This window comes from Stegodyphus dumicola, chromosome 1 (genome assembly GCF_044657685.1).
Source record: "Stegodyphus dumicola isolate Sdum_Otavi_A_Nest chromosome 1, ASM4465768v1".
Lineage (NCBI taxonomy): Eukaryota > Metazoa > Arthropoda > Arachnida > Araneae > Eresidae > Stegodyphus > Stegodyphus dumicola.
The window spans coordinates 95,893,395-95,965,483 of record NC_140768.1 but is presented as its reverse complement, the minus strand read 5'-3'; the positions used below and the strand labels follow the sequence as shown (position 1 = coordinate 95,965,483).

The following is a 72,089-nucleotide window of genomic DNA, read 5'->3' as shown; positions in this document are numbered from 1 at the left end:
CACATTGAATCACATATGCAATATAAACACTGGAAAGAAACACATTACAATACACAATACATAAATTTAATTACAATTCACAGGAAGAACACAAATGTCTCTCACATTTCTTTTTTACATTTTACCACCTGGTAATACTATGTTAATCACTCGAACATTTTTATCCTTTCCAAAAATTATTTCTGCAATTCTACCTGTTAACCATTTTGTACTGGGCATATGCTCATCCTTGACTAACACAAGTGAACCCACCTTAACATTACCTTTAGCAAACATCCATTTACTCGTTGTTGAAGGTTATTTAAATAGTCTCTCTTCCATAACTTCCAAATTTGTTGACTATATTTCGTTATTTTTTGCCACTTTGAGAGCCTATTTTCTGGTATCTCAACAAGTTGGGGTTCAGCTATTGAAGTTAAAGGCCTCCCTATGAGAAAATGTCCGGGGAACAAGGTTTCAAAATTATCAAACTCGGATGATAAGGGAGTAAGAGGTCTGGAATTTAATACACTTTCAATTTCTAGAATTACAGTGAGAAATTCTTCAAGAAACAGATGAGCATTGCCAATAATTCGTTTCAAGTGAAACTTAAAAGATTTTACCCCGGCTTCCCAAAGGCCGCCGAAGTTTGGTGATTTAGGAGGAATAAACCTCTACTCAATGTTTTCACTTAGCAGGTATTTAGTCAGTGTTTCAACTGGCTGTTTAACCAATTTATGCAATTTTCTGAGCTCAATGCTTGCACCCACATAATTCTTTGCATTGTCACTGAATAATTTTGCACATTTACCCCTGCGACTAAAAAATCGTTTCAAACAAGCTATTATAAAGGCATCCGAAGTAAGATCAGAGAAAAATCTAAATGGATGGCTTTGGTGCTTAAGCATACAAATATGCACACATAAACTTTGTTTAGTTTACCCTTACGCTGATTTTTAAATTTAATGTGGAATGGTCCACAAAAATCAGTTCCAACATTACTAAATGGGTAAGAAGGTGTTACTCGTTCTTTGGGCAGATCACCCATTATCTGAGTCTCAAAAACAGGTTTGTTTTTAAAACAAGTTATACATTGAAAAACAACTTTATGACAAACATTTCTGCCATTTAAGACCCAAAATTTACGTCGAACATGATACAATAATGCATTTGAAACAACATGCAAATATTTTAAATGATAATATCTCACAATTATTAAAGTTAATGGATGCTTATCTGGCAGAACAATTGGATTTTTCTCATATGTACTGAGGTCAGAATGTTTCAGTCTGCCTCCAACCCTTAGAACATTGTCTTTATCTAAAAAAACAGTTTAAAGATTTTACCTTGTTGTTGCTGGGCACTGAGGCACCTCTCTCAAGATGTTTTATTTCATCTACAAACTCACTTTGTTGGATTGACCTAAATAAATAGATTTCCGCTCTTCTCAACTCGCTAAATGTAAGGTGAACTGTAAGCTTTTCATTTCTAACATTATTGATAAATCTAAATACATAGCACATAACATGAACAATAGTTAAATAATTATTACTCAAGGAAAGAATATCATCAACTATAGAACTATGATTTAAAACAGTAAAGGCAATAGGAGAATGATCATTAGAGTCATCAGTTTTCTTTAGTTCATCAGAAAAGTCATCTAATGAAATTAGAATGTCATTATTGTCTACCGGAACATCAGTCTTTTCTCTCAAAAATTGGGGTCCATGCCACCAAATGTCACTGTTCAATAAAATGTCAGCACTGACCTCCCTGCTGAGGAGATCAGCTGGATTTTGCTTCCCAGGGCAGTGTGCCCAGGCACTGGTATCACTTAAACTCTGTATTTCGTTACCTCTATTGGCAACAAATGATTTCCATCGTTTAGTAGATCCTTTAATCCAATAGAGAGTTATTTTTGAATCCGTCCAAAAGAACACTAAGGAGGGCTTTTTTAAATCCACTGTTTTCTTGACTTTACTCGCTAGTCGGGTGGCAAGCAAAGCACCGAGTAATTCTAGTCTAGGTAGAGTGATTTTCCTTAGTGGTGTCACTCGACTCTTGCTAACCAATAAATTCCCTTCGATGTTATTATCCTTCATAACTCTTGCATAAATAGCAGCACCGTAAGCCCTTTGGCTAGCATCGCAGAAGCAGTGTAGTTCTAAGATATCGGTTGGCACTTGTATATTTAAATTGAGCACGTTTCTAGGAACTCGTAACTCTGAAAGATCAGGAACCTCAGAGCACCACTGAAGCCATATTTTTTGTAGATCTACAGGTATTTCTTCATCCCAAGAAATTTTCTTCATCCATAAGACTTGTAGAATGAACTTTGCACGAATAGTAAACGGCGAAAGCAACCCAAGCGGATCAAAAATCAAGAAAGCAAGCGGATCAAAAATCATTCCAATTGTACGTAGTAGGAATCGTTTGGTACTTTCGTTTTTAGACAGACTGTCCACTAGGCTCTGCTTTCCTAATATTAGACAATCTTCGGCAGGATTCCATGACAGTCCCAAAACTTTAATAGTGTTGACTTGTGGCTGTGTATTGAAACCTTCACGTGTCCAAAACTGCATCAATGTATTGTCATCCGTAGTCCATTTTCGTAGCACCATGCTAGCTTGGTTCATAATTGATGTAGCTTGAGTAGAGATCTCAAAAGCATCCGACACATTATCAGCTCCAGAAATAAAATCATCCACATACAAACAGCGCTCTAAGCATTCTGTTGTAGTCGGGAATTCTTCAGAGTGCTTTCTCATGTGAGTTTTCAAAGTAGCAGTCAAAAGGAATGGACTGCTCGTAACACCAAAAAGAACACGATTAAATCTGTAAACTTGAATTTTACCATTTTCTTCCCACAGAAAATGAACTGCATCTCTGTCCTTTTCGGCTAATAAAATTTGTAGGAAAGCTTTCTCTATGTCTGAAGTAAAGGCGACTTTGTTTAATCTGAAATTAACAAGAATGTCGAATATGTTCGAATTCAGGTTTGGCCCTGACCACAGGCAATCATTTAGACTTCAATGCTTAAAGTTATGACTGGAACTTGCATCTATTTTTCCTCTTTTATAAAAGTTTGGATCATCAAACTTAATGTTTTGAGGAAAATGTTCAGTCGGAACTTCTATATTATTTATTGGTAGAGAGTATGAGATTTTAGGCACGCACAAAAATTCTAAACTCATTTCAAAGTCAATACCGTTTGAAATAGAAGCACATACTTTAGAATTAATATTTATTCTCGTGTTATTTAATCCAGAAACCGCAACAGATATTTTTTCTCTTTTAATCCCTAACGAATTAGCACATTCAATCGTTAAGAATGACGTCATCGAACCTACATCACACAAAGCGCGAACTGATTTTAATTCACCGTAGCAATCTCTTATTAAAATATTCGCAGTAGAGAATAAAACATTTTTGGTCTGACGCATTCCGTTTACAGCTGTGCCGACGAAAATACTTTCTTTATTGGTAGAAGAAGAGTCATAAAAAAATTTTTCAGCGTTCGGATTGAGACTGACTGTCGTCTTCTCCCCCCCCCACTTCCGGCTTTGAAATATGAGCACTTTCGGATTTATTTTGTTTTTCATTTTCGAAATGTAATAGCGTTAAATGCTTTCGTGAGCATTTTTGACATCGATAATTAGACGAACACGTTCGAACGGAATGGTTTTTCAAACAATTAAAACAAAGCTTATTTCTTTTCACGAATTCACACCTGTCATTGACAGAAAGATTTATAAATTCCGGACACTTATATAATGAATGGAATTCTTCACCATGGCACTTTATGCATTTCAAATTTATGTTTTTCATATTAGAAGTGGATATCATGCTCGTAAGTTTACGTGGAGCATTATTACTCTTTTTTACCTCCTTTATTTTACTATATTGAAGCGTTCTCGCTTGGCTTTGTAAAAACGAAAGTAATTGTTCAATCATACCAAATTCTTCCGAGTTTTTTAATTCCTTTTCCCACCAGTATCGTATCGATTTATCAAACTTATCCACTATCAAATATACAATCATTATTTCCGATAAGTTTTCTACTTTGTAGTTTAAAATATTTAAATTTCGAATACATTCGTTCGTTACATCAATTAAATTTAGAATAGAACTAGATGTCTCGCTAATACTCGGCTGATTCGAAAGCTTTTTTATTATAGCATTTAAAAGGTCACGTTTATTCGAATACCTATCTTCTAAAAGTTTCCAAGCTATATCGAAATTTGTATCCGAAATAGAAATAGACTCTATTACTCTCAGAGCTTCGTCCTTACAACTAGCTTTTAAATATTGCAATCTCATTGCATTACTCGAAATAGATTTGTTTTCTATTACACTAGCTTTAAACATATCTTTAAACATTATCCAATTCTCTATTTTACCATTGAATGTTGGTACCGATAGCGTCGGTAACTTAACATCCGAAAACACATTTGAATTATTATTACTCGGCACAGGAGAAACAGAATGTGTTACATCTAAACTCCGGACTATCAGCGCCGCCACATCTAAACTCCGAACTATCAGCACCATTAAATCTAAACTCGAGAATAATCCTACGTAAGAACGTAGTTAGAACTCTGAACCCGAACTCGATTGACTGTTAGCTGGAGAGCGCGTAATTTTATGTAATCTAATAATTGTATATAACTGTATCTAAATATAATATCTTTATTTAAACAGAAGTGTCAGTCTTTATGCAAAAGCTTGGAATTATTTAGATATTTCATCGAATAAGAATTAGAATGGAACAAGCTCGGCTCCCGGGTGAAAGAAAAGGTAAGAGATTTCTTTTTACCTTTTTAGAATTCTATTGAGAGATACAACAATATTTTTTGGCATCCCGGGCTAAGAATAAGAATTTAAATTAGACAATAAAGATTAAGAATACAATTATTGATTACTTTTTGAATTTTTGAACTGTTAAGAACATGTCTGAAGAGATTTTAAATAAATTAAAAAAGAAGCGCGCAGCTCTCCGAACATCAGTAACGAAATCGCTTAAAGATTTGGAATCGCAGCTTTCGGAAATTGATCCGAAAATTCATGATTTGGAAGAAAATTTAGAAATATTAAAGAATAATTTCGAATCGCTTAAAAGTGTCGATACAGAATTAGAACCTCTTTTTAAAGTCGAAGAATTTGATGCTGAATTCCAAAAATCTGAAGAATATCGCCAAAAGGTCGTTAAATGCAGTTTACGTACCTCCAAAAGAATCGACGAATTAAAACGCAAATCTACTGAAACGGTAGTAAATAACCAGTTCAGTACTGACGGTCAAAGCGAACCAAAACATAACGAGTCTGTTCGAATTAAATTACCTAAGTTAACTTTAACGAAATTCTACGGAGATATAAACAACTGGCTAACCTTTTGGAACAGTTTCGAGTCTGCCATTCATAAAAATGATTCATTAGATAAAACAGACAAATTTAATTATTTGAAAGCTCATTTAGGTGGTTCTGCTTTAAATACAGTCGAAGGATTACCGATTACTGCTGCTAATTACGATTTCGCAATTGATCTTCTAAAAGAAAGATTTGCGAAAACAGATGTGCTCATTTACACTCACGTAAATAACATTTTGAACACTAAACCGTTGAAAGTCTCGAATGACGTTAGCGCCTTTAGAAAATTTTATGATAATATTTCTATCGAATTAAGATGTTTAGAAAACTTGGGTCAGTCTCTCGAGAATTTATCAAGTGTGTTATGTCCAATAATTCTGAAAGCACTTCCCCAAGATATTTTGCTTGAGATTAACAGAATGAGTAATGGAAGTGCGTATTGTAATATTAAAAGCCTGTGCTTGATTATAGCTCAATGTTTAGATTCACGCGAAAGAGCGGAAGTCATAAATAAGAATTCAGAGCATTCGACAGCGAATAGTGGGCGCCGTCAGTCTGCATACGTAGTCCAGAAAATAAACACTCGTCATTTCAGCGATGGAAAGAGAAATAAATTAGAAACGAAAGCTTCTTCTGCTTCTGATTTAGTGTCCACGGGTATTAAAGAAAAACTGATTAAGGCATGCGTTTTTTTTGCGGAGATTTTTCCCATTCAAGCCATAAATGTCCTATTGCCCAGAAACTAACGAATGACGAAAAGGTTGAAATACTACGCAAAAATGGCACTTGTTTTAGGTGTTTACAAAATAAGGGTCACATCAGCAAATTCTGTGATTCTAACATTTTTTGCTCCCATTGTCACTCTAAGCATTCTACGATTATGTGCAACAGAATTAATTCCGAGAGTAAAAAGGAAACGATCAAAACTGTCCAGGAAGTTGAAAATAAAGTACTTTCGAATCAAAGCAACCGTTCTGAAGTTTGTTTACAAACTTTGGTCATAGGGGTAGTTGGGAAAACCTTAAAGGGTTATTTAAGATTGCTAATAGACACCGGAAGTCAGAACACGTACATAAGTCAATATGCTGCTAAAATGTTGAAATTAGAAAAGATAGGAACTGAAAGAATTAAACATGGGTTATTTGGGGGTGAAGAAGTTTCGGAAGATCATAATCGTTATCAAATAGATTTAACTAGTTTAGATGGAAAGTACAGGTGTAAAATCGAAGCACTAGACCAGAGGAAAATTTGTTCGTCACTACCTAAGATCAAAGACGAAAAGTTAATTAAAGTAATGGAAAAAAGGGGAATCCTTATCAACGACAATCATGCGAATGGAAATCTCTGTCTGTTTCAAGAAAATCCGGAAGAGATTCATATGCTGTTAGGAGCGGACACCGCAGCACAATTGTTAACTGAAAGAATTGAACATTTTGCGGGGGATTACGTAGCCTTTGAGACTAAGTTAGGCTGGACTTTAATGGGCAAGATTAAAGAGAATGCGAATACGTCGAGTTCCCTGTCCGTTCTTTCTTTATCCTTACATGTTTCCGATGCAAATTTGCTCAATCTTTGGCGTTTAGACACCTTCGGGATTTCAAGTGAGGAAAACAAAACGAAAAGTGTCTTGGAAGAAGAAACCCGAAAACATTTCTTAAAAAGTGTAAAACGAGATAGCTCAGGGAGATATGAAGTAACCTTACCCTTTATTTTAGATAAATCCGTCTTATCCAGTAACCGTACTGTGGCAGAAAGACTCCTCGTCAAAACCGAAAGTAAACTAATTAACACACGCAGAAGAAAAGATTACGAAGAAATATTTGATGAGTGGGAAGCGAAGGACATTATTGAGGTAGTAACTGAGGAAAAGGAGGAAGGAGTGCACTACTTGTCACACAGACCTGTAGCAAAAGATTCTAGTGAAACTACAAAGATACGGCCTGTTTTCAATGCATCTTCACGTTCTAAGAATTCACCCTCTCTCAATGATTGTTTGAGTAAAGGACCAAATTTAATAGAAATTATTCCACGTATATTGAATCGTTTTCGAATATATCGCATAGGAGTGTCATCTGATATCGAAAAGGCCTTTTGTCAAATCAAAATAGCAGAAAGGGATAGAGATTTTTTAAGGTTTCTATGGTTCGATAATCAACATAAGTTTAAAATTTACAGACATAACCGAGTTGTTTTTGGTTTCACATCAAGTCCGTTTCTGCTAGCCGCTACACTTAGTCACCTTTTGGTTACAGTCCCAGAAAAGTTTCTAGAAACTTCTAATATTTTGAAGGATTTATTTTACCTCGATAATTCGTTAATTAGCTTAAATCACGTAGATGAAGCCGAAAATTTTGTTCAAGAAGCAAGATTGATTTTGGCTTCAGGGCATTTCAATTTGAGATGTTGGCGATCAAATTTTCGCATTGACATGATCGATGAGATAGAGAAGAAGACGAAAGTTGTCCCAATATTAGGATTAGTATGCGATTTAGAAAAAGATAGTTTGAGTTGCAAGATCGAAGAAACATTTAACTTGAGGGAACCTATTACTAAAAGAAAAGTTTTGTCAATTACCCAGAAAAATTTTGATCCCATTGGCTTTACTGCACCGATAACTATAATTCCTAAACTAATTTTGCAAGAAACCTGGAACCAGAAGATTAAGTGGGATGAAGATCTTCCTCTTCCCCTAAGTGAGCAGTTTGGGACTTGGTTGAACCAATTGCCTCTGCTATCTCAGATTGAAATTCCTCGTTGGTTAAATATTGATTACGAAAACGAAGATACCGTAGTGCTCCACGTTTTTTCGGATGCTAGTAAAAATGCCTATGCCACATGTGCATTTTTAAGAGCTGAAACCATCGAAGGTGTAAAGGTTCAGTTAGTAAGCGCGAGAAGTCGAATAGCCCCTATTAAAGAACTTACGATTATACGGCTTGAACTTCTTTCCTGTCTGATAGGTGCCAGGCTTGCCAAAACAATTCTATCAGATTTGAAACTTAAGAATTGTAGAACAGTGTTCTGGAGTGATTGTTCTACAGCTTTGAGGTGGATAAGAAGGGATCAAGCATGGGGTACGTTTGTTCATAATCGAGTACAAGAAATAAAATCGCTTACCAGAATATCTGACTGGAGGCATGTACCTGGAAGTTTAAACCCAGCGGATCTCCCATCGAGAGGATGTACTATTGAGCAATTACAGAAATCGGCATGGTAGGAGGGCCCATCGTGGCTTTACTTACCAGAAGACGAGTGGCCCCATGTAGAAGAAAAGCCTGATGAGGAACTTATAAACAAGGAGTAAAGGAAAACGATTCTGACTCTTCTAGATCATGGAGACCATTTCGACCGGTACTACAAATACTTCTCTTCATATAGAAAAACCGTGAGAATGATCGCTTGGATTTTCAGGTTTTATCACAATTTAAAGAACAAAGATAAAAACCTCACTCCTGATGTCTCAGTTGATGAATTGGAGAATGCTGAAAAGGCACTTTGTAGATTGGTACAGAAAGAATCATGTACAGGCATAAACGATCCCGCTATTCGTGCGCTGAGACCAATCGTAGACCAAAATGGAATTTTAAGAGCCAAAACGAACGTCCTACAGCGTCAAGATAATGAAAATTTCCGATATCCTATCATTTTACCTTCAAAACATATTCTTGTTGAGAGACTAATTTACGAGAAACATCTAGAACTCCAGCATGCTGGTGTCAGCACTTTAATGACAAATCTTAGAGAAAACTTTTGGATATTAAAATCCAGAAAAAGTATTCGAAATATTATCAGAAAATGTGTAAGATGTAAAAGATTTGTTTCACAAAGAGTGGAAGTCGAGCCAGAATTTCCACCCGAAGACCGAGTCAGAGAAGGGGAGACTTTTGAAGTCGTCGGTGTAGATCTAGCGGGTCCTCTCTATCTCCGTAAGGGGTCTAAAGCGTGGATAGTCTTGTATACATGTGCCATTTATAGAGCCATTCACCTCGAACTAGTTACTTCTCTATCTACAGAAACTTTTATCCAATCTTTACGTAGATTCATTGCCAGAAGAGGTAGACCTTATGTGATATATTCCGACAACGGAACTAATTTTGTAGGGACTAACAGTGTTCTTAAGAAAGTTAACTGGAACGCCATATGTTCAGCTGCTTCTATCCAAAGGATACGATGGAAGTTCAACCTTCCGACCGCCGCCTGGTGGGAGAGGCTTGTGCGAATGGTGAAAGAAAATTTAAGAACAGTGTTAGGTCGAACGTCTTTAAATTATGAAGAATTATATACTATATTATGTGACTGTGAACAAGTGATTAATTCGCGACCTATCACATACGTATCAGAGGATAATCAAGATCCATCACCACTGACCCCTATGATGTTCCTGCAAGAATTGCCGTCATCAGGAGTTCCTGATATGGATTACGTAGATTCCAAAGAACTAAACCGTCGAGCCAAATACCGACAGAGAATAAGACATGATCTACGAAACAGATTTCGTAATGAATATCTTGGTCAGTTGAGGCAACAGGCAATAAAGAAGGGAAATTTTCAACAGTTGCAAGTAGGCGATGTCGTTCTATTGGAAGACAGCCAGAGACGACGCATACATTGGCCTTTAGCCAAGATAGTCGAGCTTTTCCCCAGTAAAGACGGAATAGTTAGACTAGCGAGGGTCAAGACAAGAAATGGAATTCTGCTTCGTCCAGTGCCCCGGCTTTTCCCGTTAGAGATCTCTACTTCCGAATCCGTTGGCCCTCCATTCTCCGACAGAGCACTTCGAGATAGAAACGACCATGCAACTGGTCAGGCTGATCAGGCAGCTAGTATTCCACAACCTGCTTCAAGTCCTCGAGTGATGACCAGAGCTGGACGAGTTGTTCGGCCTCCTCATCGAATGGACCTGTGTGTATTGAGTTCCTCCGCATCGTCGGATCTCAATGGTGGGAGGTGATGTTACATCTAAACTCCGGACTATCAGCGCCGCCACATCTAAACTCCGAACTATCAGCACCATTAAATCTAAACTCGAGAATAATCCTACGTAAGAACGTAGTTAGAACTCTGAACCCGAACTCGATTGACTGTTAGCTGGAGAGCGCGTAATTTTATGTAATCTAATAATTGTATATAACTGTATCTAAATATAATATCTTTATTTAAACAGAAGTGTCAGTCTTTATGCAAAAGCTTGGAATTATTTAGATATTTCATCGAATAAGAATTAGAATGGAACAAGCTCGGCTCCCCGGTGAAAGAAAAGGTAAGAGATTTCTTTTTACCTTTTTAGAATTCTATTGAGAGACACAACAGAATGTTCAGAATTCATCTTATTTTTTACTACTGCTAATTTACGTTTAATCATCAATAGCAACTCATAAACAATATCATCTGTATCTTCTTTATCCTTAATAAAGTTATCCAATTTTTCGGGTTTACATGTTTCGAAAATTGAATAAAATACAGATTTAAGTTCGTTAGAAATTTCATTAGTTTTGGTTTCAAATAGCTGCAACGCAACTGAATCTGAAACATCTAATGACGAAACAACTTTATCTTTATGCCGCGTCAATGAACTTTTTAACACTCTTTTTCTAGTTTTTAGAGCTTCCATATTTATAACAGTTATACTCTTCAAATTTAATAGAGCTTAAAATAGGAGAGCTCACCTTCGATTCTCGACGGACCACTTGAACTGTACTCAGGAGCTGGTTGACTTTGTATTTAATAACAAAGATTATCATCAGAAAGATATTTACTTTATTATATATTTATTAATAATTTTTTTGCTGTAGAGGAACGATTTGGCTCCAAAACATTTCAAATTCTCAATCACAAAGCTGTAAGATCTGTTACAGCAAGTACACAAAAGAAAAGAATACTCAATTCAAATTACGTAGGTCGAGAGTATAACGCGCTAACAGCGCCTCCTGTCTGCAACTCTTAATCACTACTGAACACACGGTATCCATGTACACGTCGACCTATTTTCACTTAAAAAAATCCCAGAATTGCACAAAAATGGCATTGCGCACACTCTTGACTTTATCCATGTACACTGCTAAAGTCCTAGCTAGTAACCTTTATCGCTTTACCAAAATGTCGCCAAACTACCTGTTACCATATTCCAAAGATTAGCCTTAACATTTTTAAAATGACTCATATTACAACAAAACAGCAATAATTAAATCGGCCTCTATTTCCACCATTCATGGCTTCACAGTGACAGCATCGCCATATTGAAAGTTACCCGTGATCCTTCAGAAGCACAACTTTCGTCTGATTGGTTGAACGTACGAGGAACACGTCTCGAGATGGAACATTTTCGGGAAAGTTTTAAAATGTTGCTCGTAGCCAGGACATGTTCCTCCTAGCTAGAAGAAATATTTTCTCGGAAGCCTCTCGTTTAAAGCAGTGCTACTAAAATCTCGTTTCTCGGAATTGTCCCGCGTAGCCGCGCGCGTCCCTAGAAGTGATAGCCTCTTTAAAAAGCATGTTCAATGTGGCGTCCACCATTTTCCGAAAGAAAGTTAAATCGTATTATTGCATTCTCAACAGCAGCTCTTAGCATATCAGAAGGAATGCTACGGACATGTCGGTGTATCGCATCCTTCAGTTCCACCAAATTGTTTAGATTATCACCATAAACAGTGTTTCTGAGATAATCCCAAAACCCATAGTCACTGGAATTGAGATCTGGTGACAGGGTGGCCAAGAAGCGAGTCCTTCCCCTCCTAGGTGCAACAGATAACAACCCCGTTTCTTCAAACTTTGCTATCATTTTCCTCAAACCCTGTGGTGTATTCCTCTTAAAAGGTTATCACATATGGCTACAGTCCCTACAAGACGGGACTTTTCTGAGAAACAATATTCTGGTAGCACTGGTTTAAACGAGAGGATTCCTATGAAAAAAAAAAAAAAAAGAGAGAGAGCCCCGCTGGAAACGATGTTGCGGCGGTTGCTTGTCAGACGAAAGTTCTGCTTCTGAAGGATCACGTGATCCCAATCTGAGCGATAATTGATTACTGTTTGGCATTCAAGTCTTTGTATTAAGCCAAAATGGTAACCTAGCTACGTGGGTTTCTTGGAATTGTGCAGGTTCAGAGAATTGTCCCTTACGACGTCAAGTCCAGCGTAGCCAAAATATAATGTGATTGGGAGCTTACTGAACGATACCTCTGCAAAGCACGCCTTTCATTGTTATCACATTCACAATAACATTTCACGAGAAAAGCACGGTCTTGCATGGTTAGAGACATTGTCGAATCATAACAATGAGAACTCAACAGATAGCTCACATTTGTCTGAAAAATCAAATGACGTGTAAAGCGCATTTGCATAAATAATTTGCTTCTTCCTGCCATAAGCCATTGCGGTTTAGCATAACCCCACAAACAGTTTCGTTTTAGAAACGGATAAAGAAAGTTTTAAACCGATAGCTTCATACCTTAGGGCCGAATTCAAGCTTCAAAAATTACAAATTAACGATCTGTAAGAAAACGATTTCGGCAATGCGCACACTTTTGGGAGTAATTTGCGATCTCACATTTTCTAATCACTAATTTGTAGTTTTCACGGACGGATTCCTGCGTTACACGGATGGCGCACTCGACTTTCATCGCCTTTAAATGGTAATTTTGTTTAGGTCAATGCAGTGGTGTAGCTAGGGGGGGGCAAGGGGGGACATCTGTTCCCGGGCGCAGCATTTAGAGGGCGCCAAATGGATGTTATGAAATTTTAGAATAAATCATTTTCATTTTTAAATGCAATAAAAATAAATTAAAAAAATTCGCATACAGTCTATCGCCCCATTATAATAAGGATATCTTTTTCCTACATTTTTTGTCATGTGATTAGCAAAGATTGAATAGAAAAGATAGATTTTCGACTTAAAAGTAAGGTCAATGAAAGTCAGCCTTCCCACAAGTCCCTTTCCCCTTCATCCCTAAGTAAATGGCGAGAAACGTTATGTAATACTTTAAGTTGTAAAGCTTTTGTCCTTTTACAGCTTTGAATAACCCTCCGTATTCGGTCCCATTTTCCCTGTAGCAATCAAGTTTAGCGTCGCGATTCTTTGAAAGTGGAGACACTAAAATAGCAAAAGCCCTTTCATTTTGAACCAAATATTTAAAATCACGATGATTAAGAGAATTAAGTATTCCAAAAAAGAAAAAAAAAAAGAAAAAAAAAAGTAAGTTAGGGTATTTAATTTTACATTTATTAATTATTACACAAGACTGGGGAAGAAGCTAAGTCAGTTAAATTTATCAAAAATATTAATTTATTTTATTTTATTATTATTTTTTATAATATAGAGAGAGAGCCAACTTCGCTGCGTTAAGTACAATGAATTTTACGCTTAGTCATCTAGTAATTTAAATCCTCTGTTTAAAATTATTTAAGGGAGCAGGTGTTAAATATGCAGATGGTTTATATAGTTCATTAGTGGGTAGAATGTATAAGTCTGGTCAACGGTGCTAGTTCCATATTGTTTATAATATCAGCGAACGGGCTGACTGCATAAATACTTTTATAATTTTCCCTTATATGAAATTCAAATACAAGCCAGTTTCCCTTAGAAAGTCTTCCATAAAGCCATCCCTTCCATAGATGGATAACCTCCACTTGCTTTGCCGTACTCAGTTTAATAATAGCAAGCATATATAAAATGCTAATTATAGCGACATAAAGTTTGTATTTGTAAGATTACATACATCATCAACAGCAAGCCAAAACTACATATTAACGAAATCAGTTTTATGCAGAAAATAAGAATTTCTCTCGTAAATGCAGGAGAGAATAATGACTTCCCCTCATAAATTTTTGGTATGGGCTTGATTTTGCAAAAATCGATGTTCTACACCAGGCATTCCCAAATCTGTTCTTAGATCGATCCCTGTTAAAGGTTTCTTCATCTACCCACTTACATTTTTCTTTATACAGTCTGCAACATAACAATAATAATAATTGCATATTTGGGACTTAAAGATAATATTTAGAACTAAGAAAATAAATAAAAATTTAGATTTATGTTTTATTATGTTTTGTATAATTATTAAGTTTACAAATATAAAAAGTTTTCAGGAAAAATATTACAGAATTTAATTTCCTAAAAGTTCGATTTTAATCACTGCGCTTCATATATTGATGCACATTTTTAAATATGTAGCATAAAATTGCTTATGCCGTATTATTCCTTGTTTCCCGTAATAAGTTGACTAAAGCTTTCTTCAGTTAAGTAAGAAGATGGAAAAATCAATGGTGCTGGGCTAGATAAAAGCTTTTATTTTGTGATACTTCTTTCGAATGACTTTTATTCCAAGACTTAGTTATTATAATTATACTCCAAAATTCAACTTATACGCATGTATTTTGAATAAGTTTTGTCTTCCTGTGATATAGCATTATATGAGTAGCTAATTAAATATCACTTTTATCAAATAAAGTTTCGTAATTAATGGGATCTTTATTGTGCCGATTAACTGCCCATGCAAATTCGGCTATCGACTCTCATTGTATTCCTTGATCATTATTTACCTCCTTTAAAATTTTATCGACAACCAGGGGGTCAATACCGACCCCGCCGATCTATTTAAGAACAAAGGCGTGTGAACGAATAGAAGGAATGCAATTGCGAGAATGACCATAGGAGGCGCAATCAGCCGTAGGGATAAAGGGAGCAGGAGGGGTGCAGCCAACTTGACCCGAGAATGAGAAAGTGAACAGTAAGGATCTAACATCTTCGAAAGATACTTCGAAAGTTTTCATAAAAATTTAGTTGTGTGTTACAAAAATAATGTTTTAATTTGTAATGAGTTACTATAAAAAATTTAATATGGGACGTCCTGAATAAAAGTAATTAGGAAAAAAACAAAAACAAAAAAACCTGCCTTTTATGAGTGTCCTCTAAGATATTCTACATTTTCTAAATGAATTCTACTCAGTACACTTCTGTTTTGGAATAGGTAAGCAATTCCCCCTTTTTTGAAAGTTATGGATATTATATAATTTATAATGAGAAAACTTTTTATGTCATTAAAAATTCATTGCAGTTGTGTATTTAAATGTATTTACCTAAGCTGAAAATTTCTATTAATGGTAATTTGTTCAATTATTAATTACCTGATTAAGAATTGTACTTGAAACTTTTTTTTTCCTTTGCAATAATCTCAATTTTATTAAATATGCTATTGAGTGATGCTATTACACAGAGAGTTATTGATTCCTCGTTGTGCAGTTAGACAAAATCATTGTCTTAACAAAATTATTCCTTTAATGTATGAGAGGATAGTTATTTTAATTCTTATGTAAAAATTTTTCTGCGAAGAATAGCTGATCACAAAATGATTGATTGAATTAAGATTTGCTAATAATGCCTAAACTTTACTGATTTTATAGAGCTGTAGAGGGATATCTTATACTTATCTATATGCCGATACATTTTCATTGTTCCCATATACAGGAATTGAAGTGCTTAAAACTCTTATGCTGTATTAAAAATTCTAAGAAATGTGAGAACCACTGAGTTAGTGATGTGGGAAAAAGAATAAAGCCTCCTTTCTACTTCTTTAACAGTGAAGAATTAACTGTAAACAAGTTATAATCTTTGCTACTTCCATCAATTAAAAGAATTAATGTAATTTGATTTTTCACTTAAGAAAGAGTTAAAGTGTAATTGAGCATATTTAAAGTATTATAGAATCTATCGCAAAATTCAAATTCATAAATTAGTAAACTCAGAATTAAAATAAAAGTTTAGAAATAATTTTAACTTAAATTATAATCTCAGTGATTTAAAAGTAAGTTAATTAAAACTATATTATTTTTGAATTTTTTTCATGTTTAATAAAAACAATAAAAGGCAAACATTTTTACTTCTTTGAACGAAAAAAAAAAAAAAAAAAAGGATATATTGTAATCACGAAGAATTTCGGGTATCGTGTTTCAATACAAATATTCATTTTGACCTTTCGCAAATCAATTCGGACAATTTTTTTTTTGTATGACATCTGTACGTACGGAAAAAATAAAGAATAATTTTTTTTCCAAAACGGATTTAAAATATACTCAAAAGGGATTTTTTTTTCGTGACGTCTGTATGCCGTACATTGGTGCACTCACCCCTTTACCCAGCCTTTATTTTCTCAATTGTTGGTCTTTTCATATATTTTCTAATCATAGTTGTGTTTTAAATGAAGAAAATATTCACCGCTTGTCCAAAAAAGTATTAAATAAATAAAATGAAATAAAAAATAATTTTCGCCGAGTATCGAAATCAAACTTTTATTGCGATCTCCCGGTTTCTATACTCGTATTTGATAAAGTTTTATATTTGTTAATATATATAAGAAGTTATATTATATATATATAAGAAGTTTGGCTTCCGTACGATAAAAATTGAAAAAATATTTTATTTCAAAACTTGAAATTTTTTATATCATTTTCAACTTGATTGAGGTTAATTAAGTTAAAACTGATTGGTTAATTAAGTTAAAATAATTCAAGGAAATAAGTTTAAATAAACTATAGCAAAGAATGTGTACAATTTAATAGGTTGTATAATGTTTGCCGCTATATATCCACGTATTAAAAACTATTTATCAAGACAAAATGTACGTTTTTAAATAATATAAATAAAACACTTAAATTGTACATTCAAATTAATAAATTCTTATAAATCGTTTAAATGAAAATTGCTAAGTGAAAAATTATAAATCCTTCAGGGTATTACCTGATAGATGGCCGCCATTACTTCCTATGAAGGAACGGACATATACACCAATGCCTTCTCCGATATTCGAACCTGGGACCTTCGGTCTGCTCTCTTAATCACTATACCGTCTGGGGAACGTAAAAAAAAGCAAAATCGCGTTTGATAGCTTAACATTTATTCGGCTTGCAGATAAAGTCTTTCCTAAAATCCAGTTTTATTAGATATGCAGATATTGACTTTGAGGAGAAAACTGTCGTTATAAAAGAGTGTTTCCTAGGATTCATTCAAACTCATAAAAAAGATGCAGCAAGTATAGCAGGTATAATATTACAACAACTAGAAAAAGACAAATTAGCTTTCAAAGACTGTCAATCACAGTGTTATGACAATGCGCCTGTAATATCCGGCTACAAACCAGGAATGCAAAAAAGACTCTTAGCACTTAACCCAAAAGCTATATTTGTTAACTGTGATAATCATACACTTAATTTGGTTGGGGTTCATGCTGCTAATCATGAGGTAGCTTCTTTGACTTTTTTAGTACCATGCAAGCTATCTATGTTTATTTTTCAAGATCAACTCTCCGATGGAAAAGACTGAAAACTGCTCTAGGTGTATCGTTGAAGTCGAAGTCAGAAACTCGTTGGAGTGCCAGAGTAGAAGCTGTTAAACTGGTACATGATCAACTCCAAACCTTAGTAGAGTTATTTGAAAATATTGCAGAGGATCATGATGAAAATGCAGATACAAGAAGTGATGCAATTCAATTGTTGCATCGGATCTTAACTTTTGAGTTTTATGTTCTTCGTTTCTGGAATACAGTACTTGCCAAGATTGACAGGGTTCAGAAAAGGCTTCAAGACCCCATTATGAATTTCCACAATGCTGCTCGAGATATTCAGGCTTTACAGAACTATCTTCTACAAAACCGAGATGAGATATGCATGAAATCTCTTGGAGACGCCAGGAACTGTGTAATGCTTGTGATGTCCAAACTGAAAGACGACAGAGAAAGAAGAAGAAAATGCATGGAGAAATTGCAGAAGATGTAGGACTCACAGCAGAAAATGAAATGCCGCGTTTGATGAAAAGTATGCTGGACAAAATACACATAGAAATGGCAGAGAGATTCATCAGCTTAAAGAAAGTAGACTCTAATTTTGGCTTTCTTTTAGATATAAACGGACTAATGGCTACAGGCAACGAAAATAGCTTGAAACAGTGCTGCATTTCTATGGAAAATGTTTACGATACAGACTTAGATGGCTTGGAGATGTATACTGAAATAATGGACTGCCGAATGCTACTCAAGACACGAGCTGATGTTAAGCTTTCGATGCCAGAGGACCTGCTTCACTTTATTGTACAGTACGGAGATGTACTTCCCAATATGAGAGTTGGTCTTTAGATTTTACTGACTATTGGAACCTCCATCGTCAGCTGTGAAAGATCTTTCAGGAAAGTTTCACTTTGAAATTAGTGATTACGTTTGAAGCATTATACATGAAACTGTCATTATACATTTTCAAGTTATTATACTATTATATCCAATATGATGTTTTAAGTTTTCGGAATTTATATTTGAATAATATTTTAGAATAATCATATTTTCGAACTATCATTATTGTCTTAATTATTTTACTACGTTCTAAGTTAGTGACTTTAGAGAAACTTTTAAAATATACTCTTAAAAGTGCTTTAAAAATTAAAATATTTAATAATTTAAACTAATTAAAATTAAAAATATTTCATATTTTAGCAATTATTATTATTTTAAACAATTAAAATGTTATTATTTTTAAAGTTTTCTTTTCGTTCCCCACTGCATTCTGGCAGATGGGGGGGGGGCGAAATCTTCACTTGTCTCCGGGCGCTGATAACCCTAGCTACGCCTCTGGGTCAATGTTAAGTGTATACAACATGTTAAACCCGTGTAACAAACTCCGACCTTTATTTCTTTTAACAATGTTGCATAAAGCTCCATTCTTCACCCTGGTGGTAGTTTTTTTAACTTTTTTCACGGAAAATAAATTCCCATGACCTTTTACACAATTACCAGGTTTGATAACATTTGTTCGAGTAGTTATCCTTTTATAACCATTTAAAAGTTGCACTTAATTCTAACCACCCTGTATACTGGTCAAACTAAGATAATTTTGAAATTTTGCTGCAAGGGGCATGGAACATATGTTAAAAACACTTACATCATCTATTGCCCAACAATGTTGAAGAAAAAAATCATATCTTCCATTTTTCTGCAGCCAAAATTATTCAAAAAACATCTTCAATTCATGAATTAAATTTTAAAGAGACATTTCATATTCATTAGTAAATGATACAGTGCAAAGTCGGAAATCCGAATGTCCAATAGCTGGGATGATCTAATATCCCGATCTCCGGACCACCAGCCGAAAAATAAAAACAAGCAAAAAAACTTTCCTCGCAAAAAGTTCAAGAATAGGAGAGTACAATATTCGGCAAAAGGGAAAGGAAGAGCGTGGTTAAGTGTGATTAACTTAGATTCCAGCATGTCGCTCTCAAAGAACCTGCTAGTTAGGTAACAGAGCGTGATCAGTGGCAATACATTCATTGATGTTGGCAGAATCCCACTTTCAGCCCTTGAGCGTTTGTGTGTGTGTGTGGGGGGGGGTGAGGGTAGCATTTTTCTATCTAACCTAAACAATAAGTCTCAATGTTGCTATGCCTACACATCATCTTATTAAATTTTAAGTGATGACCTTAAATAGAGAAATTTCCGCAATCCCCAATTGCCGGAGTCTAGATGATTCTGGATCTCGGACTTTGTACTGTACCAATTCTAATCCTCCTTTACCTTCAGCTTTTAAGAAAATTATTTCATAGTTGTTTTCACTTTTTGTCAATAGATGGCGCCACAACTTTTGTTTCTCTCTTTAATTGGAACCATCTCAGCTTTTTTAGTTTATTATTATCGTGGTTCTGGTTATTATTATAGCTCATTCTTTTCCTTTGTGATTTTCACTTCGGTAGCTAAAATTGAAGGCTCTATTCAAACCTTCTAACTAGTCCTGCAAATCTATGCAGATTCTTGTTGCTTCAGTATTTTTGATATTTGCTGTTGGATGCATTATTTTGGTTAATAAACAGAATGCTGAAATCTGCTTTGCCTTTCTGAAAGATAATCGGACAATCGAACTGGTGCTGCAAAAACTGGCTCTATACCAGCTGTTCAGATGATGTTCATGCAATGCATAATTCGCTTCCAATGTTGGCACAAAAATAACGTTTTGGTGATCGCCGAATGAAATTCCCCGACTTTTATAGATTTTGATTAAAACATTTAAATTTCTGGACCTTTTTGGTCAATTTTCGAATTTCCTCACTTTTTCCTATTTTCCAAGTATACTGGCAACCCTGCATGAAGAAGTGCAGGTTGTCCATAACATACAGTACCCACACTGTAAAGCTGCTCAAAGTGGCAAAAGCCCAAGATCCAAACAAAAAATTCCTGTTATGGGTATTAACAGTTTTGAAACGCACATTTTGGCATAATATCTGAACAAGACTAATATAACTTTATCTTCTGTTTGGGCAGAATTTTTAAGGATTTACTTTTGTAGCAAAGTGGTGCTGGGCATAAATTCAGTATTTTTGGGAAGCACAAACCTCACAGTTTGGAACAGCAAAAGCAACTAAACAAACAGTACTGAAATTTATAACTTAATTTCAATTATAAATAAATTAGCAAATATATCAATTTTCACCAAGTATTTTCTATTTTGATATTAAAGCACAACTTTGCTACATGTTCTTTATGATTTTATTGATGATGATTTCCTTACAGTCAACCAAAATGGAACACAGAATTTCCAAGTTTTGGAAACCAAAATAGAAAAATCGTGCTGACATCTGTTCAATCCCTTTGAAGCCAGATGGTGCTGCTATTGTTACCTGTTTACAAAAGAATATTATTACTTTTTAGAGATTGTTTCTATGGCGAAGTAGCATGAGTGTGGAAGCCTGTCTTTCACAAATGAGGAAAATAAAGATATTATAGTATAGTTTGTTAATTAGTAGTTTAATTAAGAGCTACAGTCCATTCTGATTTAGCCATACCATTTTGAGTGGTCCTGTAGAGCCGCAGTGATATCGGCTAAGTAAATAAGCTAGTTATAGGAACAGTGATTTTGCCATTTTTGTTTGTAGATTATAGCTGAAAGAAAGGGGTAAGTAACCCTTGAAACTCTATTCATTATTAACTGTAATTCTGAATGTAAATTCTGAATTAAGTTTGTGTGATAATTTGTTATTATTGATAAGTGTAGCGAAAATGGCTGCAAAATTAAAAGATGTTCTCACTAAAAAGAGAACTCAGAAAACTATCTTATCGAAGTTGCAAAAGAAACTTTGTGAGCCAGATTTAAGTGTTAATGATTTAGAATTGTTAAAAACCAAATTTAACAATCTGCAAAATGAATTTGATAATATTTTTGATTCTATTATCAATTTAAGCGATGAAGAAAATATTGAAAAAAATCTTCAGGGAGCAAGACGAAATCAATACAGTCAAAAGTCGTTAATTCGGACACCCATAATCCGGACCTCAAAGCTACAAACTTTCTGCGCGTGCGCCGCATTGACGCATGCGCGTAAGACCTTTACGGCTGTGAATATGCTTGTGCGTGTGTGCAAAATACGTTTACGAATGCGCGTTTAATGTATAACGGATGGTATAAGCTAAGCTAAAATTATCTATTTCAGTTAATGTTGCAGATTGCGTTGTTCCTTAATCTTCGAATTGGATCTGGCTTATTATTTTTTGCAGACTGTTAGAGCAATTTTATAAAAGTAAGCTTGAACTTTCGATTATGTCAAATAGAATTTCTGATATATATTTATTAATATGTAAAGGATCTACAAAGCGAAAGAATGTTTCGAAGTTCATTAAACAAAAAGTGGAATTGCTGCAAAAAATGGATAAAGGCATATCCTTTGTTTATCTAAACTTTGTTTATCTTTAACACCGCCGCGCACAATGAATTGGAAGTTGATCTGTCAGCACTATCCTTATCTTCAGGGCAGATGTTTTTATTTTATTTTATTTGGCTTATAATTCCTTACTAAATGTAGTATTTCATCTCGATGTACACCGTCTTTGATATGATTTAAATCAAATTCCTCGTCATTATAATTTGCTTCCGATAGCGAAGAAAGTGACAGAGGTTACTGAAAAAGAAAAAATTTCAATTGACAAATTAGTCGGTAGACACAGCAATTATAGGACTTGAACAGCAGAACTTTGTAACTGAACAAGAAATTAAAGAGAATGTATTATCACATAAAAAACGAAGCAACTTAAAACAACTTACATTGAAAGAAATGTTTAATAAAGTAAACAAATAAATATTAAGCTTTTTTTTTTTTTTTTTTGTAAATTTTGATACCCTTTAGATCATAGTTGTTCTTTATTTCATAAATTACGGTTTCATAATTTTAATTTTATAATTTCTACATGCCATCTTACCAGATTTAAACTGATGATCTATAATCCGGAATCGCTGAAGTCCCGACGAGTCCGGATTAATGACTTTTGACTGGAGTAGTATTATTGATACAGAATTTGAAATAAATAATAGACTGTCGAACGCTGTTAAAGAGAATAAAGTAGAAAATACAGTAATTTTGGAAAATTCTGTTGCGCGTTTACCTAAGATTTCGTTACCGACATTTTCAGGAGAAATGCATTCTTGGCTTTCCTTTAAGAATATTTTTAAAGCGAGTATTGATCAAAACCCAAATTTATCAGATGCTGTAAAATTGCAGTATTTGAAATCAGCATTTAAAGGAGATGCTTTTAGAATTTATCCAAACGATAGCTATAACAGATAATAATTATAAGTTAGCGTGGTCTCTCCTTGAAGAAAGATAGTCAAACACTAGAGAACAAGTGTTAGCTCATCTCAAAAGATTTATGATTATTCCAGTTATTCAAAATGAGTCAGCTTCTACGATTCTAAATTTAATTGATGTTACAAGTGAAGTTGTAAGATCATTCGAATGTTTAGAACAAAAGTTAGATGGGGTTTCATCCCCTATATTTGCCTTTATTCTTAGCCAGAAACTTGATCAGAATACTAAGTTATGGTGGGAAAGAAATTTAAAAAAAAAAAAAAAGAAAAAATACCAAACATCACAGTTTATTTTTATCAGAGTTATTAGAATTTCTAAAGGATCACGTGAGGACATTAAATGCTTCTAGAATTCCAGTAATGCATAACCGAAGTTAGACAAACGTGAGAATCGTGTATTTATTTGTAAACTGTGTAAGGTGGAACATAAATTATTTAAATAACTTAGAATTCACAAATTCAGCTTAAAAGATAGAGTATGTAAAAAAGCACAATTTATGTTTCTGCTGTTTTGGAAATCATAGTGAGAAATTGCTCTTGTCGGCTATGCAGAAAAAAAGCACACTTCATTACTGTGTTATGAGCGAGAATAAATAATGTTCTCACTAAAAAGAGAACTCAGAAATGTTCTCACTAAAAAGTTTTGATTATTTTGAGTTTGAAAGTTTTGATTATCCAAACTGAGAACAGCTGTGAAATCGTGTCTCCATCGGATCAAAAGTCAGACAGCAGTCAGTCTACAAAAACCACCAAACTCAATGTTCACACAAAGCCATTCATAAATAAGGATAACGAGTGTTTTATGACAGCTAATGTAAATAAAAATTGTAATGCAGTTAATAGAGTCCTACTATCCACAGTGATTGTTTTTATTAAGGGAGATATTTCCAGCCAGAACTTTGCCTGTTAGTGGAAGTAAGTCTTTGTTCATCAGAATTAGCTGAAAAGCTTCATTTGCAAAGAGAAAATGTAAACATATCAGTAGGATGTTTATCTCGGATTTCAACAATGGTGTAAATTTAAAATGAGTGCAGTTATTTTAAATAGAGAAAATATGTACAGTCGTAAACTAGATTTTTTTGTAATCCCTAAAATTACTCATTTGACGCCATCTAGACATATTGATGTCTGTAATATTGTGATTCCACAAGGAGTTACATTAGCTGATCCACAATTTCACAAACCGGGTAAAATTCAGTTACTTCTTGAATCTGAAATATTTTTCGATTTGATAAGATTTGGGCAAATTTACGTACCAAATACAAATTTAGTGTTACAAAACTCAGCATTTGGATATTTAGTGAGTGGGAGCTTTGAAGATTTACCACATGAGAAACAATTAATGCATTGTGGGTTAATTTATGACAATGCCAAAGTACAGTTGGAGAAGTTTTTGATTTGGAATCAATTGGTATTAGAGATGATCAATTCTTATGATGAAGATAAAGCATTAGAGATGTTCAATAAGTCTGTTAGATTCAAAGGTGGTCGATATGTTGTTAGCCTACCCTGGAAGAAAAGTTGGGAACATTTAGGCGACAATTTTAGTGTTACAGAAAAAAGAATAAAGATCCTGATGAGGAAAATGCAGCATGATAATGCATTATAACTAAAATGCAGAGAAACTTAAGTGGGAAGAGTACATAAATCAAGGAATAACAGAAAGAGTATTAGATTGTACGAAACCAATAAACAAGCCAGTTTTTTTATATACTGCATCAGGCAGTTTATAGCAAAGAAAGCATTACGACAAAAATGCATATTGTATTTGATGCGAGCTCACATGAAATAGGTAGTTTGTCCCTAAATGATCGTTTGTGGCCTGGTGTTAATTTGAATCGAAGTATATTTCACTTGCTGATATATTTTAGACTTAATAAAGTTGCAATCTTATATTTTTATTTGTTTAGAATGTTGGTACACCTATGCAGAATATCGAGGATCAGTTAGAATTGTATAGATTTAAGCGTGCACTCTTTGTTAACACAAAGAGTGCACGCTTAAATCATTTTAGATGAACTCTTGAATATTAGTAACAATTATTATAAAATTATTAATGTTCTTTCTTATATTTGTAATTGTAGGAATGGATAAAAAAGGTAGGCCCTCTTCAACTAGAGGAGGTAAGAAGAGCTGAGGAATTGCTTATTAAGCATGAGCAGAGGGTTCTATTCTGTAAAAAAAGACATAACAAGCAACTTAAAAATTTACATCCCTTTGTTGATCGTAAAGGAATAATTCATGTTGGTGATCACTTTGAGAAAGCTTTTTTACCATTTTCTCAGAAATATCTTGCGATCCTCCCAAGAAATTTTAAGCTAAGTAACATTTATTTTTCTAGTGTGCACAGAAGATTATTGCATGTTGGCCCTCAAGGATTATTGAATGCAGTACGTTTAAAATTTTGGCCATTAGGTGGTAGAGATTTGGCATGAAAAACAGTACATCTTTGTGTGACATGCTTTAAATGCAAACCAATTTTGTCTTTACAGATTATGGGTAATTTACCATAAGAGAGTTAGTAGATTCCCCCCCCCATTTAGTGTTTCAGGCTTGAATCTATGAGGTCCATTTTATGTAACTTACAAGCATCAGAGAAAGGGCATGCTAAATAAAATTTACATTTGTGTATGTATATGCTTTGTGACATGAGCTATTCATCTTGAGTCTTTGTCAGATTTGACTTCTAGTGCTTTAATTACCACTCTTAAGCGTTTCATGGCTAGATGTGGCAAATGTGCGAAAATATTCACTAATAATGCCCCCAATTTTGTACGAGCAAATTCTCAGCTGAAGAAATTCTACAATGTAATTAAATTTCCTGACAAAATGTTGTCTTCATATTTCATGTCCGAAGCAATAGACTAGAACTTTATACCTCCCAAGTTCGCTCATTTTGGAGTGTTATGGGAAGACGGTGTAAAGTCTGTAAAGCATCACTTAAAGAGAACGATAGGAAATTTGCGTTTACGTACAAGGAGTTTAAAACTATAATTGTGCAGGTAGAGGGAATACTAAATTTGAGATCTCTTATACCCATTTCCAATGATTCTGATTGTTATTGATTTTGATGTTTTTTCACCCCAGATCATGTCTTAATAGAGAGATCGATACGCGCGATTCCGGAGCCAATGGTAGTAGATGTAAATGGAAATCAGTTAAGCCGGTGGCAGAGAACAACGAAAGTAGTTCAGATTAATTGGAAGAAATGGGCAAATGACTATTTGGGAACTCTGCAGCAGAGAACCAAATGGATGGTAGAGAAGGACAATATTTGCGTCGGTACTATGGTACTTGTCAAGGAGGACTATCTGCCAGTTTGCAAATGGATATTAAGTCGGGTTAGTTAAGTCTATCACGGATCTGACAATAAAGTAAGAACTGTTAAAATCAAAACAAAATCAGGAGAATTAAAAAAAGCAATCACAAAGATCGCCATGCTTCCTATAGAAAACTGAACTGATATTTTTGTATATGTAAAAGAAAAATTGTATTTTGTTCCAGTATTGTAATAGCAGTAGTAATAGTATTAAGTTGTTTATAAATACATTAATTTGCTTTAAGAATGTTTGGATAATTTCTTGAAATTTTGTAATTTTAATTTGGGAGTGTTAAATCCTTTTGAAGCCAGATGGCGCTGCCATTGTTATTGTTTACAAAAGAATATTATTACTTTTTAGAGATTGCTTCAATGGCGAAGTAGCGTGAGTGTGGAAGCCTGAGTGTTTTTCACAAATGAGTAAAATAAAGATAATGAGATATTATAGTATAGTTTGTTAATTATAGTTAGTTTAATTAAGAGTTACAGTCCATTCTGAATTATCCGTACACCAACATCTACATTTCTTGGTATCCATATCACATGATGTAAAGTTTCTCATCTTACTGCCAGAGTAAACTAGAAAAAACAATACAAATATATTACAAGTCAATTAAAAATACTGTTGCATATGTTAATAGATAACTATTTTGACATAAAATTTACCATTCAGTAATCAATAAAGAACCTAAAACATCTATTTTGTTATACTGATTTCAAATGCTTCACAATATTTGTATTTTTAGTAATTTTTAACCATTAAAATTAATAATAAAACTCTGGTAGACTTTCTTCGATATTTTACCACTTGTCCCTTTTTAAAGTTCAATGATGGTCAGTAAGTATTCTGACATTCCATCTTCTGGTACAATTTATTTCATTGCATATACATCTTGCTGAAAATATTTCACATGATGTGTCATAACACAAATGCTTCCCAGGTATTTAGGATTTCTAAATATCACCATTATATATATATATAAAATCAGGGTTGCTCATTAGATCCCTTATTTAAGAAATAATAAAAGATGCTTTTCTTAGTTTTTGGCTTTATCAATTTTAAGGTGACATATTCAAAATATTTTGGAAGAAAACTCCTTAGAATAATTTTTCTCTTTCACATTACCTTAAACTACTGATTACCCCAGATCACTTTGGGATCACCATGTAAAGGAGAAGCTAGTTTTTAATTACAAATAATGGGGGGGGGAGTGTGTGTTTTACTTTTAAAGGTAAGGCAGATATAAAAATTGTTTGAAATAGTTGGAAATAAATGGATGTTCGATAGTGGTGGCTTGGAAACAATATTTAAAAAAAATGACTCCTTCTATTTCTGTTCAATGGTTTTTCCTAAAATCTAATTTAATGTGAAGAATTGCCAAACACATAGTTTGATGTACTTAGAAAAAACATTCTGTTTAAATAACAACAATTTCAAAAACATTTTACTGGAGCTAATGTCCTTTTTTTTCTCAGATCAGAATTTCACAGTACATTACTATTTTTCTTTCCTTTCACACCTACACTAAAAGCAATAGTACTGTATGTATCTGAAGCTGCAGACCAAAGACTAGAATTATTACTTTCAGACAGTTTAACCTCAAAATAAAGCACCTCTTACATTAAATCAAAAGAACTGGAGGGGGGGAAGAGAGAGAAAGACAAATTTGTAATGAATATTTAATTTTTTGGATTTCTTTTGTTTAAGATGTGTTTGAAGAAGGCAAAACTATTTCTTGTGTCATTGGAAAAAACAAAATCAGAATGAAAATTTTGATAAATACAGTACAAAGTCCATAATCCGGATTAATAGGGACCGGCGATTCCGGATTATAGATCATCAATTTAAATTTGGTAAGATGGCATGCAGAAATAATACAATTAAAAATATGAAATAGTAATTTACGAAATAAAGAAAAAAACAGTTATGATCTAAAGGGTATCAAAAAAAAAAAAAAAAAAGCTTAATATTTATTTGTTTACTTTATTAAATATTTCTTTCAATGTAAATTGTTTAAGATGCTTCCACAAAAAATTCAAAAAGTTCCTTTTTCTTGTGTCATATATAATGCACTTTCCAATGCCATTATTCTCGCATAATTTTGAGACAAATAGGCCTTTATCCATTTTTTGCAGCAATTCCACTTTTTGTTTAATGGACATCGAAACATGCTTTCGCTTTGTAGATCCTTTGGCAGCTCCAGAATTGGAAACTTTTTCTGACACAATCAAAAGTTAAAGTTTAATTTTTATAAAATTGCTCTAACAGTCTGCAAAAAAAAAAAAAAAAGTTGGATCCAATTAGAAAATTAAGGAACAGCACAATCTGCAACATTAACTGAAATGCCTTAGACTATTTTAGCCTAGCTTATACCGTCTGTTATACATTAAACACGCATGTGTAAACACATTATGCGTTTACGCATGCGCATAAAGTTTGTAGTTTTGAGGTTGGGATTATAAGATCATTCCGGATCATGGATGTCCGGATTACAGACTTTGTACTGTATTTACTATTATTTTTTTAATTAAGAAGTGAGAACGAACAGTAAGTTGATTTGAGACCTTTTGTGTTGTTTTGATACCTACTTCGGTGAATTTAAGCAGTATAGGTAATATAAAGATAACCCAGAAGTCATTTTCCCTGCATTCTTAGAATGTATGAAAATTATGTGAAAACGATGGCCAAAAAAAAACTACATGCAAGTTTAAATTTCTAGTTGTTTCATTCTTATTTCATGTTCCTTGCTTTTCAAATTTTATTGACCGATTACTCTTTCATAGATTTTGGGTACTTAAGATATAAATAAAACTACCCCATCACAGTTTGATCTTTTTTACTGCAGAGAAGTGTTTGTGATAATTGTAAATTTTTTTTATTACACATATATATAATTTATATTTGAATTATGTATTTATCCCACAAATTAATCAATAAACTTACTTAGAAGTAGGATTTTATTTCATCTGTTCTTACAGATTTTCGTGGGGACCGTTTTAAGAAGAGATTGAAAGCAACTCATGCTTTTATGATTTTGCAGCAAAATGCTGTATTCTTGCAGAAACGTTACTGCAGTTTCTCCCACTGCTGGTAAATCTCACAAGCACATATTTCAAAACTCAGCTTAAGATTAAAAAATTTCACGATTCTGCTACAAAAACGTTGGAATTGGGGGAGGGGGAAAGAGAGAGAGAGAGAGAAAGAAAAAGGGGGAAAAATGCAGAATTATGCATGGTTGCTCGATATCAGTGCATCGATTTCTTCTAAGGTGGCTTTGCTATTATATAAGCACTAAAATTCATACTGTGACAGCAATTTGGCTCCTGTCTTTGGACATTAATTTGCCAAAAAGTTTGAAGTCTTGTTGAGGCATATCCCTCTATGGGAAGAAACCCTTTCAGATAACCAGCAATAAAACTTACAAGGGTATTAGTAATTTATACTGCCGAGCAGAAGTTTTGTATTTTCATTATGTTTTTTAAGTAAGTAGTACTAACTGAAGGGTACTTCATTATGAAGCAGACTTTTTTTTACAAGAATTTTTATTTTTAGGATTGTTTTGATACCACAAACTCTAAGTAATGAGTTTGCACTTCTGCAGTATATAATTTAATGATTTTTGAAGAGTACGTGTTCTGAAACAATTGTCTCAAACTGCATGTGGACCGAATGCACAATCTAAAAATAACAACAGAAATCTTTCATTTTCTGAAAACTTGACTATATTTGTATGGTTCAAAATAATAAAACATAAATCAAATAAACCATTTTTTACAATATTTTTGCTAATTTTCTTGGCCTAATTGTTATTTTTAAATTAGTTACATGTGATTATTTGTATTATGGTGGCTGCATATTAAATGAAAAATACAAGAAGTTGATGAAACATTCTTTTAAAAATGCCACTGAAAAAAAAAAGGGGGGAAGGGGGATTGGAAATCTCAATACCTGTTATTTTAAAATAAGCAATTCAAGGGCACACTTTTCTTTGCTTCGTAACCATGGTAATAATTTCTGAGGAAGATGGTTGAATCCTTTAATTTGCTGAAACCCTCTTAATTTCTTTTGTGCAATAATGACATATGTCATAAATGAGAGGAGTGTGTTAAGAACTTGAAGTACTTAACAACAGAACTGTCATAGCAATATACATATTTTAAAAATTTTTTTCTTCAGGAACAAATTCCATCTAACCCATAGTAATTTATGGTAAAAAGAGTCTCACACAACAAACAATATCACAGAACAGATTATTCTGCAATGCACAGTTATAATTAACTTCTAAGCTTTACTTCTCATTTTTTCCCATCTTGTAATAACGTGTATTTTCTGATGTTATCAATATAAGCTTCCTAACTTTTCAATCACAGACATTATAAAATGAACTGAAATAATAAATGACAGTAGAAATGGCATGTTAAATGAATTAAAAATGAAAAATTCTTACCTAAATGGTGTCATTTCTGGCATTCCAGGTTCTGATCCCTTTCTATATCCTATAATCAAAATAAAATTATATGCAAGTCAAACTGAGATAAAACATTTAAAAAAAAATAGTTACTGTGAAAAGAAGCTGTATGCAACACATTACTGAATTAATGACTGTACAATTTGATGAAAACAAAGCTTATATAAAAGATTAGCTTGCACATGATGTTCACTTCATTATTTATATTTTAGTAGCAGGTGTTACATCCAAAATTAGATTTTTCTTCAGTTATAAATGTATACTATTTGTCAATATTATGGTCTCAAGAGATAAAAGCTGTAAACATATTAACTTTAGAGCTCTACAGAATTTATTGCTGATTTTGAATTAAAACATAAGTTTTGAATTCTTTGTATTATTTCTTAAGCCATCCCACAAAGAGATGCTATGACCAGAGATAACTCTCTGCAAGCAGAAAAAAGTTTCTGATGTGCCAGTGGCATCAACTGGTTTAAACAGTACAAAATAAACAGGCAGAAAATGTCCAAAGTGACCAGAACCCCTCAAGACAGCAAGCACAGCAGTAATGCATCTGGCCATGCACTCACTGATATTGTACAGAATGTATGGCTCTGACCTGTAATGACTTTGGCAACGAATTCATTTTAATAAATCTTATTTTATGATTAGTGCCCCTTATCATCATATCTGTCCCCCTTAATATCAACATATCTTTCCCTCTTAAACTTCAGATGTTGCATGTTTAGTACTAAGTCCGATATCTGGACCTACAGACCACTAGCCACAAGATGAATACAACAAAATAATAAACTCTCCTACAAAATTTAATTGAGAATATAATACTCAACAAAAAGCAGATGGGCATTAAATGTGATTCCACTGACTGAGATTCCTGCATGTTACTGTAAAACAACAGCCTGCTAGGCTATTATACAGAATTAAAGTAATAACATTACATTGATTGACATTTTATTAATGTTAGTCAGGATGACAGTTTCGGCCCTTGAGTGGCTTTGTGTGTGGAGGGGCAGAAGCAGGCTACGCATTTGCCATACCCAGTATAACCTCTGCAGATCCTAAATTCTGCTGCCAGGTACCTTCCCTAAATTCTAAAAATTTTGCCACCCCTAAATTCGATTCCTCAGTGCTCCTCTAAATTTTAAAACTTCTTCAACCAGCGCAGGACCAAATTTAGATATGAAGAGATGCTAAGTTGTAGCGAAGCGGTATCTTAACTTTAAATTAATAATCCTAAGAATACAACACTGCAAGTGGACTGTAAATTAACTTTTTATTGGGTAGTTTGAACTTTCGAACACAACACAGCACAAAGTAAAGCGACAGAGTTACAATTAGCGGTTTTAAGAATGCAAGAACAAAATGCGAGCTGCGCATACAATCTGCGCATTGCGAAATAATATCTCACAGACAGGCAGAGAGCTCTGGTGGCCAAAGCATTCCGCCCGGCGTTGAAACATCGTTTCAAACTAAATAGCTTTTACAAAATGAAATTATCATAACAATATTAAATTATGCAAAAATGTATCATTAAAATATTCACAAGAAAACATAATATGAAATTATGCAATGAAACTAAACTGTTCTCAAAACAGATGCACAGAAGCCTTGATACAATTCAGGAACTTAATTATAGTTAAAGTAAAGTACAATGTTATAATGCTTTAGGGGAAAAACTTAATTATTGATAGGCAAAACACCAAGTTTGTGAATTGGCCTTTTGAAAACTTCATTAGCAGTTTTGAGTTTCATGATACGCACAATATTATCTGAGCTAGGAAAAACTTCCATTGGTTTTCCTCTTTGAGTTACAAAGTGCTTCAAAGCGGCAATAAATGATCCTGATGCAAGATTACCTACTAATTCAATATGTATAGCTCTTGTAGTAAAACACACGAATACACAAATGTAGCATTTCATTGGTTTTACTCCTCGACCTTGCCTGGGTTTCACTTGAAATGGCCCGGCGTAGTCAATTCCAACTTTGGAGAAAACCTTTGACAGAACGACTCTAGACAATGGTAAATCAGACATTATCTAGGTATATGTTTTAGCTCATACACGACGACATTTCACACATTTCCAAATCTGTTGTCTTACAACTGACCTAGCGTGGATTATCCAATATTCTCTTCTAATTACTGATAGCAATAGCAGGGGGCCAGCATGAAGATGGGATTCATGAAAATGATTCACTATAATCTGTGTTATGTGATGTTTCTTGGGCAACAAAATAGGATATTTTCTGTCCTGCGCGATGTTGGATTGTCTTAATCTTCCTCCAACGCATATAAGTCCATTCTTATCGATAAACGGGTTCAAAGAAAGGATCTTACTATTTGAGTTTAACGGTTGATTCTTTTTCAGAAGATTATATTCATTAAAAAAACTCATCCATTTGAACTACTCTAACAATTGCATTTCTAGCGTATTGAAGTTCTTCGGTTTTAAGGTAACCCTTAATCCTTGTTGCGGTAGATTTAGCTGAATTATTCGCAAACATAAAACACCATGCGATGATTCTTTTAAGTTTCAAAAATGATGAAACTTCATTAAGGACTGGAATTTGCGAAGCGACTGTTCCAATTGAACAAGAAATATTTTTCCGTTGTTCCCTTAAAGACTCTTCTGAAAATGGTAAGTTGATAGAGAACAGAATACTATTTGAATTAAGCCACTGAGAACCTGTCCACCACAAGTCATGAGTAGAAAGATCTGAAGGCAAAAGACCTCTTGATGCGCAATCAGCTAGATTCTCCTTTTCTTTTATGTGATTCCAATGCGATGAAGGTATGACTGATTGAATTTCTGAAACGCGGTTGGCTACGAAGGTTTGCCAGCGTGTTGGTTCTGATTGTATCCAGAACAAAACTATCATTGAATCACTCCATGCGTAAATATCGTCAACATGAATTTGTAATGAATTCTGCACAGCTTGAACAAAATGCACTAATAGAACTGCAGAGCAGAGTTCTAAACGAGGAATAGAAATTACTTTCAGGGGAGCTAAGCGAGTTTTTGATGTTAGTAGCTGTACCGAAACTGAAGAATTGTTTGAAGACTTTAAATAAATCACTGCGGCGTAAGCTTTCTCTGATGCGTCACAGAAACAATGAAGTTCTACATTTGTAAATTTGGGCAATAATACTCTCCTAGGAATATGAATGCATTCAAGATTTGCGATATCTTCACAATAGATTTTCCAACTTTGATTGATTTCATCTGGCAAGGGATCATCCCACGAGATTTGTAATTTCCATATGTCTTGAAGCGATTTTTGCTGCAACTATAAAAGGTGCTAACCAACCAAGTGGATCAAAGATTTTCGAAATAGAAGATAAAATTATTCTTTTAGTAGAACACTCTCTGTTTTCGAGATTTCCAAAGTGACAAGTAAACTCGTCTTGCGTTGGATACCACTCCAAACCCAATAATTTTATTGATTTAGGATCAACTACTGTACGTGACGAATTTGAGTTCCGAGCACTCAAAGCAGTTTCCAAAATCGAGCGATCATTTGTACACCATTTATGCAATTGAAAGCCACCTTTTTGTAAAAGTTCACTCAGTTGCAATTAACTCTACTGCGTCCTCTACTGTGTCTGAACCAAATAGGACATCATCAATATAACAATTGTGTAATATTATTTCAGCTGCCTTTGGGAATTTAGCTCCTTCGTCAATTGTTAGTTGTTTGAGTAGCCAGGTATGAAGCTGAAGTAGTGCCGTACGTAACTGTGCACAACCTGTAAATTTTAATCGGCTTTGATGGATCATCTCTCCAAAATATTTTTTGGAAATCGCGATCTTCATCCTGAATTTGAATTTGTCAATACATTTTCAATAAGTCGCTAGTAATGGCTATGGGATAGCATCTAAACCTCAAAAGAATAGTAAATAAGTCGTCTTGTACCTTGGGACCATTCATTAGCGTGTCATTAAGCGATATCCCCGATGTAGTTTTGGCACTAGCATTGAAAACGACGCGTAGTTTTGTGGTAAGACTGGATTCTTTTAGCACGTGATGATGAGGTATATAATAATGAAAATTTACTTTATCTGGATTATCATCGGATAATTCTTCCATGTGTCCAAGTGATAAATATTCGGACATGAAATCTTTATACTGTTGATATACTTCAGGAGTTTTTATTAATTTTTGTTCTAGACTAAGAAAGTTGCGAAAGGCTAATGGTCTGGAATTACCCAACTCATTTCTTTTAGGCTTGAATGGCAGTTTTACTGAGTAACGACCATTTTCACTACGCATGTGATTTTCCACGAAATGATTTTCACACAATCTTTCCTCTTTATTTAAAGATTAAAGATTTCGATGTGGGAATTTGTTCCAAATCCCAAAATGATTTAAATAATTCCTCCGTGTTTACGTTTAGCGTATTGACTGAAACCTGCTTACGGTTTGGGAATTCAAAATGTGTAGTTCCAGCAATTACCCATCCTAACTTAGAACAACATGCAAATGGAAGATTTTTGCCCCTTTTAATTACCTCGCCATTGATTAAAGTAAGGAATACATTAACTCCAAGTAAAATATCAATTTCTCCCGATTCATGAAATGTAGGATCTGCTAAAGTTAAATCTTCGAAACTTTCAAATAAATTCAAAGGTAATGTTACACTTGGAATGTTTCCTGTAATTTTGTCTATTATGTAAGCGGACGTTGAAATTCTGTAATTAGTATTAAAATGAGGTGTAAACAACAACTCAACTTCTCCAGTAGTAGTTGTATTGAAAGTACCTAAGCGGGACACTAATATCTTTGAATCCTTTATGCTCAATCCTAAATTGATAGCTGTTTTCCGACGAATGAATGATTTTTCACTACCTGAATCTAGTAAACATCTACAATTTATGAATTCATTTTTTGAGTTTTGAACCTTAATTAAAGCAGTACACAAAAGTACATGACTACGTTTACCATTATCATGAGCTCCAACATGTTTATTCTCATAGTTGTTTGCACAAACAGTAGGAGAAACTTCACTCAAGTTGTTTTCTGGTTTAATTTGAGATTTCTGGACAAACACTTGTGCTTCCGGTGAAGGGAATCTAGATGCACTTTTTGGTTTGAAATTATTTTCTAAATGCAAAATGCTATGATGATGCTTAAAACAATGTTTGCAGGTATTTGCACTCTTACACATTTTAACTTTATGGACATTAGACAAGCAATTAAAACAAAGTTTATTAGTCTTAACAAACTCTATTCGTTTTTGCACTGGTAAATTAAAAAAATTAGAACACCTGTATAAAAAATGATCTTCTTTACAAAATAAGCAAGTAGAATTAGTAATCAGAGAAGTAACCCTATTATGTACTGGTTTATCTGAGTTATGCATTTTACTAATTAAAGGTTTACTGTTCTGAAATGTTCTAGCATAATTCTTCAAAAATTCTATCAAGTCATTCAACTTTGGTATTTCGTCCTTTTTTTAACTGACGCTCCCACCACAACTTTGTCGAAACGTCAAGTTTTTGCAAAATAATATACAACAACAAAGTATCCCTAAAATTATCTATCCTTTGATCTAATATTTCCAATGAGCGAGTTATTTCGTTTACGTTATCTACTAAATTTAATATTGATGATGCAGATTCCATTTGTATTTGTGAAACGTTAAGAATTCTTTTAATAAAAGCAAATATCTGTTCTCTCTTATTAGAAAATCTCTCTTCTAGTAAATTCCAAGCAATACTGAAATTTTGATCAGCTATGGAAATTGACTGAATAATGCGATAAGCATTATTTTTCAAAGAACTCTTTAAATATTGTAATTTTTGAGCTCCAAAAAGATTTGGATTGTTGCGAACACTAGCGTTAAATAAATCTTTAAATGTTATCCATTCAGTTAAATTTCCGCTAAATGTGGGTAAAGATAATTTTGGTAACTTTAAACTTTCAAAGATTGATTCAGGTATGACAGGTTTGTCGCCATTTGCATTTACGACCTTGTAAATCTTTAACTTACGAATAATTTTTAAGTGAACCTCCTCAATTTTCTCTAAAATCGACTGTTCTTCCTCAACGAAAGTGTCTATTTTATCATCATCACAATTTGTATAAATTTCTCTAAATAGAGATTTAAAATCTTCCTTAAAGATTTAAAATTTTTCTAAGATTAATTTAGCTACAGCATTATCTAAGTTATCATAATCTATTCTCTCGATAAATTTCGTTAATTGTGTTGTCAAAATTCTCTTTCGCTTTTTTTCTATATCTGACATTTTGAAAATATTCTAAATTCTCGATTTTACTAATACTTTAATCACAAAAATAGTAGCAATAATGAAATCTCAAATTCAATTAAAATGCGTTAACTATTTCACTCACCTCGTACACTGTATCCCTTGCGTAACTCTTGAGAATTCTAAACCGAAATTGCATTATCAACTCCATTACGGACACGTAGAATTCTTACTCACAAGCGTGGATTTTTCTCGAAGCTCCGGCGTAGGACGACCAAAATAATGCAGCGAAGCAGTATCTTAACTTTAAATTAATAAACCTGCGATACAACACTGCGAGTGGACTGTAAATTAACTTTTTATTGGGTAGTTTGAACTTTCGAACACAACACAGCACAAAGTAAAGCTACAGAGTTACGGTTTTAAGAATGCAAGAACAAAATGCGAGCTGCGCATACAATCTAAGCATTGCGAAATAATATCTCACAGACAGGCAGAGAGCTCTGGTGGCCGAAAGATAAGTTATTTAAGAAATGGGAACTTATATTTGAGATATAAGTCAATTTTTTTTTACATGGGATATGGTACAATTTTTTTTTTTTTTTTTTTTTTTTTTGTGGGGGCCCTAAGCTATAGCTTTTGCAGCTTGTACATAAACCTGGCACTGAACCTGCACTGGTCTTTTTGGAGGATTAGCATTCTTTTACTGGTGTAAACAATAAGTGAAGCCACAATACTACCATATCTACATGTCATCTTTGATGATTTTATGGAGAAATTTCTGAAATGTAGAATTGAACAATCCTCACTTTGAATTTTGTACTGTATATGTACACACATTTCATTCAAATTAAAGTACGTGTTATGAAAGAAAGATAAATATATTCAGTTAATTGATATACGAAGATGAAACATTGCAAACTTACTCATTTAAATGTATAAAGAACTGAATAATAAATCTAATAGTAAGTTTTTTACACATGGAAAAAATAGATGGTTGAAAACAAAATGCAAATGAATAGTTCAGAGTTCAGTGAACACAAAGTAGAAATTATCCAGTAATTTAAAAAACACAAACGATGCCATAAAACTATATATGAAGGTTTACACTGATTAAATATTTTATACTTATAATAATTGGACATCTTTGAAAGAGGATAAGTGACATTTACGTTTTACTAACAGTTAGCTTTATGTTGATTTTTTATGTCTCATTTTGTCACATACTTGGTCAGTCTAGAGATTTAGTAAATAACAGGTAGATTTTATGTCAAACAGCATAGGTTAAAATGAGAAGTAAGATCATAACCAAAAGACTGAATGTTGTCACCACTGCTGCTTGTCTAGAGAGACACCTGCTGATTAGAAAAAACCTGAAAGGCCTGATGTAGGCACGGTTGGCAAGAGTTGAAAGTTAATCAGTCTCTGCTTGATGCAGTTAGTGTCGCAGCTTCATGTAGAGTTCCAGGGTTTGTAAGCCAGTTAATATACTTTAAGGTTCCAATAAGCCATCAAAGCACCAGAGGTGATAAGTTGTTTTGTATTATTTTAAGTCTCACTAGATGCAAAGAATAAGTTTCACTTGAATTTTTACATTTTTGTGTTTTATCTTGTGACCACAACATAAAAGTGAGTATTAATGAAAGGCAATAACTCGCTGTAATATGTAGACATAATTTTTAAGGGTAAGCAGTTAGTTATAAATAATTAAATTATGTAATTAGATAACCTTAGACTTTAGGATTCACATGGAGACTATAAAATTTTATTTTTAAAAAATATTTATTAAAAAAGCACTATTCAAATCAAAATCTAATAAAATTTCATAGTTTAAACTATATGTAATTCATGACATTGATTCTTAAAAGATATTAGGATAATTACACATTAAAAAGCTGCAAAACATTTTGTGTTTCGTAACAACAATCCACAAAATATTTATCTGTCATTTTAATTTGAAACCTTCCCAAACATTTTGGCTAGTTTATATCAATTTCCTTCTCTTTAAGCATTTTCCCTAACAATTAGAGATTTGTCTCAATATCCAAACCAATGTTCTTGCTAGTTTCTGCATGCTTTGTCTCCTAACTTATCAATTACTCCACAATGTATGTATGACAGTTTACTTGATCCGGTAAAAGTTAAATAGTCCAAACCACCGACAGATATGATGCAAATTATCACTATGTCTGAAAGTAACTACAGTCAAAAGTCGTTAATTCGGACACCCATAATCCGGAATGATCTATAATCCGGACCTCAAAGCTAAAATCTTTCTGCGCATGTGCATAGGCATTTACGCGTGCGTGCAAGACCTTTACGACTGCGCATATGCGTCTGCGCAAGTGCAGAATACGTTTTCGCGTGTGCGTTTAATGTATAACGGACGGTATAAGCTAAAATTATCTAATTATCTATTTCAGTTAATGTTGATGATTGCGTTGTTCCATAATCTTCGGATTGGATCCGGCTTATTAATTTTTGCAGACTGTAAGAGCAATTTTATAAAAGTAAGCTTGAACTTTCGGTTATGTCAAATAGAATTTCCGATGCCGGAGCTCCCAAAGGATCTACAAAATGAAAGTATGTTTCGATGTCCATCAAGCAAAAAGTGGAAGTGCCACAAAAAATGGATAAAGGCATATTCTTTGTTTATCTAACCGTTCCGAAATCTTTTTATCAATTTCATGCTGCTCTGCGTCGGGGGGGGGGGGGGGGACGTCTCGGCGCGCAATGAACTGGAAGTTGATCTGTCAGCACCATCGTTACCTTCAGAGCAGATTTTTTTATTTTATTCGGCTTATAATTCCTTACTAAATGTTGCATTTCATCTCGATGTACTCCGTCTTTGATATGATTTAAATCAAATTCCTCGTCATTATAAATATCACGAATACATATCAAATAGTTTTCTGGTTGCGATTTCCTAATTTCGTCTATGCGTAATGTGTGCTTTACGCATGCGCGCGTTGAAAGAAATGTTTAATAAAGTAAACAAATAAATATTAAACTTCTTTTTTTGTAAATTTTGATACCCTTTAGATCATAATTGCTCATTATTTAAAAAATTAAATTAATTAAAAAATTTTAAAAATTCATATTTTTAATTTTATAATTTCTGCATGCCATCTTACCAAATTTAAACTGATGGTCTATAATCCGGAAAAATCGATAATCCGGAATCGCCGAAGTCCCGACGAGTCCGGATTAAAGACTTTTGACTGTACAATATTATTGTAACTACAATAAACATCTTATTTAAAAAGAACTTAGAACATAATGGCACGTTCTGATGCTAACAAAATCAATTACAGCTCACGGTGATGTAATTACACAAGAACAGCCAAATTCAAACTAAAAATGTGGACTAGTGTCAAAGATTATACAATTTTAATAATTAAGTTTAATTTGGCTCAGTAACTCGATCATATGAGGAAATAGAAATGGGAAATTATAGTAAAGGTTGAAATCATAAACAATTGGGTAACTTACATAATACAGTCAAACGTCGTTAATCCGGACTCGTCGGGACTTCGGCGATTCCGGATTATAGATCATCAGTTTAAATCTCGTAAGATGGCATGCAGAAATTCTAAAATTAAAAATATGAAACCTTAATTTATAAAATAAAGAACAATTATAATCTAAAGGGTATCAAAATTTTCAAAAAAAAGCTTAATATTTATTTGTTTACTTTATTAAACATTTCTTTCAATGTAAGTTGTTTTAAGTTGCTTAGTTTTATGTGATAATACTTTCTCTTTAACTCCATAAACAGACACAATTTCTTGTTCAGTTACAAAGTTCCGCTGTTCAAGTCCCGTTAATTGTCGGGCCGAGAATACCAACTAACTAGTCAATTTGAATTTTTTTCGTTTTCACTAACCTCTCTGTCCACATTCTTCATGTCTTTATCCATTTTTTGCAGCAATTCCACTTTTTGTTTGATGGACATCGAAACATACTTTTGTTTTGTACGATCCCTTGGGAGCTCAAAAATCGGAAATTATATTTGACATAATCGAAAGTTCAAGTTTACTTTTATAAAATTGCTCTAAGAGTCTGCAAAAAATAATAAGCCGGATCCAATTCAAAGATTAAGGAACAACGCAATCATCAACATTAACTGAAATAGATAATTTTAGATTATACCGTCTGTTATACATAAAACGCGCACGCGAAAACGTATTCTGCGCTTGCGCACACACATATGCGTAGTGGTAAAAGGTCTTACGCGCACGCGTAAACGCCTATGCACATGTGTCAACGCGGTGCATGCGCAGAAAGTTTTTAGCTTTGAGGTGCAGATTATAGATCATTCCGGATTATGGGTGTCCGAATGAACGACTTTTGACTGTAATAACTGCACATATCTTTGAAGAATAATTTTCTTTATGTATTCAGTTTCTTTCATCACACACATTTCCTTTTCATTTTAGAATTTTTGGATTTAATTAAGGATTTATGTTACTCTAAAAACACTAAATGCATTTAGAATATATAGAAAAAGTGGCCAATTTTATTTCTTTAGTACAAAGTCTGTAATCTGTATCTCAAAGCTACAAACTTTATGCACATGCGTAAATGCATTATGTGTTTATGCATGCACGTTTAATGTATAACGGACGGTATAAGCTAGGCTAAAATTATCTACGGCATTTCAGTTAATGTTGCAGGTTGTGTTGTTCCTTAATCTTCTAATTGGATCCGGCTTATTACTTTTTGCAGACTGTTACAACAATTCTATACAAATTAAGCTTGAACTTTAGATTATGTCAAAAAGAGTTTCCAATTCTGGAGCTGCCAAAGGATCTACAAAGCGAAAGTATGTTTCGATGTCCATTAAACAAAAAGTGGAATTACAGCAAAAAATGGATAAAGGCTTATTTGTCTCAAAATTATGCGAAAAGTATGGTATTGGAAAGTCCACTATATATGACACAAAAAGGAACTTTTTGAATTTTTTGTGGAAGCATTTTAAACAACTTACATTGAAAAAATGTTTCATAAAGTAGACATAACGCTTTTTTTTTTGTTGTAAATTTTGAAACCCTTTAGATCATAATTGTTCTTTATTTCATAAATTATGATTTCACATTTTTAATTGCATCATTTCTGCATGCCATCTTACCAGATTTAAATTGATGGTCTATAATCCGGAATCACCGAAGTCCCGACGAGTCCGGATTCCAGACTTTGTGCTGTATGAATATTCACAAGGAAATTAAATATATATGGTAAAGGACAGTTATAGAAGTGGTGTGGCAGAAGTTTTAGAATTTAGTGACACACTGAACAACAAAATCTAGAAATGGCAAAACATTTAGAATTTAGAGCAGGGATTGGAAGCAGAATTTAGAAAGGCACTAGGCAGCAGAATTTAGGATCCACAGAGATTGCATCAGGTGGGAATGCCTAGTGCCGCCAGCTCTGTGTATGATGCACTAAGACATATTAGATGAATCTTTTAAATTGTAAGTTTTCAATTTCTTTATTAATAAAAAAATCCAGGGCTAGAGTAGACTTTAAGGTACACCTTGTATTATGCCGAAGTTGTTTGATTTATCGCCAAGTTGCTGTTTCATTTATGGTAGCCTGAGTAGTTGAATGTTACGGAAACCCTACTGTGATGTAATAATCGGGTGCATGATTATGAAAAATTTTGAATCATGGGATGTTTCATAAGCGTTTTTGCAGTGTGTGTTGGTTTAATTCTTTAGACGGTAGAATGGCCGAGTGTAGTAAGATTAATTTGAAGTTTCTGTACGATTTGGAGCGAAATGGCAAAAGAGCTTTATTTGACTGGTGTGTAAATGAAGGTTTACTTAGTAGCCATTATAAATGTCCTGTATGTAGGAAGGATATGCATCTAGTCAAACGTAAAAACCGTTTAGATGGATTTGAATGGGTTTGTAGGAAGAAAGGTTCAGATGGTCACTATGTGAAGCATTTGATCAGAAAGAGTACCTGGTTTGCAAAAAGTCATTTGAGTATGATTGATATTTTGATTTTTACGTGGCTCTGGGTGTATGAAGTGAACTCGAAAATCATGGTAAGTGAACATTTGCTTTTGGTAGTGCTTAAATGTATAACATGTTTTTCCTTTTTTATGTTATTTTATTGTTTGGTTTAAAATGTATTTAATTGAGATTATGTATTTTTTGTTTGCCTATATGGTAGAATTTGGTGCTCCTTTGACTTTTAAAGTGAAAATATATCGATGTGTACATGGACAAAGTAAAGGGAGTGCGCAACGCATGTTTGTGCAATTCTAGGATTTTTTTTAAGTGAAAATAGGTCGACGTGTACATGGATAAAGTCAAAAGAGTGTGCAATGCTATTTTTTTGCAATTCGGGGATATTTTTTAAATGAAAAGAAGTCTATGTGCACATGGATACCAAGTTTGTACAATTGTTTGTCATTATTTTGGCTTTGTATAGCGGCGCAAAAATCGCCGCTTCGCAAGCCAAAATAACGAGTGAAAGAATTGCACAAAATCGATATCCATGCACCGCCAAAAATCGCCAAGGGGTACTCTAAACTATACTTTTACCAAATCCAGTACTATTCCATTTTGAGGATCGTAAAAAAATTGCAGCGAAATGTATGCGTAAAATCGCCGAATCTAGCAAACTTGCCTATTTAACACCTCACCAAATCTAGCGCATGCGCTGATTTCAAATTGCGTAAGTTTAGGTAGCTCTATATTTCTTAAGACAAATTAAACCACAATACTAGTTTAATTTTTTTATTTTAAATTCTTTTTTTATATCCTATGGATTTAACAATTTAAGAATTGTCATGACCAAAAAGTCTGCAATAGAATTTTTTCAAAGAAAAGGCATCATTCATTACAGAAAATTATGTTTGAACAAACAACGAGATGAAATTATGTTTTAGCGATAACTCCGTACCGAAATAGCGATGCAGGAATCCATTTCAGTTATGTCTATCCTTTCTTTATATAAATTACAATAATGATCTGAAATAATTATTTACTCTTATGCTTCCATTCAGTTATGTTTAGCCCTTTTTTATACAAATTATAATAATAAAGTATTATATGAAATTAACCTTTCATCTAAATTAAAACAATAGTCTTAGATAGTTATTTATTACAGTCAAAAGTCTTTAATCCGGACTCGTCGAGACTTCGGCGATTCCGTATTATAGATCATCAGTTTAAATCTGGTAAGATGACATGCAGAAATTATACAATTAAAAATATGAAACCGTAATTTATAAAATAATGAGCAATTATGATCTAAAGGGTATCAAAATTTACAAAAAAAAGAAGCTTAATATTTATTTGTTTACTTTATTAAACATTTCTTTCAACGCGCGCATGCGTAAAGCATACATTACGCATAGCCGAAATTAGAAAATTGCAATCAGAAAACTATTTTATGTGTATTCGTGATATTTATAATGACGAGGAAATTGATTTAAATCATATCGGAGTACATCGAGATGAAACACTACATTTAGTAAGGAATTATAAGCCGAATAAAATAAAAACATCTGCCCTGAAGATGAGGATAGTGCTGACAGATCAACTTCCTGTTCATTGCGCGCCATGACGTTCCTCCCCCTCCGCAGAGCAGCGTGAAATTGATAAGCAGATTTCGGATTGGTTAGAGAAACAAATCACCTCTCTGTCACTTTTTTCATGCCTTTATCCATTTTTTGCAGCAATTGCACTTTTTGTTTAATGGACATCGAAACATGCTTTCACTTTGTAGATCCTTTGGCAGCTCCAAAATCGGAAATTCTATTTGACATAATCGAAAGTTCAAGCTTACTTTTATAAAATTGCTCTAACAGTCTGCAAAAAATAATAAGCTGCCAATTCGAAGATTAAGGAACAACGCGATCTGAAATAACGCCACTGAAACCCTCGGTTATACATTAAAAGTGCATGCGTAAAGGCATATGTGCATGCGTAAACACATAGTAAACGCATTATAATGAGTTTACGCATGCGCAGAAAGTTTGTAGTTTTGAGATCCGGATTATAGAGCATTCCGGATTACGGACGTCCGGATTAAAGACTTTTGACTGTATTATACTTCCTTTCTTGCGTTAGGATTGCCAGAATTATTTTTGGCAGCACTGGCATCAATAATAGTTTGGCGATTTTTCACGGTCCTCAAAGCGGAATAGTACCAAAAATCCGTTTTTATGATGCCCGCCCATGAGATAAGATTAGAAGCATTTTTGATATTCTCCATGCTTGTGTCTAGTGAAAAGTAGAGAAAATAAAGCGAAGATAAACATGTTAAGAAAATAATTCTAGTATCAGGAGTAAAACATTTAAATATTATGTTTTCATTGTTCTTTCAGACATTCTCTAAAACGTAAGAAATTCATCGCAAACTTTCTGAGCAATACATCCATTACAAGTTGATACCATGGAGATATTTTTCATTTTGTCACATATTTCTCGAATCTTCTAGAATCGTGGGTCTATAAATCTTGCCTTCGAATCCTTCTAAACTTTTCAAGCTGCAATGTCTAAAATACTAAAAAAGAATTAATTATCTCTAATAATTCTCCAACAGCAAAAAGGCAGAAATATTTTGGAAAAATAGGGGGGGGGCAATTACATGGGAAAAACTCTTACTATGAAAAAATTAAAAAGAAGACATTTTTAATTAATTACACAGCTAATTTTGCTTTTGCCAAGAGCTGTTTCATAAATTGTGCTTTATAGCATTATACCTTGTTTATTTTTCAGATTCAAAATATTGCAAAATAAGTTTCCAAAATGAAACTTTATAATATGACAGCGAAAAATAAAAATGTTTTTTTAATGTTATTTTTTAAATATAATTTCAATATATTACCATTATTTTAGTGAAATTTATCAATGTTATGATGTTTTAAAAAAAATCGTCAAAAAATTCTCAGATCTCGGAATTAAAAATTTTTCTATAGAAACTGGTCTTTAAATCACCAAAATGCTGATAAGTTGCCAAATTTAAATCTGTTTAATAAAAGCATTCACATCCCCGAAAGCGAAAAGTTGTTCAAGAGCTCTTTATTAGTAAAAATGAATTTCAAAATGCTTATGTTTCACTTCTTGCTTAGAAACTCGAGTATCCCATCATTTACATTAGAAATAGAAACAAATCATAATCCATGAACTCATTCAAAACATAACCATGTATGTCAGTGAATTGCCAAAAATATTCCTCCAAAATGTTAATTCACACTCAAAATGGCAGTCGTAAAAGAATTTCAGATGAAATTTCAGATGATTAAAATTAAGGACATTCTGCCGATTTGGGCCAAAACTAAGGACCTTTAAGGACCGAAATTCGATTCCAAAAAATCCAAGGACTTTTAAGGACTGTACAAACCCTGTATACTATTGGTACAAAATTTACTGGTTATAATTTAATTTTTGCTTTTAACTTACAATAAATTACTTGTAATAAACTGAGTGGTTAAAAAATACACGTCTCTTAATAATATTATTAACATTTACATAATTTTATTTATAAAGTATCTCTAACACTCTATATTATTTATTACCACTGGTACAAAATTTACTCGCTATGATAATTTAATTTAATTTACTTCAACTAGAAACATTTTTTTATTTACTTTTAATATTCGAATATATCAGCTTTAAATGCAATTATTAACCTTTTATAAATTTCATTGTTCATAACATACGATTCATTTACGGTAACTGTTTTCTGTAGTTTACTAATTTTGCCTTTATCGCCATTGCCAACAGGGTTATGGGCCCAGGGTCAACAGCTAACCTGTTACCCAGTTCAACTCAGCATTGAAGGAATGTAGGTGAAGAGAGCTGTTATTCACAAAAAGAAGCTGACCTGTCTTAGAAATTTGTTCAAGTTGTTGTGCTCACACTTAATTACAGATTAAGACACAATAACACGCCAAATAAATACTAATTCAGAAGTCAAACAACAAAAATCAGTGTTAATTCACAAAATTTTCACAGGACTAGTTTCGATGGTTTTACCGAACCATCATCTTCAGCTGCAAAACCGCAAATGAACAAGATAGGAAATAATGATTAGATAAGATAAGAAAGCCTGGACAAGAATAAGCAAGTGGCGCCATCTGTTGGCGAAACCAGAACTAAAACATAATTTCTCTAAAAGCCGAAGGCAAATTTGGATTGGAATTAGGATCGTTAACTAGAACAGAAAGATTTTTATGAATTTACATAATTCACATTGGTTTAATTTACATTGGTCAAACTAAGAGAGCCTTAAAATTTCGCGTCAAAGAACATGAGGCATATGTTAGAAAAAAGGAAACACAGAAGTCTTCTGTTGCTCAACATTGTTGGTCCGAAAATCACACTTTCAATTTTTCTGCTGCCAAAATTATTCAAAAAACATCTTCCATTGGAGAACTGGATTTTCTAGAGGCATTTCACATTCATAAAAATCTTTCTGTTCTAGTTAATGATCCTAATTCCAATCCAAATTTGCCTTCGGCTTTTAGAGAAATTATGTTTTAGTTCTGGTTTCGCCAACAGATGGCGCCACTTGCTTATTCTTGTCCAGGCTTTCTTATCTTATCTAATCATTATTTCCTATCTTGTTCATTTGCGGTTTTGCAGCTGAAGATGATGGTTCGGTAAAACCATCGAAACTAGTCCTGTGAAAATTTTGTGAATTAACGCTGATTTTTGTTGTTTGACTTCTGAATTAATTGAAGATGTCATTACTGAAGGTTTTGAGCTGTTAAACCATGACAACTGTGATCGATGGAAAGTCGATATGAAAATGCTGTTACTGGATAGAAATTGTTGGAGCTTCATAGAGGACAAAGAAGAATTGGATAAAAATGCAACAAGGCGTGAAAAGCAGGAATTCACACACAGAGAGAGAATAGAGCCTTCACTACATTATATTATGGAATTAAATCTGAGTTCAGGCTGCTGATACAAGAATGTTCAAGTGACAAAGAAGCATGGGAAGTTCTACAGAAGCAATTCGAACTCAAAACAAGAGCAAGGATAATTCAGTTACTGGATGAATTTTTTAGTATTACATATATGCCATATGAAGAAATAGAATTATTCATCGCGAGGATAAGAATGACTGCAAAGAAGTTGGCTGAAGCTGGTCACAACTTGGCAAATGTTTTTAAAGGATTTCAGGCAATAAGGAGATTACCCCAGGAATACTCCGGTATTGTACAGTTGATCTATAGGTGGAAGGACGAAGATGTTACGCTGGAAAGAATTGCTGAAGAACTGGTAAGGGAAGAAAGCTGACTTTGCCAGGTAAATGCCGATTTAGAAGACAGCAAGGTAAGCGTGTTTAATACTATTAGTTCAAATGTAGGGAAAGATAGAGTTGAAAATAAAACTAAATCTAAGGAAAAAAAGGGAATCAAACCACAGACCTCTGGAATACCAGTCCAGCGTGCAGAACCACTACACCATGAAGGCACTATTCTTACAAAATTAGATTGTTCATCTACAAGTGCAGAAATTGCGGGAATGCATACATTACCTTTAGAAATCTCTTGGGATGTTTAGTTTTTGTAGCTAACAGGACAAGGCCTGATATTACATATGCAGTGGATATTTTATCACAATTTCAGAATCCTGGAATAAGGCATTGGGAAGCATTGCTGAAATTGCTTGGTTATCTCAATAGTACTAAATTATATAAGTTAAACTTATCGAAGCTTAAACATCTAAATTTATATTGTTATTCAGATGCTGATTATGCAAGTAATAGGGATGACCGCTTGTCCATGGGAGGATTTATATTATATTTAGATGAAGTACCGGTAATCTGGAAAACTGTTAAACAAAAATGTGTAAGTTTATCAACTATGGAAGTGGAGTATATCGTCTTATCGGAGGCAGTGAAGGAATTAATGTGGACGAAATATGTCTTACAAGATGAAATTTTAAAGTTTAATTTAAGAGAATGTAAACTATTTTGTGATAACAAGTCAGCCATTGATTTTTCCAGATCACCAATAGAAAATCACCAAACTAAGCACATAGACATAAAATATCACTTTATTAGAAGACTAGTAAATGATGGAGTGTTTGACCTTGAATTTATCACCAGTAAACTAAATACTCCGGACTTATTTACAAAAGCGGCGACTGATGTTAATTTAACAAAGTTTTGTTTAGATGTTTTCAGTGTTTAAAAACAATAAGTGTTTTCGTATAATAGAATTGAACTATGAACTGTAATTCTGTGTAAATTTTGTTTTTGTCTTTGCATGAGAAAAAGAGGGCCGTTTGTTGGCTTTAAGTTTTCCTTATGCAAATTTTGATCGGAGGTCAATCGGAGGTAAGCTAAAGTAGTTGCCGCTGACGTCAAGATCGCCGGGTTGGCCGAGTATTATATATATGTACGCCGGTATCAGCAAATGTTCTGTTGTTATGTGTTAGCATTGTAGTGTCGCTTCAGTTCCGTTAAGTTTCTAATGAAATTTAGTTAAAGCGGAATGGCAACACCTTCTAGTCTCCGCGAAGAACGAAGTAAACAAACTTCGAGTTTTTGTCACGCGATGCTACGTATATGTAAAATGTAAATAAATCCCTTGAATAAGAATCTATAACTTCGTAAGGAATAAAATATTGGAGTCAGAGAAGTGTTATTTTTCTGCATTTGCACACCAGACACTTCACTGGTGTATCTCGGCTTGATCGAATTCTACAATGGTTGACGAAGACGAAACCGAAATTAAAGCAACAACTGCATCTGCCACCAAGGTAAGTGTTAAAGTTCCTCCTTTTTGGAAGCCAGATCCTAAAATATGGTTTATTCAACTAGAAGCACAATTTAGAAATGCAAAAATTAGTGCAGATCAAACAAAATATGATCATGTTATAAGTTCCATTGAACCCGATATTTTGTCACAGGTATCTGATATTTTGCTAAGTCCACCACAAGATAATAAATATGAGGCAATTAAAAATAGACTAATTTCATTATATGCTGATTCAGAGACTCAAAAAACCCAAAAATTACTGAGTGAGTTAGAACTGGGTGACAAAAAACCATCTCAATTACTGTGTGAGATGCGTAATTTGGCTGGCGATAAAGAAACAGACACTTTCCTAAAAACGTTGTGGCTTCAACGTTTACCCGTTAATATGCGTAGCATTATATCTGCTAGTAGTGAAGATTTGTCAAAAGTGGCTACAATGGCCGATAAGATTTGGGAATTAAACCCTGTTACTCCCCAAATAGCTGCTGCATCATCCATAACGGTAAAAACGGAAGTGATTGAAAGTTTACAAAAACAGGTTAGTGAACTTAGCTTACAAGTTTCTGCTTTAAACAAGCAACGCCACAGTCGTCCCTATTGTCGTAACCGATCCAAATCACGAGATAGAAGTTACAGTGGTAACAGATCTAGTGATATTTGTTACTATCATAAAAAATTCAGTGATAAGTCATTTAAGTGTAAACAACCCTGCAACTACTCATCAACATCACAGACAAATAGTCCGGAAAACCAGCTCCACGTCTCTCACTGACGACGGAGGGACAAGGGGTGCAGCTGAGTCGTCTTTTCATCAGCGACAAAGAATCGGCTACCCAATTTTTAATAGATACTGGGGCAGAAATTTCTGTCATTCCTCCCTTGCCTGAAGATAAAAAAAAAATCTCAAAATTAGAACTCTTTGCTGCAAATGGTACGAAAATTAAAACATATGGCCAAAAATTACTCAAGCTTGATCTTGGACTCAGACGATCATTCACATGGCCTTTTGTAATTGCGGACGTAAACAAACCGATAATAGACATGGATTTTCTTGCAAATTTTAACCTTTTGGTAGATTCTAAAAATCGCAAGTTGATTGATGGTACTACGTTCTTAACAACCAATAGAACTCCTTGTTTTCAAAATAACCATAATAATATTCCAATTTTAAATGCCGTAAATGATCCATATAAACGTATAATTAACGATTTTCCGGATTTGTTAAAACTGAATGTAGTTAATAATAAAGTTAAAAATCATAACATCGAACATTATATCGAAACCAGAGGTCCACCAGTTTTCGCTAAAGCCAGGAGACTATCAGCTGAGAAACTTAAATCGGCTAAAAAGGAGTTTGAATTTATGCTCCAAATGGGTTTATGCAGGCCATCCAAAAGTAACTGGTTGAGCCCACTACATCTCGCTATGAAGAAATCAGGTGATTGGAGACCTTGTGGAGACTATCGAGCGTTAAACAACGTCACGATTCCTGATAGATACCCTCTCCCACTTTTAACAGATTGCAGTTCCATTTTAGCTGGAAAAAGAGTTTTCTCATCCATAGACCTCATTAGAGCGTACCAACAAATTCCAGTTCGCGAAGAAGATATACCGAAAACGGCCATTTTCACTCCCTTTGGCTTCTTCGAGTTCCCATTCATGACGTTCGGCCTACGAAATGCGGCCCAAACGTTCCAACGTTTCATGAACAGTGTGTTGAATGGACTAGAATTCGTGTTTTGCTATTTGGATGACATTCTAATAGCCTCTCCAGATGAAGAAACTCACCAAAAACATCTACGAGCAGTCCTTGAGAGACTAAACGAATATGGCCTGTGTATTGATGCGGCAAAGTGTAAATTTGTTTAAACAAAACTTGCATTCCTGGGATACGAAGTGTCAGCTGAAGGACTTAAACCTCTTTCAACGAAAGTTGATGCCATCAAAAATTTCCCAGAACTAAAGTCATTTACTAATTTAAGACGATTTTTAGGTATGGTGAATTTTTATCACAGATTCATACCAAATTGTGCAAAACTGCAACAACCTTTAACAACATTGCTCAGTGGTATTAAACAGAACTGCAGAAAAGAAATAACCTGGACGGCAGAAACAAGAAACGCCTTCCAGATCTTAAAAGAGGCACTTATTTATGCCACAAACTTAACTCACCCATCCGAAAAGGCTGAAATATCGCTAACAACTGATGCTTCCGATACTGCCATTGGAGCCGTTTTACATCAGATTGTAAATAATGCAAAACAACCCTTAAGTTTCTTTTCCCGAAATTTGACATCAGCACAACAAAAATATAGTGCCTACGACGGAGAACTCTTAGCCATCTATACAGCAATAAAACATTTCAAATACATCTTAGAAGGGCGAACGTTTGCAATATACACGGATCACAAACCACTAACATTTGCCTTCCAACAAAATTTGGAAAAAGCTTCGCCACGACAAGCTAGACAACTGTCATATATTGGCCAGTTCTCAACCGATATCCAATTCATACAAGGGCATGAAAATACCGTCGCTGACGCTCTCTCTCGCATAGACACCATTTCTGTACCATCTGCAATAGACTTACGACTGTCAAGAAGATGACGACTTGGAGATACTAAAAAACAACCCAAACTTAAAAATCCTACAGATTCCTATACCAGACAGCGACAAGAAAATTTACTGTGATACTTCTACAAATTATAATCGACCATACATCCCTGCAAAGTTTCGGCAGAAAATATTTTCTTCAATCCATAATTTATCTCATCCTGGAATAAGATCCATGATAAAATTCATAACACAACGTTTCATATGGCCCAATATGAATAAAGACTGCCAACTATGGACTAGAGCATGTTTATCTTGCCAAAGATCTAAAGTTCACAGACATACACAGTCATCTTTGGGAGAATTCAAAGTACCTCCACGCAGATTCCAGCATTTAAACCTAGATCTGGTGGGTCCGCTACCTCCTTGCAAAGGATTCAAATACCTTCTAAGCATCATCGATCGTTATACACGATGGATCGAAGCGGTACCGTTAGAAGATCAATCAGCAGAATCTATTGCTAAAGCTTTGATTTATACTTGGTTTTCACGCTTTGGAATTCCGAATCGCATAACATCTGACCAAGGTCGGCAATTTGATAGCCAACTTTTTCAAGCTTTAGGAAAAGATCTTGGCTTTCATACAAACACTACAACTGCATACCATCCACAGGCAAATGGCCTGATCGAAAGACAACACCGAACTTTAAAAACAAGTCTCAAATGTCATGTACTCGAATCAAAATCATGGCTGGAAGCACTGCCTTTCATTCTTTTAGGCATAAGATCTGCCATCAAGGAAGACCTAGGTTGCTCATCCGCAGAACTTGTATACGAAACCCCTTTAGCATTACCTGGTGAATTCTTTTCAACAGTACCTCATATGAAACAGTCTGAATTTTCTCAAAACCTTCAGAAAATAATAAGAGCTATGAAGCCAAGTTCTACCACCACCCATGGAAATAGAACAGTCTTTGTTTCTAAACATCTTTCCAACTGTTCTCACGTATTCCTATACAACAACATTAATAATTCGTCGCTACAGCCTGTCTATCTTGGACCGTATCCTGTAAGAGCAAGAAAGGATAAGTACTTCGATATTGAAATCCAAGGAAAAATTAAAAGAGTTTCAATAGACAGACTAAAGCCATGTTTCCTAGTGCAAGATTCTGATATTCCTTTCCAAAACTCTCATTCCAAGAAAGCGGAACTTGGGGAAACACCTGCACTCAAGAACACTGAAGAAAATTCAGAAACTCATCATGAAACCAAGACTACTAGAACCGGTAGACATGTGAAGTTCCCCAGTCACTTTAAAGATTATCTTCCATAATCGCTGTCACTAGGAAGGGGGTGTGTAGTGTCGCTTTAGTTCCGTTAAGTTTCTAATGAAATTTAGTTAAAGCGGAATGGCAACACCTTCTAGTCTCCGCGAAGAACGAAGTAAACAAACTTTGAGTTTTTGTCACGCGATGCTACGTGCATGTAAAATGTAAATAAATCTTATGAATAAGAATCTAAAACTTCGTAAGGAATAAAATATTGGTTCCATTGGAGTCAGAGAAGTGTTATTTTCCTGCATTTGGACACCAGACACTTCAAGCATAATGCTAGTTTTCTTTCACTCAAATGATTTTGAATGTAAAGGCTACAGTGTTAGCTTATTTTAATTTCATTTACATAAAGTATGAATTTTATTTAGATTAGTCTTAGCTTTATTTAAGGGAAGCAGAATATGCTTTGCCTTTATCGCCACTGCAAACAACTGCCCTTAGTGATAGTAATTTCTATCATTAAGGACTTTTGCGGTAATCAAGTATCAATTCTAATGAGAATGCTCTAGTGAAGTAAAGTACTGCGGTTTTACATAATTTCTGCATAAGCTATTTGTACGAATTGAAATAATTCTTTCATTTAAATTTGTACTCCCTAAGATTTAACTTGAAATTAATGTAATTACTGAGAGAATTAGATTTTTGTAGCATAGTTTACGTGAGACTCACTTGAGGCCATGTGATATGAACTGGTGAATCAGGATGTTGAGGTATGAGATCATAGTAAATTCTTAAATTAATGTCTTTTTACAAATTGATTGCCTTTATTTATTGTTTTTCTTACAAAATTTTAAATATATTAAAATGTTTATGCTTTTAAAATAAAAAAATTCTTAGAACTAACATTTATTTCTTATGTGTATGTGTGTTGTTGCCAACAAAGTCTGCTTGACGAGATTTGCACTGGCCAAACGGAAAAATACCAACATTTCCAATCTGTCACCGTATTTTTAGCAATACGTAATTCTGATCATATAAAATCATTTCCGCACTCACCCAACCACAAGTAGGTAACTCACAAAACATCACACATGCTCAATTTACTCTTCGCAAAACACGAGTGCTTTCAAAAAGACCTTTAATTCAATGCATACATTCGCCTCCAGTAACTCTACACATCCACTCAAAACCATCTACACAGTTCTTTCACTCTACTAAGCCAAGAGCAGATTCGATTGGTAGCGAAAACCGGTTCTTCCAACGTGTCCTGTTCACATGGGACAAGCATTAACTGCCTCGCTGAATTGGAGGTAGAACTTGGTTGAATGTTCCTTATTTCTCGGGAGCAGGGCAAATGGGGAGATTACACGTACTATACTGCGTGGTTCACTTAATTTTATTTACTGTTCACTGGACTGTCAGCGAAACAATCGCACTGATAAATGTCTGGGGATGTGATAGCATCCCCCAAAAATTAGAACTGTACAAGATACGGAAATTATAGACAAATACAGACAAGGTTATCTGATGCTAGGGATTCCAGAAATATCGTTCAAATTAAAACTAAAGTTAAGACAAGTGCATATCGGCTTCAACGCGAAAAGGGACTCGGTACCTTTTGAATGATTTTTTTAAAAAAAATTTAAGCATTTTCATCTACTTTTTATGAATATTATTAAATGGTTTTGTGAGACAAAACAATTTTATGCTGAAAAAAAGTTTTTGCTAGTATTTTTTTTAATTTAAATTTTTGTAGAAAAATTTTACAATTAAAATGTCTTTCTTCTCCTACAATTTTCAATGTCTCCCCCCCCCCAGTTTTTTTTATTGTATTTATTGGAGTGTTTTTAATAACGTCAAGAAATGATTTTGCAATTAATGAATTAGTTTTTGAGGAAAAAAATACACTTTTATCTAAAATCTTTAAAACAAATATGATCTCAGTCACATTTTCATTTCAAATAATTTTTTTCCTTTCAGTATTTTGCAAAACCCATCCTTGTTTCTTTAAAATATATAATTTTATATAAGCAGTAAAAATAATAAAAAATTTAGTCCGTACCTGTATATGTTTTATAACTTTAAGTAAAAGGATTTATTGAAAAAAGTGCAAAAGGTTTCTCAGTTTGCATTTGCAGTTTAAAGAATACAAACTGTCTAAATAGACATTTTATCATTTCAAATCTTTAAAATTTTATTACTGAATTTCAATACACACATATGTATATAAATCAAACCTAGTGCTATTTATTTAATTGGTAAATATAAACATAAATTACAAACCTTTTTTTAAAACTTTATGTGGCCAGAAAAACTGCAAAAACTCATAAAACGCAAGCAGAATTTTTCTTTACCTGTTTTTGTTTTGTAAAACACGTTCAAAAAAATTTTAATACATTAATTAATTATAATATTGTTGCGTGCGTACGGGTTTGTAATAGATTGATAATAGTTCGTAAATGATTGTCACTGCACTCAAATCCGATGATAGCTTAATTAAATTTATTTTATCAACATAAACACTTCAAAGTTCTAGAATTTTCCTCAGAAATACTCGTACAAGTGTTTAGAATATCACTAAGTATAATCAGTAGTTATGCTTCAATCTAATAAGAACGTTAAACACAACGGAATGCAAAACGCATCTTAAGAGACAGTTAATTCAGAAATATCTCCAATCTCAAGCTGAACTAACAACTGGTAACAATAACAACTTATATAGCTTAAATAATGTCGAGATTATTACTTTAAAACCGATGTTTCGAATTGATGCCCAAGAAGAACCAATATTTCCATTCTGCTTCATTGCATATCTTTCAAAAAAGTAAAAAAAAATCATCCAATTAATTTCCTTTATCATTTTTTTTAAATGCGAAAAGTTTGTTTTATAAGCTCTGAAAATGTCAGAAGTTTGTAACTGATATATTTTTAGATATGAAACTTTAAAATTAATGGGCGTCAAAAAGTCTAAAAATATGAACGATTTTCAAAAATACTCCCAAAATATTTTTTTTTAAAAATTACGCTAGAAATTTCATTTAATTTTTTTTTTCTTCCACAGTGTGTTATGATGCAAATTATAATATTCTCAGATTCTCAGTTTATTTGTTAATATTCGCAAAAAGTCGTTTCAACTTTAAATTTGAAAAAAAAAAAAAAAAAAAAAAACTAATCCTGTAAAAATCAAAAGCGTGACACCACATCCACAAGCAGTGTGTGTACAAAGCTTGAGTTCTATATCTCATCGAGAAGCAGTTTAAAAATCCATTACCATCTTTTAACCATAGCGACAAGCACCAAGAGTGAACTAAATAACAGCTTATAATAATAATTAAAAAGCATATATATTTCAGGAACCATTACAAAATTTCAGGTACCAGTTGCAAAAGTACAGATTACAAAATTAACAACAGTAAACCATGTTAAAATGTAAAGGGGAAGGAAGACGGTGGTCTTCTGAACGGGTCCTAAAGATGAAACTCTTTCATGTCTCCTTTTCTCCCCTTGCTAATGGCAGCTGTGCGAAGGAGCGTTGCATGTGAACGGGGTTCTAGTTTCCTATCAGTTTCACAAATTAGGCATTTATACGATCTTGCAATCAAACGTTTCTCCATACACCACTCAATCATGCTTTTTTTACCTCTTCGCCCTAACTAATAGAAAAAATCCAGATTCAGATACTCATCCATTCTGCAGTAAGCACCAAATAAGACACACAATAAAATCCTAGGCGAACCTACACTCTTGGCGACAAACTGGGAAATTGCAGAATCACCCACTGCTCTGCCCATTTCTCCAAAATCACTAACTTGAAAATAACAAGTCAAAAAATTGCACAAACTTGGTATCCATGTACACATCGACTTATTTTCACTTAAAAAAATTCTCAGAATTTCACACTTTCTTTACTTTGTCCATGCACAAATCGATACGCGCCTTATAAGTGGGCGTGCCAAGGGTGTGAGCTCTGCTAAGATCCAACCCAGACACATTCATCAACAATCAAAACATTCTTTAAGCAAAAGAATTCTTTTTGGTATTTTGAGAAGTTAGGGCTATTAATTTTTAAATCATGCATTCAATATTTTCAATCGTTTGGTATCTTAATAATACATTTGTGAGAGATAACTTGTTGCGTTAAATGCTAACATACCACACAACACACAAAAGTAGATTTATAATTAAAAAAAAAAATCTCGGGCAGAACACTATAAACGTAACATTTCAACTCACTTAAAATATAATTTTTCTTTAAATATGAAGCTATAGCATACTTATAAATTGTTTTTAAGAAGAGGTGTAACCAATATTACATGATAAAAAGGCAGGCATGTCCAAGCATAAGACAAGTAAACACCACATATACTGATGCAGCCTATTCTGCATTTTAGCTGACATTTTTTGTAGTTATGGGTTTGTATATCAAGGTTGAAATGCAGTTTAGTCCATTGCTTGGTGATTGTTTTTCAATGGGCAATAAACGCACCAACATGGCTAACCCGATGTTTTGAAGCTGTGTTGTTATTCTGTTGCCACTAAATGTTATCGCCCTGTGTTATATTTAAAGAAAATAAATATTGAAAAATCTGCATAAATGTTTCTTGCATTGTGATAAAACGACGGTACCTAGAGCCAACAAAATTTTGAATAACGTACGTTTCCAACCTAATACGGGCATCTGGAAGGCCAAACTCGGAATTTTTTTTTATTATCTAATTCATATTTTGTAAAACGTGAATAAATTTTTGATTAACAAACTTAAAGATTTCAAAGCGAGCAACGGCAACACAGTACAGGAAAAAAAAAAACATTTTTACGTGCAGAGCGCAAAACTGTGTATCGGAAATTTAAAGCTATGCTCATTTAAAAATTATTTTGCGATATTGCTGTTGAACTGAATTTTATGGTTTAAGTGTAAAGAACATGATATTGGATAAAGAAAGGTAACACACAAAACGCTAAAAAATTACGCCCTTCAGACGTAATTTAAAATCTGAAAGCTTACATTTTTTTTTTGAATTTTTACTTTTTAATTTGAGCAGTTAATTCTGTTGTGATTTGAATGTTCTTATATGGTGGTTCTTTTTTTAATCGAGTGATCCCCCCCTCTATGGCTTTTTGCCATTTTTCTGCATATATTACGGAAACGGCGTATAAAACGTTAGTAAATTTATTTAAAGATGAGGGGGTACAAAAAGTGTTTCCCCTTGAGATAAATTCAATATACATATATAAAACCCCTCAAAAAGACTTTAAAGTTTTCCTGAAAAGGGTAAGTGAAAAAAATTTTTTTGTATGCTTTGTTTCAAAGTTGCTTATTTTTAATACTTTGTATTTCCTTTTCGCTCAATCCTAGAAGATTGGAAAAGCTGAGGTTGTGCAATTCTCTGATGTTTTTCACGTGAAAATAGATCGATAGGTAAATGGGCTAAGCCAATGCAGTGAGCAATGCCGAGTTTGTGCAATTCTCTGATGTTTTTTAAGTGAAAATAAATCGATGTGTACATGGGCAAAGCCAATGCCGAGTTTGTGCAATTCTTTGATGTTTCTTTTAAGTGAAAATAGATCGATGTGCACATGGGAAAAGCCAATGTAGCGCGCAATGCCGAGTATGTGCTATTCTCTAATGTTTTCTAAGTAAAAATAGATCGACTTGCACATGGACAAAGCCAAGGCAGTTCACAATGCCAAGTTTGTGCAATTCTCTGATTTTTTTTAGTGAAAATAGATGGATGTGTACATAGACATCAAGTTTTTGCAATTCTTTAAAGTTTTTGAGCGAATGCGCGCATAAACAAAGCGAGGCTGTATGTTATACCGAGTTGTAATGTAACGTATTTTATATATAATTTAATATATTAGATGTTTAATGTATCATTTGTGTATTTTAAATTTGCCTTGTTGTTTTAATTGAAAGTTATACTTTACACATCTTTTTTTTTTTATTGTATTTTTATTTGTTCGGTTTTGATATGTTGATGATGCTTTCCGAAAAATATCGATAATCCGACGATCTACTCAATAGAAGCAAAATTGTTAACTTTGACCCTATAAATAACTTACACTTTTTTATTTTAATACGTAGCATTTGCTATCGCAATTGCACTTGATAATATGAGTTCATTGATAATATATGTGTGCGTTTGAAGCATTGCTTAGTGTTCCAAATTTGTAGTGTTTATTTTCTTTTATTGTGATAAATTAGATTTTTTTTTATTTCTAGAATGTATGGAATTCTAGTATGACTATAGAATATGATGTGATTTAAGAATTTAAGAAACAGTGATATGAAAGCCGTGTATGATGTTGATCTGCAATAAAAATATTTATTTTTTTATTAATGTAAAGTTTAAAATTTTTAGAAAATAATGAAGATTATCTACTCACTAGTACCTAAGGGATTGTGTCGTTACGTAGCAACAAGGTAATTTGTAAAAATGATAAAATTAAAATGTTCGATAATATGAATTTAAATTTGTTTGCAACTACTCCGGAAAAAGAAGAAAAAAAAAAAAAATGAGAGGGAAACAGTTATTGATTCCAGGCAACAGAGAGAAACCAGACGAAAACCTAGAACTAGCATTTTTTTTTTAGAACTTGAACTCGATTTTTGGTAGTTTTTGAATCGGCTGTAATTGGATATTGTTCTTTAAATGATTATCCTTTTAAACTAAAAATGTAAATAATATTATGTGAATATAACCCCCCCACACACACACAAAAAATCATGTGTACGATTTATTTTACGTTGAATCATTCACAAAAGAAGAAGTTAGTATTTTTTTTTAGTAGCTATCCGGAATATAATCCAGCATAAAAAAAAATCATCAAAGGGGTATGTCTTGAAATTTATTAAGACCTTATATTAATAGATTTAACGCAAATTGGAGTATCTATTTTATTTAAAAGACGCGCAATAATTTGCAACATTGTGATATACTTACCGCAAAAAATTTAATAATAAAAATCTTTTTTTATTTGTATAAATTCTAAAGCTTAAAAATCTTTGAAAATAATGAAGCTGTATGAAATACAAATATGAGAAGACTGCGACGTTGTTACATCTATAGTATCCATGGTCTTATAAGGTCCTATAAGGTTATATAAGGTCTTATAAGGTTATATATTTCTTATAAGGTCCATGATAGTATCCACAGCCAACTCTATAATGGCCTTGAAGCGCAAAAATCATGTGATTCAGATGGTCGATGTGTTTTTGTGGTAGTATATGATTGCGAATCCGTGGTCGTCAAATTTTTGGATATATATTATGCCAATAGTGTTATGTAAGTGGATTATTTTGCTATTCTAAGTGATTTTAAATAACTTAAGCTTTATGCAATGGTAAATAATAGTTTTATCTATATTTCGGTTTATATAATTTTAATTTTTAGATTTGTTTGGGAAAATTTGTAGCTCTTCTCAAGCCTATCCAAGTGTTTCGTTTTAGCATCGAATACATTTACTCTAGTTTTAATATTTTGAGTAGTATTAATTGGAATATTTGTTTGGTGTACTAGATTAGGAATTCTTTATTTTGATTACGTCTTTCTAATAACATATTTGAATACATAATGCCTCGACACCGCAGTGTATTTAGTTGCAAATCCAATTACGACAAAAACGAGAATGTCGCTACTTATTCTTTACCTAAATCACCTAAAAGAAAAGCTGAATGGTTAAGGAAAATTCCGCGAGATTTAAGTAAATTAAAAAACCCGTAATTTGTATAAAGCATTTTTATGAATCACTGATAATTATTAGAAAGTGAGAAGAAGCTTTGTTTTACATGCAATATTATAATTTCATCATCAAACTTGTCAAATAATGTTAAATTATTATACATAATATAAAAATGACAAAATGAATATAAAATGTTCATATAAAAAAGTTAAAAATTTTACCAATTAATTTCAGGGTTGATCTTTACATTATGGTAACTTGGCGTTTTTTTGGCGAAAATTTGGCGACCAACTCTCCTACAGCAACCCTCTATTTTTTTTTTCCCGCCGCCATTTTGTCTTCACGAAGTAAAGACATTTTTCTTTTCTTTTTATCTACTGAACACTTCTTCCAACAATCTACTAGCCGAATTACAGTTATGCTAGAAATTTTATCTAACAAAACTGCTTAATCATGACAAATATTCACTGCAAAATTGGGAAAAAGTGCACAATACCATACTCCTTATGCGTTTTTCAAAATAACACATACACATAAACCATGTACACGCCGACTTATTTTTACTTAAAAAAACATCCCAGAATTGCAAAAAAATGGCATTGCGCACACTCTTCACTATATCCATGTACACTGCTTTTTTCTCACAAATTAGAAAAATTTCACGAAAATACATGACAATTTTCTCAATCTTTAAACCCGGTAAAAAGAACATATATGAAATTACCTGATCGCGAAAAAGTATTTACCCTTTACAAATATGAACATTTCCACATATAAAATAAATAAAATATCCAAAAACTTTTACCTCTAAATCATCTATTACATTATCCACGTCACCGACGAATTCATACCGCAAGCATTACGAATACTTAGTATCAAATATTTCCATGCACGTTTATTTCAACTTAAACGTATACCAAATTCCTACAAACATAAAATTCACAAAATAACTATCATTTAATTAAAATATCACTAAACCATGTACACGTCGACTTATTTTTACTTAAAAAAACATCCCAGAATTGCACAAAAATGGCATTGCACACACTCTTCACTATATCCATGTACACTGCTTTTTTCTCATAAATTAGAAAAATTTCACGAAAATACATGACAATTTTTTCAATCTTTAAACCCGGTAAAAAGAACATATATGAAATTACCTGATCGCAAAAAAGTATTTACCCTTTACAAATATGAACATTTCCACATATAAAATAAATAAAATATCCAAAAACTTTTACCTCTAAATCATCTATTACATTATACACATCACCAACGAATTCATACTGCAAGCATTACAAATACTTAGTATCAAATATTTAAATTATTTCCATGCACGTTTATTTCAACTTAAACGTATACCAAATTCCTACAAACATAAAATTCACAAAATAACTATCATTTCATTAAAATATAATTAAATTCAAAAACACTACTTAAAATATAAATGAGCACATACATTAAATTAATAAAAATTACCTTACAATCCTAATTACTTTAAATTAAATCATTGTTAATAACAATTTTCCCAATAATATCAAATTCCTTTCCACCTTACATTTAGAACAATGCATAAAAATAATATCCTCAAATAATTAAAAATACTAACTTACCTAATCTTCTTCAGAATCTTGATTATGTGGCAGATACACTTTTCTAATTCATTCAATAAAATTATTGAAAGATTTTTTGTGCGAATTTTTCCTCCATACTTCCTCTGCTAAATAAAAAGCAAACTTCTCTCTATCACAATGCCTAAATACCCATTTCAAATTCACTTTATTTAGGGCCATGGGATCCAAAAATTAAACAACACTGTTTCACACAACACAGAATAAAGCTAAATACAAAATATCCACATTTTTTCCTGATTTCCCCCTTTATCCGATTAAAGAACCGTAATTCGTCCATTAATATCACATGACATATCCCATGATCTCTCATTTCCCTCACGCAAAATAATGCCAAAATAATGCGTAATCGGAACTGAGTACTGCTCACATTATTACCAAAGTCCCAGGTAGTAACCTTTATCGCCTCCAAAATGTAACCAAACTACCAGTTACCATATTGTAAAGATCAACCAATTTCAGTTAATAAGTCACAACTGTTTATTTTTATGTATGCTTCTGCATAAATTATGTAAGGTGTAGGATGCGTGTATATGGTACAGCTTCAAATTTTATGAATCTATTTTTGATAGTAGAATAGGCCTGTAATTTGGGGGCACCACTTAAAAAAAAAAAAACGAGCCTAATCACTTACCTCTTAGGTGGTTTGGAAAAAGTGATATAGCATGAAATTGGAGCTGGCACAAATAGAAGGATGTCCTTTTTTATGAATGTAATTAGCATTTAATTTTTCAAAATTTTCTTGAAAGATTTATTTATAGCATAGCATGCATGTAAGTTTATACACAAATTTTCTAGCATTCTAGAAATTCTAGAAATTTTTAATTCATTTCCGTGTTTTCTTAGTGAATGAAGTGATGAGAGATGACTATGGATATTTGCCTTCTAAAAATTTATGTAGCTGATGCGATGGTAGCGGCATGGATTTTTACAAAATATTCTGCCCTTAATATTTATTTTAGTATTAAGAAAATCTAAATAAAATTTACATCCATGAATCTATTGAATTTTTCCCGTTTTGTGGATTTTATATTATTTTGGAAACAAATTTGATTTAGATTACATAAATGGATTCCATTTTTATTAAAATTGCATAAATAAAGTTAGTATGTGGTGATTCTCAATGATATTTTTAGTTACATAAACAAAGTATAATTGTTTTAAAATTATTGAAGATATGCATTTTACCACCTGTGAAAATATTACACTATGAAAAATTTAATGCAAGTCATGCGACCTACTCACGTTTATTAATTTTACTTATATTTATTTTAAGAGAAAACTACTGTTTTTGACAAGTTAAACTTCGCGATCATAGTGAAGAGAAAAAGATCGACTATTTTGATCACGTGACCTTCCGAAACTGATTTCGCTTCAAGGCCATGATAGAGTCGGCCATGGATAGTATCATCGTGACGTCACTATTTTAGTCCCACACCTTTATGGACGTCACTTAGCTCCGCCTTCGCAACTTTGTTTATGCAACGTATTCTGAGATTTTACTGGCGATTTTTTGAAAATCGGCAAGCAGTAGGCTAAAGCATATTTTCACCATATATCATAATGCCAAATTCAGGAAATGCCTCATGGGTAAACTCGAGGTCGGAATGGCCGCAATTGAATATTTCACTTCTTTAGACTATGACTTTTAGACCTCATAGCAATATAAACGCGATGATTTCAGCTACCAATAGCTTCTTAAAAATTTCCTATTTCAATGCGAACGGTGTCATAAAACAATATCAAGAAATTAAAGATTACTTGGATAAGTACAACATTGATGTCATGATGATAGGTGAAACTCACCTTAAAGCTTGCGATAAATTTAAAATAAACGGCTACAATATTATAAGGAAAGACAGAACCCGAAGTAGATGGGGTGGTACTACAATTATCATTAAAAATCACTTGAAGCATACTGAATATGATCTTCCTCACAATAGTCTGCTCGAATTTACTTCAGCTATCATTTATACTGCTTTAAATGAAGCCTACCTATTTATTTCTATTTACAATCCTCCTAATAATCTGATGACTAATAATGACCTGGATATCTTAACCTCCACCAACTTCCCGACTATCATCGCAGGGGACTTGAATGCAAAGCATAATGCTTGGAATTCTAGAGGATCTAATAGCAATGGAAACATTTTACATAACTATTTAATTAGCAACGACCTCAATTTTGCTGCTCCCACTTCTCCAACAAGATTTGGTGCTAACGGAAACGGCGAAGTTTTGGACATTGTACTTCTTAAAAATATTCCTCATACCCCTCTCTTAGAAGTAATAACGGACTTAAATTCTGATCATCTTCCAGTGAACTTCGACTTTTATGGCTTTTATCCTCCGTTAAAGAAACACAGAACTAAGATAAATTGGACCCAATTCTCTGATACTATGAAAGACTATAATTGCAGAAATAATTATAATCATTGCGGTGATATCGAAGATGAAATTTATAAATTCACCACTAAAATGAAAGATTCAATCAATAATGCGACTTATCCCTGCAAAAGCACTAATTTTCTCTCCCTTCCTAAATATATAAAAGATATTATTACAGAGAAGAATAGAAAACATAAGGAATGGCAGCGGTCCGCAGACCCTCGTGCCAAAAGGCACATCAACTTTTTAAACAGGAAAATCAAGCAGGAAATTATGGAATTCAGAAACAAAAAATGGGACTTTCTCCTATCAAACCTGGATCCTCAAGATCAAGCAGTATGGAAAATTGCTAAATCTCTAAGAAATAGCAGACCAAATCAAACTCATGCAATTCATCACATGGGAATCTCCTATCAATCTGAGGACGAGATTGCTAATATAATGGCTAATGAATTAGAGAAAATATTTCAACCTCACCCGCCTGAGAATAACTCCCAAGAAGAAGAAGTTAATTTTACTATTGACAGTATTAACAATTATCCTATAACAAATTTCATTCCCTTTACTTCACCAAAAGAAGTAAGAGAAATTATTCACAAACTCAAGCCAAGGAAAGCCAAAGGCTATGATCAGATTAGCAATGAAGCACTTAAAGCTCTTCCTAGACGTTGTATTACTAACATAGTCAATATTTTTAATGCCTGCATCCGAAATAATTATTTCCCTCAGCAATGGAAACACTCCATAATAGTCAATATCTTAAAACCAAAGAAAGATCCTAAACTCGTCACTTCCTACAGACCTATCAGTCTTTTACCTTCATTAGGAAAAGTATTTGAGAAAATCCTCTGCTCAAGGCTCACTAACCATCTCGAAAGACTCAATTTAATAGATGATCTGCAATTCGGCTTCCGCAGTGGACACTGCACGACTCATCAAATTCTCAATTTGGTGGAATTTGTTTCGCAAGCCTTTACTAAGAAAAACGGGGTGGCTGCATGCTATCTCGATTTCGAAAAGGCCTTTGATAAAGTGTGGCATGCAGGCCTCCTGCATAAATTGAATAATTTTATGCTTCCAAACAGTTTCGTAAAACTCATTAGTTCCTATCTGAAAAACAGGACTTTTCAAGTTCGCTGCGGTGACGCCTTATCTGTCAGAAAAAGAATTCATAGCGGGGTGCCGCAAGGATCCGTTCTTTCCCCCCGGCTCTATAATGTTTATATCAATGATTTCCCGCACCCATTCAACACGAAAATACTCAAATATGCTGACGACACTGTAGTACTGACTGAATCCAGAAGTCCCCAGCTCGCTCTAAGTAATTTACAAATGCATCTCAATATGATCAATCACTGGTGCAAGACTTGGAAAATTAAGCTCAACGCCTCTAAATGTTGTATTGTGCTCTATCGGAGATACAAAACAAGATTAAGAGTTAATACTGATATCTACTTAGATAGAACTCTAATCCCTGTAGCTAATTCCTATAAATATTTAGGTGTTTACATAGATAAATCTCTCAACTTCAAAGATCATATTTCTTATATCTTAAACAAAGCAAATGCAGCCTACATGGCAATTTATCCTATTATCGGCAAAAAATCGAAGCTCAGTCTAAAAATAAAGAAAATGCTTTACATATCTCTAATTCGACCGATCATGCTATATGCAGTGCCGGCATGGGCAATCGCCAATAAAACTGAGCGCAAAAAATTGGATATACTTCAAAATAAAATTCTACGTAGCATTGTGAATGCACCTTGGTACGTGAGAAACTCTATAATTCATAACGACCTGGATATTCCATCTGTGCATAACTTTATACTCATGACAGCTCACAACTTCTTCGAGAAGATGAAGCATAGTCAGTATAATGCAATTAAACAAATGTTGGATTATGATCCAACAATTGAATATACTGTCAAACGCCCAAGGACAATTCATCACAATTCGTTATGGTGGTAACTTGTAAAATTTAATTTTAAAATTTACTTGAACTCTAATTGGACTCTATCCTTTCATTTGTGTTGCATCTTATACTAATGTTAATCAAGAAAATTTTTTATTCAAGATTTTTATGTTACTATTTCATTTTTTAAAATTATTTTGTATGAATTTTTACTTTATCCTATGATTCTACGAACTTTTGAACTTTTTACGGCCTATCTAACTACTGCATACTTCTGAAGGACTTTGAACTCTTATGCCATTCACAGCTTCAAACTGTCTTCGCGCCATTTTCATGATGTCTCACTATTGCTTATCCTGCACTCTTACTAGCTATATAGAGCTCACCACCTGCATTTGCCATAAAACTCACTGAATCTGCCTACATGCTTCAATTTAATGCCATTGCTTACCACTGCACAATTTTTATGATAAACGCCTACTTTCGTAAGTATTAAGATATGCCTGCTCACGCAGCTGAATTTTCTTCGCCCACGGGTGTTGGTACTTCCCTAGTACCATTTATTTGAAAATATCTTTGCCTAGTGCACTTTAATGCGATCTACTGGCAAAAACTCTTTAGTAGTTAATGACCAGAAAAAAGTAAGTCATAAGTCATAAAAGGAAATGCCTCGGCTGGCAAAAGTTCGAACTAAGCCACAGAACACAGGTAAAATTAAGAACTTACCTAAGTATACAACGGTAGGAATAAATCCCCACCGAAAGGCATTTTTCAAAATGTTGAGAACATGCCCAACGCGTTTTTTTGTTTCAGGATTCATATGATAAAAATTATAAAATAAATAACAACGATAAAACACTTTCTCCCAAAGAAGATGTATCTCCCTTACAAATTCTTTGCTTTCTCCAACTCTGGACAGCAGTTTAAATGAGAAGTTGAGCAAATAATTGCTGTGATGCAACGATACAATTTCGAAGAGACGCAAAATGTTTATCATTTATTTCAAAATTATTGGTCTGACAAGAATTATTTTAAAATTATCTTTTCATAAAATTCTAATTCTACGACATAAATGATTGAATTTAACATGTAAAGTAGGAGTAAGGTCTCCAAAAACCCATATTTATCAGATCTTCATGCTTATATTATAGCATTATTATTTCTTTCGAAACAATTGATAAAAGTGGTTTAATATAATAAATTTTAATATTAATTTTTTCAATTAGAATATTTATTTGATACCATTTCGCAAACACGGAAGAAGAACTTTGACTGGTTACTTCTGATTGGATAATATTATTGGCGCGATAAATTGGCATAGTACGGCGGGATTGCATTCTCGACTGTGGTTATCTGGCTTCCTGTGTATCTCCCTTGCAAGTGCTTTTCCCATAGCATTTGTACAATTTAGATTATTTTTAGTGTAAAAACATGGCTTTTCAATCACATTTTAACTTCCCAGTGAAAAAGCGGGCTGTTAAGAAGAAAAGTTCGGAAAATTTTTATCCTCAAATCAAAGAGACGAGTGTTAAGCGAGCTCTGTTCGGAAATTCCACACAGACTGTTTCTTCTAAAAAGATGAAAGTTTCAGATGAAAATCAGTGTAGTCGAGTGGGCATTTCTAGAGAGGATTACTTCGGCCGAAATTCTTCATCTTTAGCAGCTGCAAAACAAGCATTTCATACAGGTTTACCATCAAATCTTGTTGGCCGATCGGAAGAAATTTCTAAAATCCGTGATTTTCTTAGTGGTCGTATAAATAATAAGCAAGCTGGTAGTATGTATATCTCTGGAGCACCAGGGACTGGCAAAACAAGCTGTTTGATCCATGTGATGAACAGCTTAGAAAAAAAAATTTCTCATGCATTCCTAAATTGTATGTCTATTTCTAATCCGGAAAACATATATAAAAGTATATCAATGAAACTTGGACTGTCTTCTAAAATTACAAACTCTAAAAACATTAAGAAAGCTCTTGAAAAATATATTTTGTTAGCACCTATTATGACTGTTCTTATATTAGATGAAATTGATCAGTTGGATTGCAAAGGCCAACAGATTTTGTATTCTTTGTTTGAATGGCCCCAGATGCCAAAATCAACCCTGATTCTTATTGGAATTGCTAATGCCTTGGACATGACGGATCGAATGTTACCTAGACTTCATGCCTTTAAGTATGAACCTGTACTTCTACATTTTCAACCGTATACAAAAGATCAGATTGTGGCAATATTAGAGGATCGTCTCTCCAGCTTTCAGAGTAATGGGATTTCTATTATAAAACCCCTTGCAATCCAATTCTGTGCAAGGAAAATTGCAGCTAGTACAGGAGATATTCGCAAAGCACTTGATGTTTGTAGAAGAGCCATAGAAATGGTGGAAACTAATGAAAAGCGACAGTTAACATTAAAAGCTACATCTGATGATCGTTGCAATCCTGGAAGCCCTATGAAAAGAATTCCTGGACAATGGAAAAGCATTGATTTGTCAGAGATAAGTTCCATATTACATGAAGTTTATGGTTCACGTTTGCAAACTTCCGATTCTTCAAAAAGGGTGACAATGCCTTTGCAGCATATGATTTTGTTATGTACTCTGGTTCTTATGAAAAAACACTGTAAAATTCAAGACATGAATTTGGGAAAAGTGTATGATGTTTACAGACGAGTATGCAAGAAGCAAGAGATAACAGAAGTGCCAGAATGCTCTTTCCATGGGATCTGCAGACTTGTTGAATCCAGAGGTTTCATTGAGTTGAAAACTGCCAAAGTAGCTAGAATGTCGAAAATCATACTGAAAATTGACGAGACAGAGGCAGAATATGTTATGCAAGATAAAGCTATGCTACGAGCTATTTTAGCTGATAAATCTGTTTTAAGTAATTCCTAAAGCTTGTTTTTTAAAAGAGCATTATAAAAGATTTTAAATGACTATTTTTATGAGTGATAGTTATTGCATATCATTAAGTTATTTATAGTTATATAATGCATCTTAGGTATATAAAATGTGTTTATTATAAGAAATTACAGGCAGAGTGAGATTCTGATGTATTACAAATAGTAGAGTGTTATTATTTCTCTACTTGATTGAATTTTTTTAAAAATTATTTCTTAGAGGTCACCTTTCAAATGATGTAATATTTTAAATTTTATGGATTTAGCTCATTCCAATTTTTATCATAGAGATTTTCTAGTATAATTTTCATAATATGATTAGCTTGAGATTAATAGTAACTATTTTGTCTCAAGTGATACATGCATTACATTCATGATATTGAAATGCCTTTTTTTTTTTTCTTCCGTTTTACTGTGAACGTTTCTTCCAATGTATACACTTATTTAGGGGAATTGGAAATAGATCTACTTTGGAATATCTTGGTTATCTTATATGTTATGCATATAGGATCGGTGCCATAGCTGGTGTAACTGTACCGGGCGACAAAATTTTGGAGCTATAAAAATTTTAGAATTAAGTGAAGTCTCAAACATCACAATTTTTAGAATTTATAGGCTAGGCAGCAGAATTTAGCATCCACAAAATTGCACCAAGCAGCAAAATGCCTAGCGCTGGCCCTGAATACATATAACAAGTTACAATGCTCAGAAATCATTTAAATGTCATTTTAACTTTACTTTTCCATTGCTTAGTATATTGTGTTTGTTATTTATTAGTTGTCTGTGTTCTAATAAACTGAAATACAAAACATGTCATGTTTTTTGTCATTTATTATTCAGTTGTATTAATTTATGAAATATACTTTTTATGTGGTTATTTAATTATAAATTAAATTAAAACTTATAGTTGAAATTTAAATGGATTTATATTTAATTATTTTTAAATAGTTCTATCGTATAAAAAAATATATGTTGCACAAAACAAGGAATTTAAACCTCATATTTGCATACGTGAATCGTATTCTCTAGTTTTTTAAAGAAAGTGATATAGTGAAAATATTTCTTGTTATTTTTAATGGATATATCCTAAATGAATTAAAATGTTTAGCTATGCATTTATTAAGAATATAAAACTTTGTGAGGATTTATTAAAAACTTGGAGCCAACCCTCATTCTTATTAGACTTTATCATAACATTTTGATATAGAATATAGCAATTTATGCATGTACTTATGTGATTTACTAATTTTATGAAATATTTTTTAATCAAGTAATGTATTGAAATAAAAGGAAAACAAGGGCAAGAAAATAGTAAAGTTCATAATAAGTAAATATTAATGGCTAACCTGTTAAATACTGATAATTATATTTTTTTTATTTATTTATTTACTTTAATTTCTGGCCAGAATTCTGTTAAGCCTCTAAGACTGTTAAACTTCGCCTATTTTTATAAGATCAAATGATGTTTTTCTTCCATGACATTTTGTTTTCAAGTTCTATTATATAAAGCAATTCTTAAAATTCTGTTATTGAAAACAGTTTGCATGTTATAATCTATAAACTGTCATATGCATTATGAGAAATTTTCTAATATTAATTTTTGTCTTTCAAGAACTAAGTTTCGAGGCTAACTAATTTTAGGTGTTTTTCTAGAAGGAATAATTTTTAAATTTGAAAAACAAAATTCAATATTTTATACTCATTGAAAATGTCAGATTTTGATAATTTGAGATGAGTATTTTCTTATGTTATTGTCATTCTGTTGTTAAGCAAATCAAGAATTTAGTTTGACAAAAAATAAATAACTCAATTTAAGTAATAAAATAATTCATATAATTTAGTTGGTAGATCAATGGATTAAGAACTACATGCCTGTTTCTGTATTTACATTAGTAAAATCAAGTGGTCTTTTAAACATTTACTTTTCTGATTCTCCATTGGAATAATCTGCTGTTACTTTATATAGGTGTTTATCAATTATTAGGTCTCAGAAAACCATTGTTAAGTGTAAACTGTGTTATGTCAAAATACATCTAATTGATCTAATGTATTGAACATTGTAGCACCTACTAAATT

The 72,089-nt window shown here is 33.2% G+C and overlaps 1 protein-coding gene and 1 long non-coding RNA gene across 2 annotated transcripts; one reads left to right on the top strand and one right to left on the bottom strand.

Moving 5' to 3' along the window:
• Positions 1-26,711: 26,711 nt before the first annotated feature.
• On the bottom strand, positions 26,712-68,046 carry LOC118201415 (uncharacterized). The gene is made up of 3 exons (XR_015041456.1): positions 67,846-68,046; positions 30,712-30,760; positions 26,712-26,842 (listed from the first exon to the last, which is right to left on the bottom strand). It is a non-coding gene; the product is annotated as an uncharacterized LOC118201415 (long non-coding RNA).
• A 380-nt stretch (positions 68,047-68,426) lies between these two features.
• On the top strand, positions 68,427-70,824 carry Cdc6 (Cell division cycle 6). The gene has a single exon (XM_085817885.1). The coding sequence runs from the start codon at positions 68,551-68,553 to the stop codon at positions 70,006-70,008; it is 1,458 nt and encodes a 485-aa protein (XP_085674011.1). The 5' UTR covers positions 68,427-68,550; the 3' UTR covers positions 70,009-70,824.
• Positions 70,825-72,089: the final 1,265 nt, after the last annotated feature.

What these genes read in the sequence shown, in the direction of transcription:
- Cdc6 (XM_085817885.1), top strand. Translation starts at nt 68,551, where the DNA reads ATGGCTTTTCAATCACATTTTAACTTCCCAGTGAAAAAGCGGGCTGTT.